This window comes from Dasypus novemcinctus, chromosome 6 (genome assembly GCF_030445035.2).
Source record: "Dasypus novemcinctus isolate mDasNov1 chromosome 6, mDasNov1.1.hap2, whole genome shotgun sequence".
NCBI classification, from domain to species: Eukaryota; Metazoa; Chordata; class Mammalia; order Cingulata; family Dasypodidae; genus Dasypus; species Dasypus novemcinctus.
The window spans coordinates 96,742,102-96,812,705 of NC_080678.1; the positions used below are offsets into that span (position 1 = coordinate 96,742,102).

A 70,604-nucleotide genomic window follows, 5' to 3' on the forward strand; every position below is an offset into this window, starting at 1 on the left:
ATGAGAGTCAGTGATTTCCAAGGGAGAAGGTCTGCATTAAAGAAGCCACTGAAGTCCTGCCCTATTTTGCTGACGCCTTGCAAGTGGAAGAGCTGCACAAGCAGATGATTCTGCCGTCACATGTCTGTGCTCCATGGGTTCCCTGCACAGGGTGGGATTGGGGTGGGGAGCAGCCCATGGTCCCGGAGGCCACAGGGTGCTCATGGGCAAATGGCACTGCCTGCACCCCCCAAGCTGCTGCACCCATGGGCTCCAGCAAATGCCCCCACTGGTGGATCTGCCCATCCAGGGCTGGGCTACTTGGGTCCCAAATTTATCCTCCAATTTCGATGGTTGGGTCTCATCTTCTCCTGCTGAGAACGTTGCTGGAACATCTGCAGACACCTACGACCACTCGGCTTTGGCTCCAAGCATGTTCACTGCGGGCTCACGGGCCGCTGTGTAGAAAGATGGTGGCGTGGCCGCTGGCTCTGTCCTCGGGAAGGGCAATGGGGAATACCCCCGAATTGTGCTGTCCTGACCAAAGGGTTTCTTTCTGGGCTTCCACTGACGTTTTATCAGCCACACTGTTTGGGGTCTTGCTCAGTTTGGAGTGGTCTGGTTGTGTCTAACATGCACTGCTTTGGGGTCCTCATTGGTTCTTGTAGACCGGTGAGTTCTTCTGCCTCCTGATTAGCTTGGATAGCCCCAGGGAGTCGAGCCCGGCTCAGCTCTGCCGCCCCTCCTCCCCCGGGGTTTACAGGCAGCCGCGAGGCTCTGCTCAACCACCTCGGACCCCCCACCCTTGGGACTCCCTGCTTTCAAGAGGGCTGCCTCCTGTTTCCTCACCCTTGGCTCTCTCTCCAACCATGGAGAAAAGGTCTCCTTTCCAGTGCCAGCGGTTTTCTGCAAGATGGGCTGAACAGTCGCTCTCAGCTGTAATTCCCCAGTTCTACCTCTCAGGTGCACCTTTCTGCAGGGTGTACCCCATGGCCCTGTCCTTCCCAGGGGGTCTTGGTTCTGAAATGGCCTTGGACTGTGCAGGATGACTGATGCCTGCAGACCCCATCCTCACCTAGGGTGCCTCCCCCAGGACTTAGCTGTTCTTGTGTTGCTTTCTCCTGATTCTTGCCAGTCTGTCAGTCCTGGCTGTGTCTGTCTGAATCCCAGGAATCACCCGGGGTCAGGATGAGGATCCTGGGCTCCAGGCAAATCAAGAAGTGGCCCGAGTCCCCTTTAAATGTCCCCAAGAGTTTTATAAAATTTCAGGAGGCTTTTCCTTCCTGGTACAGGAGGCACCTGGTGTGTGAGTGGGTGTGAGCATGAGTGTGTGTGCGTGGAAAGGGTGCATGCTGGTGTGCTGGAAGGTGGAAGATACTGGAGGAACACGGCAGGACCCTGGGACCTGAGGGTCAGGACTGGGGAGCCCAGGACGCTACTGTCCCCAGAAGCTGGGAGAGACGAGGGCTGGAGGCACAGGGAGAGCCTAGCCCAGAGCCTGGTCACACACGGCCACAGCTCGGGAGACACTTCGCGGCCTCAAAACTGTAAGCTTTTAACCTAATACATTCCCAGTGCAACAGCCAACCCATTTCCGGTACATTGCTCCTGGCTGCTTTCAGCAATCTAGAACACCTTCCTTCCCCACCTTCGTGCAAGAATGGACAGGTGAGAGTAGCGGGGGGAGATGGCCAGCCCATGTCCATCATGGGGAAGGAGGGGGGCGGGCCTTTACAAGGCCATACTGAGCTCAGGGCTGGGGACCCAGAGACAACCGAGCCCCCGAGAGGAAGGGCAAGCACATCGAGAGAGGCTGGCCTGCAGGATCCCAGAAGCCACAGCCGAGCACTGCGGGCTGGCAGGTGTCTCCTACCATGGAAGAGGACAGCCAGGGATGGCGCCTTCCCGGGAGCCAGGCCTTGGACAAGGCCTGTGTGGCAGCTGCTCCCGCCTGGAGCTCCTGGTGCCTACTCCTGCCCCTCCCTCCCTGGGTCCCTCTAGCTCAGAGGCTGGGCAAGTGGAAGTCTCCCATTTGTGCTTCTGTTGCAGGGAGGGTTAGCCAGCAGACCCAGGTTTGCTCAATAAGATATAAGCAGAAGACTGCTCAGCATCTCTGGAGGAGCACACACAGTTGGTTCTTAGCCTTTCCCCTTCTGCCTGCTTGGAAGATGGAAGTGAGGCCTGGTGCCAGGGCAGCTGTCTTGTGACCATGAAGACTGAAGCAGGTGGGAAAGACCAGAGACTTGCTAACATGCCGGGCTTCACACTGTCTGGCTCTAGACTAATGCCAGCAGCTGTCCACCTTCAGGACTAAGCTGTGTGAGAAAAACAAGCTTCCTACTCAGCTAGCAACCAAGTCCCATTTGTTAAAGCTTGCAGCTAAAAGCATTCGTAACTCATGTTTATGATGAAAATGAAGGCCTTTCCAAGACCCAGTCTTTAGAATTTGGGGAAACCCCCCACTTTCACTGAGAAAGATAGAGGCCCTAGGATTTAGAGACCCTCAAAGAAGGGAAACTGAGTCCCACCCAGACTGGGCCACACCTGAGGACACTAACTTCTTGGTCTATTTAGGAGCCCGTGAGATGAAGTTCCTCCCAAAAAGAGAAGGTGATGGCTGCAGGCACAGTTTTTCTTGTTTTGTTGTGTGGCTTTTCTTTTTTAATTTTAAAAAATAAGAAAAATATAAAAGAATAAAATAGAAAACCCTCAACCCCCCCTCCATTTTAACCTCTCCTAACAAACCACTCTCAACACCAGTTTATTCTCTTCAATTCTTGTTCCTGTACATGTATTTTTCTTTTAATTCACAAAAGTAAGGAAAAAAGACCCTTCTAGATAAAACAAAACACCATTTCAACAGTCTTCTCCATCCACCCTCCAGATGCACCACCTCCTTCTGGTCCTGGTATAAGTGCACACCAGGAAGACATGCCGATTCTCAGAGGGATTTTGTTTTGTTTTGTTTTGAACCATCAAAATCATGGTATTATACAGTCCATTATTCTCTATCTTCCTTTCAAATGAAGTATTATAACCATAGACAAGCAGTCACAATCACATTTTATCAATGTGATCAGCAGTGTTTATTATACTCACTATAATGCATTACCATCAACTCTATTCATTTCCACACATTTACAATAAATTAAAAACTATACATACACTGAGCAACAGCTACCATGGTGTCACGCTGTAAACTTCGTTCTGTGGCTGTTTGTGTTTTGAAATCAAGCAGTGTGGGTACACATAGGCTCGTGTGCTCTTTCTAATCACACTCCATTGTTCTATCTATGCACGCCTCACACCGCAGTTAGTCATTCCCTTTCCAGGTAATTCTTTAGGCCTGTCACGGGCCAGCTTCTCCGGGGGACAGGCTGGGATGGAGAAGAGTGGGCACTGGGCTCCCTCCTGTAGGGGAGGAAGGACGTTGGACGAGCAGAGGGAAGAGCTGAAGGTGATGCAGCCGTAGTGGGGCCTCGGCCATTTCCAAGGGCAGCTCTGGGCTGGACGTACTTTTGGAGTCGCCCCGCGTTGTGGTGTGGGGCCAGCCTTCAAACCCCAAGTCAGCCAGGGCCTGTATGAGGGCCACTCCGGGGAGGGGCCCGGCCTGGGCCAGCTACTCCACGGGGGCAGCCTTGGCCAACTCCAGAGGTGGCAGACCGTGTGCCCATCAGCTGGTCGAGTGGGGGTCTGCGCAGCCACCCCGGCAGCCACTCCCAGCACGTGTCCATTTTCTCACCGTGACGCTGCAAATGCTTTGTCTTTGAAGGCACCTCCATCAGCGCATGTGCAAGCCGGTCTCTGGGTGGGGCTTGGGAACTGTTTCTGGGGCTTTCATCTCTAACCGATGCTTCCAGCTTGTCCTCCAGGGTAGTCAAGATCATCTGTGGTCCAACACTCCCCACCCTCACCCATGTTCTACATTGCCTACTTGTTTCATTTTTTTAAAAAGATTTATTTTATTTATTTATCCCCCCCTTTCCTGCTCTCTGTGTCCATTCACTGCACGTTCTTCTGTGTCTGCTTGTCTTCCTTTGTTGTGTCATCTTGCTGCACCAGCTCTCCATGGGCATGGGCCAGCTGCCTTCACAAGGAGGCCCTGGGAAGCGAACCCAGAGTCTTCCTTATGGTAGATGGGAGCCCAGTCGATTGGGCCACAGCTGCTTCCCCGCAGTTTCATTTTTGCAGACCTCATGAGTGGGGAACAGAATCTCATTATCATTTCCCATTTTCACAATGGCCAAAGGGGCTTGCACAGAAAACTTTCTTGGTAGTTACTTATCTCTTCAGTCCTGTTTTGGAAGAAGAGGAGCCAAGCCCTGCCTCACGCCTCTCTTCCTCTTCCTTCCTCTCTCACTCACCTCCCAAGGGAGTGTCTCCTTTGAGCTGTTTTGTAGCTTCAGAAGTTCCGATGGCCTACACACAAGCCCAGAGAGCCTCGGTGGTTTTGCTTTCCTTCAGGCCGAAAGTGTGGATATGTGTGCAAGTGTGTGTGTGATTATGTGTGAATGCAGATGTGCGGTATATGTGTGTGGCATGATGTGTGTGTGTGAGTACATGTGCATATGCACGGTATGATGTGGTTTTGTGTGTGCAGACACACGTGCACCTGTGCATGTGTATTTGTGTACGTGTGAAGCATGTACATGTGAGTGGTTGTGTGAAGGGAATGTGTGTGCATGTGTGAGTGCAGATGCAAGTGTGTGTGTGTGGTGCTGGTTTGTAGTTTATGCTGCATGTGCATGGGTGTGTAGGTGTGTTTGAAGGGCACAGATGCGGGCTTCTGTGTGCACATACGCAGGAGGGTGTGCATGTGGGTGTTTGCTTGTTGGTGAGTGGACGTGTGTGTACCTGTGAGTGTGTGTGTGTGGAGCCTGTGTGTGCATGTGCGTATGTTTATGTGTGAATCTGTGCACGTGCTTGTGCGGTGTATGATGAGTATCAATATGCATGTGTTTGTTCACACATGTGTGTGCACTGCACGGGGTGCTGTGAGGACATGGGTGTGAGGTGTCCAGCCTGGGCTGGCCCTGCTTGATTCAGGCCTGTTTACTTGACTGACAGGCAGACACGGACACGTGACGCTCTGGGCCTTTCTGGCCCACTCCGGACAGGTAGCTGTGTCTTGCTGCCTCTCAGTGGGAGCTCGAGGGCCTGCTGGAGAAAAGTCAACCTCTCTCCTCTCCCCAGCAGCCAGACAGGCCAGGCAGAGCCTGGAAAGCGATGCCGGTGCTTCAGAAACTTCCTGGCTTGCTCATTTGAGAGTTTCCAGGTTTTCATTGTGAAAAGCCATGTCCAGTGAACACCAAGACTTCCCACCATTGAATATTTTGAAGCTAGACACTCGGAGTCAGCACGGGTCTACCAAGACCCCAGCCTCGAGGCACCTGGGGCAGACACTTCCATCTGGCCGCCCACCCCTGAGCCGAAGGGGAAGGCACAGTGCCTGTGCTTGACCAGCTTGAGTCTCTGCCCTCTGGGCTCCTGGGCGGGATTTCCTGCTCGCCGTGGGAGAAGCCGGGGACCCCAGGAAGCCTGGGGGGCCAGGGCACCTCCTGGTTCCACTGCAGGCTGTGTCTCCGTGGGTGGCCCAGCGCCCTTCCTGCTCTGGCCCACACCTCCTTTCCTGCTCTGTTTCCTGGCCTCTTCTCCATGGCTCCCCCAGGCCATCTCCTCCCCTCCTCGCTTCCGGGGCTCTGCTTTCTTCTGGGCCCAGCTGCATGTCCTTCCGGTGGAGATCAGCCAGCCTTCCTCAGTCCCTTCCAATTTTGTTTTTTCAGCTTTCCTCATTGCCAGACCAGCCCAACAAGGCAGGCAGGCCTCAATGTCTCTTCCTCCCTAAACTATGGGCAAGGGAGGAAGGTGGCAAATCAGTGCATGGTTTTTTTTGGTTCATTTTGACTATAACAGGTCAGAGCCCCGTCCTTGGAGCTCCCAGTTTGGGAACCCCAGGTGGATCCATTTCCCAGCCCCCTTCCAGAGGTCGTGCCTCAGCCCTCCATTGTGGGCCTGTGTTTCTGCCCAAGTGGGCCCATATGCTCATCCTTTCACTGAGATGGTCCTTGTTTTGGCATCTTGGTGGCATGGGGGGCTTGCCCTGGAGCTTCAGGAGGCAGCAGGACCCGTGTTTCCACAGTGGGGCGGGTCCCACGGGGTGGGCAGATGGCATAGCCATGTGAGGAGACAGGGGATACATCCCAAGTGTACTTGAGAGTGGGCACCAAGGTCAAAGTCAGAGAGGAATGGGAACAGGCAGCATGGGCGGGCCTGCAGTGGGCAAGTGTGGGGAGCTGCTGTGCAAAGCAGGGAGGAGAGGGGTCAGGGCAGGAAGGCCATGCGGGGCAGGGGTGGTCTGGCCAGACCCTGGAAGCAGGGGCTGCACCAGGACCCAGAGGCTGACCAGGCCAGGTGGGGTGAGGCCTCATAGATCTGGAAGTGACTGATGTGCGGGACCCTGGGCTCCCACCGACAGCTCCCAGAGCAGAGCGGGACGGGGGTGGGGGGGCAGGTCCAGGAGGGGCTGAGCTTGGGATTTCATAAACTCATAAACCCATCAGAGACCCAAAAAGTTCTGAGGGTCAACTCAGAGTTGTCAGCATTTTATTTTGCCAAACATGGCAATTATTCAAAATACCTGTTATCTTTGATCTCCATCCTTAAAAAAAAAAGAAAAGGGTGAGGGAGAGATCTGAAAAAGAGAATTTGGCTTTGATGAACATACTTTCCTGCCCCCCCCTTTCTGAATTTTTAAAATTTAATTGCCTTTTTTAAAAAAGATACACAGATCAGAAAAGAATGTTACATTAAAAAATATAAGAGGTTCCTATATACCCCACCCTCCACCCCAATCCCTCCTCTCACATCAACAACCTCTTTCATCATTGTGGCACATTCATTCCATTTGGTGAGTACATTTTGGAGCACTGCTGCACCGTATGGATTATAGTTTACATTGTAGTTTACACTCTCCCCCAGTATATTCAGTAGGTTATGGTAGGATATATAATGTCCAGCATCTGTCCCTGTAATATCAATTAGGACAGATGGGAGACAGCCCCTGGGAGCCTGAGCTCTCTTGATCTGGCCTCCATGAGGATGTGGGCAGGGCTACCCTGTTCTCTTGAACCTGGGATGAGCTCTCTGCAGCCAGCTCTGACTTCCAGGCTCACCAATCAGTGCTGAGACCAGCTCAGCAATAGGTTTGCATGAAGGGAAGGTGATGCAGAACTGAAGAAATAAAAGGACAGAAAGAAAGACACAAGAGAGGAAATAAAGATGGGACCAGGGGACTCACGGCTTCTGAAACTGAGAGCACCAACCCTAGTTTCCACATTATATTTATTTAGGAGCTAACAAGTAGCTGTTTGTTATTCATTATAAGGGACAGGTGCAACATTTATGATAATAAGGTACAGGTCATACAAAGTTCAAATGCCTCCTCATGCAAACATTTTTTCATGCTGTCCAGATCATGTTCCATCTAATCAAGGCCCAGTGTACCTAAGCCCACAATTTTGTCTGCATTGTGGAAATGTTTCAACTTCACACCATGTTCCTTACTCTTTTCCCACAACAATTCCCCCTTTTTGTTTTTGCAAAGCAGTGATGTCACATTTGGTGATTTCTTGCTGCTTCATAACCTGGAGGGTTTGTTGAGTGCATCTGAGGAGGCTGCTGGTATTATGGCGAGCATAGCTACCAGCAAATTAGGAGCAGTAACTGGCAATTTCTCCTTTCCCAACTGTTGTTCAGCTTCTTGACTCAGATGTTTAATTTTCCCCCATGTTGGTGGTGAAGCTGCTCTGGTCTTCGAGTGGGACCCAGCCATATAGTTCTAGCATTAGTATCTCCATCTGCATGACTGGAGGTTCTGGGTTCCACAGGAACTTTCGTTGTCTTTTGGCATTCATGGTTTTATTCAATAAGTGATACCCACACAGGGTGTTCTCCATCTCCTGGGGAAGCACAAGCATACCCTCATCCCCAAGTTAACAGCTTCCCTGTTGACCATTCATTAGTCAGTGGATCATTCCACCAAATAAAGGTTTTTTCAAACAGAGTTTGGGTTTGAGTTTTCAAATTATTTTGGAAATGCCTTTCAGCTGCTGTCCCTTCCAGTGTAGTTCCACAGTTAAGAAAATTAAGAGTGAATAGTGCTTTATGTAACTGCACCTGCAGTGTTTTCTTGAGTTTAAGGGTTTGATTTGTTTGCTCCACAATAGCTTGCATTGGGGGTTATATGGAAGTCCTGTAATATGTCAACTACTGCAAGTATCTAGAAATCTTTTAAAGGAAACACTGGTATAAGCAGGAGCATTATCTGTGTTAGAGACTGGGGAAGTCCCGTTACAGCAAAGTAAGCTAACAAATGCTATCTTACATGTTGAGCAGTTTCTCCCATCTGAGCTGTAGCCCAAATGAATCCTGAACAAGTATCTACAGAGACACGAACATAACATAATTTTCCAAAGGAGGAGATATGAGTTACATCCATTTGCCACAGTGAGTTAGTAGTTGAACCACAGGGATTTACTCCAGGTTCCAGTTGTTTTGGGTTATTAAGAATTTAACAGGATGGACAGTCTGAACAATGTCCCTAGTTGTGTCCATGCTAAAGGAAAATGAGTTTTGAGGCCAGCTGCATTTATATGGGTTAGATTATGAAAATGAATAGCTTCTTGTAAAACAGGAGTGACTAATTTATCAGTGGCATTATTGCCTTGAACTAATGGTCCAGGTAAATTTGAATGAGATTGAATGTGAGTGATAAAAAATGGACTTTTTCTATTTCTAATTATCTGTTGAAGTTTGTGAAAAAGCTTATAAAGAAACTGATTTATGTCAGGTTTGATAAGAATTGTTTCAATCAATTGAGTAACCTGGACAACATATGCTAAGTCTGAAATGATGTTTATGGACTCTAGTATGTCTTTCAAAACAGTAAGTCCTGCTATTAATTCAGCTTTCTGAGCTGAAAATCCAGGAGTAGGAATTTTCATAGTTTTATACCCAGTATACCCAGCTGTGCCATTTCCAGACCCATCAGTAAAGATTGTAGGGGGTGTCAAATATTGGTCAAAACTTAGTTATGCTAGGTAAAATCCATTGAGTGCTTTTAATGAATTGTAGTAGATGATTGTTAGGGTAATAATTATCTGTCCAATATAATCAGCAAATACTATTTGCTACTGTAAGTGATTTTGGGGGCAAGCCTCAACTTCCTTGCACAAAAGTGGAAGAATGACATGAGAAGGGTCCTGTCCATGAAGGGCACAAGTGCATTCACAGCCTTTAAGTATAATTTGGGACATAAAATCCACATAAGGAGATAAAGTTTTAACAATACTGTTAGGTAAAAATATTCATTCTACAGTATGATCTTGTTGCATAAGGATTCCCCTAGGGGAGTGTAAGGAAGGCATGACAATCAATTGCAGTTGCTGTTCTGGATTAATGCACTCAACTTGGGCATTTTGAAAATTTTTTTCTATTAGTTTTAGTTTCTGTTCTGCTTCTCTCATTAGAACCTGGGGGCTGTTTAACTGAGGATCTCCTTGTAATAGGGAAAAAATATTAGACAGTTCATATGTGGAAATGCCCACTTTGTTCTTCAGCCAATTTATATCTCCTAATGATTTATGCAGATTATTCAAAGTTTTAATAGAGTCCCTGTGAATCTGAAGCTTCTGAGGCTTAATTGTAATTTTATCAACAGTAGTCCCAAAATAAGAAACAGGAGTAATCTTTTGAAATTTCCCAGGGGCAAGTTTTAAGCCTGCTGCAGTTAAACTCTTTTCTAAGGCCTGATATGCTACAACTAGAGTCTGGGAAGAGGGGGCAGTACACAATGTATCATCCATATAATGTATAATATAACAAGAAGGAAAAGCCAGTCTGACTGGATTTAGGGCTTTAGCTACAAAATTTTGACATATGATGTGGCTATTAAGCATCCTTGAGGAAGACATTTCCACTGAAACCCTTTCATAGGTTTTTTGTTATTGAAAGAAGGCACTGAGAATGCAAATTTCTCATAGCCTTGGGGACCCAAAGGCATTGTAAAGAAACAATCCTTTAAATCAATAACAACAGTGGCCAGCTACAAGGGATCATAGCTGGTGTGGGCAAACCTGACTGCAGTGCACCCATAGGTTGAATGACTGTGTTAACTGCTCAGAGGTCTTTTAAAAGCCTCCACTTGCCTGCTTTTTCTTAATAGGAAACACCAGAGAGTTCCAAGGACTAAAGATTTTCAATATGCCTCTTATCTAAGTGTTCCTTAACTAATTTTTGGAGCGCCTCCTATTTTTCTTTGGTTAATGGCCACTCTTCAATTCAAACTGGAGAGGTTGTAGTCCATTTAAGAGGAATGGGTTTGGGCGGTTCAAGGAGGTAGACTGAGCAGTGGCCATTATGGAAAAGGTGAATATCCTAATCCTTTATGATTACCATGAGCTGTGGAATCTATTGGTTTAACAATTCCCTGGTGGTGCTTACTGAATCCTACCCCTGGAAAATCCCTTGTTTCCTCATTAATTGTTGACTTTGTTTACTATACTGGCTAACCTGGGGAGTATAAATTTCAGCTTGCCATCGTTCTAATAGATCATGTCCCCAGAAGTTAATAGGTAAGTCTGCAACATACGGCTGCAGGATGGCATGTTGTCCATCAGCTCCCAGACAATGAAACATTTGCACATTCTATTTTAAACCTGTGGGAGTGACAAGTCCCACAATAGAAATAGATACATCTTGTAATGGCCAAGCAGAGGGCCAATGGTTAGAACTAATGATAGAAATGTCAGCTCCAGTATCAATAAGTCCTTTACTTTGGAGTTTGTGTTCCTGAGTGTGATGGAGTTGGACTCAGATATGACCTTTCTACACATGCCTCTTCTGTCACTTTTACTGGACATGTGGTTGGCACTGGGGTTGGTGCATACTCAAAAGACCTGAATCTCTGGACTGTCCATGTGACAGCCAGGCCCTGAGCCTCAGCAGACTTGTAACTCTTACCCTCTGGTTTATTGGACTTACCCTGACCAGCTAACAGGGAAGTGAATAAGGTCAACCACCACACCAGGGAGCCAAGAGTGCCTACAACTGCAAGCAGGAGAATTTCACCCATCATTCATATGGAATCTAAGCACCCTCTCCATATAGAGGTGGAGTAGACATAACCATCCCAGGGTCCACAGGATGGAGGAATAGAATATGGACTAGAGTGGGCTTACCCATATTGGACTATGGAACTATTGTGATTAGTAATGGAAGAAATTGTAGCACTGATGTGGAGAAAGTGGCCATGGTAGCTGCTGAGAGTAGGGAGAAGAGCTATGATGTGGGGGCATTTTCAGGACTTGGAATTGTCCTGGATGGTACTGCAGGGACAGACAGTGGACCTTGTATGTCCTGCTATGGCTCACTGGGTGGACTGGGGGAGAATCTAAACTACAATGTAAACCATTATTCATGTGGTGCATCTGTGCTCCAAAATGTATTCACCAAATGCAATGAATGTCCCATGATGATGAAAGAGGTTGTTGATGTGGAAGGAGTGGGGTGAGGGGGGTGGGGGGTATATGGGGACCTCTTATATATTTTTAATGTAACATTTAAAAAAAATAAAGAGAGAAAAAATAAAAATAAATGTGGGAAAGGTAAAGGAGCCTAAACAGAAAACATAAATAAATAAGTCCTTTAAACCATTTGTGCTGATGGTTACTTCATAAGTGGGATGAGATTCTAAAATTTTTTTTCACTTAAGAATACTCGTTTTATTCCTGTACTTCCAAAATCATTTTTCCCTCGTACTTTCTTACTAGCTCCTACAGGAACATAAGGGAGCAGCAACAATTGTGCTATGCGATCTCCAACATCAGCTTTCCAGGGAACTGTGGTGGACATGATAACTTGAATATGTCCTTCATAGTCACAGTCAATTACTTCTGTATTCACTCTAACTCCCTGGGAGGTGTGACTGCCCCTCCCGAGGAGAAGTCTGACCATGCCAATTGGTAAAGGTCCCCTTATTCCCATTTTCACACAGACGGGGGTATCCTCTGGAAGCAACATAACAGGTTCTGCTGCAGGGATATCTGTGCTTCCTGCCATGGTGGGGGATAAGTCAAGTGCACTGAGGAGTATCTGGGAATGCCAGGATTGCACTACTGAACTGGGAAAGCTCCCTTTCAGAATGGGGCTAGGAGCAGGCCCCACTGGAAGTTTCCTGGCAAGGGAGTGTCATTCTTATGGTAATTAGATTGGCATTGGTTAACCCAATGATTTCCTTTACCGCAGTGGGGGCATGGCTCAAATGGTTTCCTAGCAGAAATATTCTGTCTGGGTGACAGTTTTTCCCTCAGACTTTTTCTGACAATCTTTTCTCATGTGACCAATTTTCCCACAACTGAAACATTTTCCAGAGAACTTATTGATTTTTATTCCTGCCATAGCTTGAGCCATCATGGTGGCATGGTGGCCCTCTGTCCCTACATCCTGGCACAATTTAATATATCCAGTCAAATCCACTTTACCTTTCATAATCCCAATAGCTTTCTGACAACCCTGATTAGCATTTTTATAAGCCATTAGCTTCAAAACAGTATCAGTAGCTTCTAAATTATTGACCTGTTTTTTGATAGCCTCTCGTAACCGAGCGATAAAATCAGGGTAAGATTCTTTAGGTCCTTGTAACATTTTTTGAAATGACACCAGAGGCTGGCCTCTAGCCTCAATTTTTTCCCAGGCCCTTAAGCAACAGCAACGGACCTGTGTGATGGCTTGATCATCCATTGTTAATTGCTGATCTATTCTTGCCCCCACTAACTGATCCCCACTAACTGATCCAAGGAAATGGGAATATTATGGACTCTATTATGAGCAGCTTGAATCTCTGCATGATCTGTCCACCAGATTTTGAATTGTAAAATCTCTCCAGACCCTAGGGTGATATGTGCTAATGCAGACCAGTCAGCTGGGATCAGCCTAGACCTTCAGTAAGCCCCTGCACTGTACCATAGGTAAAAGGAGAATTTGGACCATATTGTTGCACTGCTACTTTTAACTCTTTCAAAATTTTAAATGGGAAGGACTCATGAGTGAACTTGTAAACTCCATACCAGTTTTGAGGACCCACTCCAGGAGCTACTCTTTCTTGTATGGTGACCTGAAAGGCCATTTGAAGTGACTCCAAGTCACCCTCCCTCCTAGCCTGTAAAACACTCTCTTGTAAAGCTGACAATTTTGGCTGAGCATCTCCGGGCATAGGAGGGGGAGGAGGTGTCATGGGGGGGGTTGGCAGTGACTTTCTAAAGTCAGTTAATGGAGGAGCTGAAGGCAAAATAACTTTAGATTTAGCATCATCAAAAAATTCAGTGGGAGGAACTTCCTCACTTTCTCTATTTTCATTTTTCGCTTCCTCATCTTCTGTTTTCAAGGGTTCCAAAATAGATTTAATAATAGTCCAAGTGGACCAAATAGTAACTGGAAGCAGAACACTTTGTACATGTAATTTTTTTTTTAAACTCTTTTCCTACTCTTTCCCAGTCTTCTCATTCTAAACTTCCTACTGCTGGGAACCATGAGCATTATTTTTCTATAATCTGTAAAAGTTCTAAAATATGAGACCTACTGGCCTCGGCTCCTCCTGCCTTGAGGAGTTGTTTGAGGAGACAGACACACAGGTGAGATTTGTTGAACTGCTCCATTTCCCAGTGTAACCCTGCTAGAATCCCCGAGAGTGTCCTTACTCACTGAGGACTTGGAAGGCCTGCTAAACCACTCAGGGTTCTGCACCAGGACAACACCTTTAATTTCACTTGAAGTGATTATTTTTCCTTCAAGACCAATGTTGGGCACCACTTGCTGAGACCAGCTCAGCAATAGGTTTGCACAAAGAGAAGGTGATGCAGAACCAAAGAAATAGAAGGACAGAAAGACACAAGAGTGGAAATAAAGATGGGACTGGGAAGTGGATGTGGCTCAACTGACAGAGCACCCATCTATCAGGGCCTCCTGACCCATGTGGTGAGCTGGCCCACACGCAGTGCTGCCACACACAAGGAGTGCTGCACCACACAGTGGCTTCCCACATACAGAAGCCCCATGTGCAATGGGTGTGCCCTGCAAGGAGAGTGCCCTGTGTGAAAAAAGCACAGCCCACCCATGAGTGGTGCCACACACATGGAGAACTGACACAGCAAGATGATGCAACAAAAAAGAGATGCAGTTTCCCAGTGCTGCTGGATAATGCAAGCAGATGCAGAAGAACACACAGTGAATAGACACAGAGAGCAGACAATGGGGGAGGGAAGGGGAGAGAAATACATAAAAAAATAAATATTAAAAAAAAATAGATGGGACCAGCGGACTCACTTGTTAACCCTAGTTTCCAGATTGTATTTATTTAGGAACTAACAGGCAGCTGTTTATTATTTACTATAATAAGGGCAGGTGCAACATTTATGATAATAAGGTACAGGTCATAAAAGTTCAAATGCCTTCTCACACAAACATTTTTTCATGCTGACCAGATGGTGTTTCATCTAGTCAAGGCCCGGTGTTCCTAAGCCTGCACTTTTTGTCTGCACTATGGAAATGTTTCAACTTCAAACCATGTTCCTTGCTGTTTTCCCACAACAAATCAGTCCTGAGGCTTGGGTGCATCCCAAGTGTCTCTGGGATGTGGGAAGTCAGTGCAAAATGAAAATGCAGGGTCCTTGTGACCAGACGAAGAATTTTTGAGATGGGCAAGGTCAGCGTGGCACTGGGTGGGGTCCCTGTGGGTAAGAGGCCAGCGTGGCACTGGGTGGGGTCCCTGTGGGTAAGAGGCCAGCAAGCCTCAGGTGCTTAGGGCCACCAGAGCTGAAGACAGAGGTGGGCATCCTTGGCACTCTGGCTTCAAACTGGACTCTGAGCCTCCTCCCAGTTGAGCATCTGCTCTTCCTCTGAAGATGGGCACCACCTCTCCCAGGATTCATGAGCCAGGGGGAAGGGAGCATTCCAAGTCTAAGAGGGGCTCCTCTCTGGGTTCCAGGACCAGGGTACCTGGGTGCATGCTGAGCAGAAGGCTGAGGAAGGCAGCAGTGTGCTGGGAGTGGGGCCAGGTTTCATAGGAGCAGGCCTCGGTGCCCTGGAGGAAGGGCGTTTCCAGTGGAGGAAGGTGGCTTGCCTCCCCCACCTAGGCCTTCTAGGCTGCTGCCATGTGCACCCAGAGATCCTTGGCCCAGGCTCCCTGATTCTGAAAGAATTCTGGAGGAGAACCCAGCCACAAGGATAGGGAACCCCTTAACAGACCCTATTCCAAAAGGACAAAGGCAAGTAGAGCCCTGCCAGTGCCTGGCTGCAGCAGGGGGAGAAGGAGGGTTGGGGTGTGGGGCCTGGAAGAGTGCCTGGAAGAGGGCTCATGAGATCAGGGCCCATGGGAGCTGGGCCAGGCAGAGGGAGGGCCCAGGGGAAGGTGGGATGCCTGGGGTTAGGGAGCAGGGGAGGAGGGCTTAGGGGAGGGTGGGGCCCAGGATAGAGCAGTGTGGGGGGTCTTGGGGTACCAGGAGCAGGAGGGGGAGCACATGGCAGGCGCATAGGCAGTCCACTGCCTTCTGTGCCTGCAGGGAACACCCATGTATCCCTAGTTGGGGGTGAGGCGCTCTGGGGATCCCTGGCTGTAAGTGTCCAGCCCCTCACCCAGACCTTGGCATGTGAGGGCTGGTGGTCCTGAATCTGGGGCATTGTGTGAAGGGGATAGTGCTGTGTATCTGCTTCTCCCGAGGAAAGGAGAGTGGGGGGCTTATGTGACTACAGCCTGGGTCATTCCTTGGTGGGTGGGGGCACTCTCCTGGGTGCGTGGGGGTAAAGAGGGCATCAAAGGGCAAAAGCACAGCTCTGGAGCTTCCAAACAGTTTGCCCTGAGAGCAGGAGGGAGAATGCAGGCTTGGGAGCCCCACAGTGGGATGGGGGTGCTGGGCCCCTCAGTCCCCAGCTGGTGGTGCTGAGCAAAGTACAAGGCCTCTCAGAGCCTCTGCCTCATCTTTGTAAATGTTGGAATAAAAACGTCTGTGTTCATTCCTCCCTGGCGCCCTCCCTGCTCTGTCTCTCCATCTCCCCACCTCGTTGTCTCTCCCTGTGCTCTGTCTCTTTCTGTCTCTGCCTCTGCCTGTCTCTGGGTCTGCATGTCACTCTCTGTTCTGGCTCCAAGTCCCCCTTTGCTCCTGGCACACCCAGCCCTGCTGTCCCCATCCTGTGACTGGAAACAGGTCCTCGGCTTTGCCAGGCTTCAGCTTCTTCCTAAATGGGAGAGCAATAACCTCCCCATCCCATTATAATTAGGATGAAAATACTTTGAAAAGTCACAAATGCAGCACTGAAAGTGGAGGTCATTGGGCAGGAGGTTAATTGACCACACACGTCAAAGATTCCAGAGCATGACCATGTTGCATTCCTGCTCTCAGGCTGTGGATGAACACGCTTTGGTGAAGCTGACAGAAAGAACAACCCAGGGAAACATAAGCCAGATACAGCTGCCCTGGTCTCTCCATGCATGCCTGTCCCAGCACATGTGTCCAAATCCATTTGTCCTGAGCCACAGGCTATTCTGGCCCTGGGGAGTGACTGGGGCAGCATAAGACAAGGTCCAGCTAGCTCCTAGTGGCAGGCAGACGACTATGCCACAGAAATGCTTCAGAGTACCATGAAGGCAGGGAGATCAAAACCCAGAGAGACCAGGAGGGGGGCCAGAGAGAGGTGGCATTAGGACTGGGCTCTCACAAAAGGTTAGACTGGGATCTTGGAGCTGGGTGGGGATGACCACGGTGGTCACCCCAGGACTGAGAATGGGGTGTGGGCTTGAGAGCCATGTTTTGGGTTGAACTTGACATTGAGCAGAGATGGAGTAGAAGGATATATGGAAACTATGTGCTGGCAGATTGCAGGGAGCCATTTGTGGAGACCCTGGAGACCAAGGAGAAATGACCCAAGGCCAATCTGTGTTTCTTAGAGAGAGCCTGGGCCTTGGTATTGGCCTGAGCTGGCTATTAAATGGGGAGAGGAAAATGTCCCCACCTTGACTTGTGGGCTGGTGAAGGAGGGCACGGGCAGCTCACAGGGGCCACCACTTGCCAATGTCTACCCCTGCAGGTGCCCAAGGCCCTGTCCATGCACACTCATGCACACCTGTGTCTCCATATCCCTTCCCTAGGGAAAGGGAGGTCACATCTCCAGGGGCCCTGTGGGGAAGGGTGGACACAGGGGAGAGCCGGAGGGCCATCAGGCCTGGGTCTCACCTTAAGGCAAGGGCCTGATGCCGGTTTTTTACTTTCTTACCAAATCACACCTTCTGTGCAGTCACAGAAATGCCCTGCCAGGGCTGGAGGAAGACACCTGTCACCCAAGTTCAAGCCTGAACACCACTGTTGTCCCACACTGCCTAGAACACCCCATGAATTAATATTTTCTATGGCCCCAGTAATTCAATCATAACATTTTATTGTATTTTCGTGTTAATGCTGCTCATCAGTTCAGTGTAATCATTGAACACAAACCAATTTTTTTTTTTTTTAATATACTTGGGAGTTCACCCAGGGAAGTTTCTCAGCTTTCGTTAAGCCTCCTAGAGCTCTGCCCAGGCCAGCAGAATCTCCTCCACTTCTAGATCCTTCCTCACCCCACTGTGTTCAATTGGGGTGTTGGGGGCTGAGTCTGGTCCTGTGGTCCAAGCCCAGGACAGGGGCTGAGAAGGACATTTGGCCTGACTTTGTCAAGATATCCTACAAGTGCAGGAGGTACTGTGACTGATAAGAATGAGGCCCTCACCCAGGAGGGCTGGGCATCCTACCACTTGAGGACATGCCACCTAGCAGTAAAAATAGGGATGTCCTAGGTGCCAAAGCAAGAGTAGATGCCTTCCAGCAGATTCCAGTCCAGCCGTCTCCCCATGCAATCCTTGCTGTGGTTATGCTAAAAGGAACTGCCCCTTCCATCAGGGTAAGTGGGATAAACCATGCCCTGCCCCTCCCCAGCCACACCCATGCAGGTGGTTGGAGTCTGGGGCAAGTGTCCCCTGGGTCACAGGGCAGCCTGCATGGATGGCTGGCCATAGAAGCTGTGTGCTGGTGGGTCAGACAGTTCAGACCCCAGTGCCTGCTACAGCCTGGGACCTGCTGGCCTGTCCTCTCTCTATGTTGGTTTTGGGGATTGGTTTTCATTGATAGTGAAACAAACAAGCAAGAAACATTCAGCCATTGAATCAGCTCAGCATGAAGCAGTCAGATTATACCCTAGACGTAATGAGTGAACCAGCCAGGGTGGCATGCTCCACCCGGGGGGCAGCTTGCCTTGCCTGGCATGCTCGGCTGGCATGTGTCCCCTCATTCTTTCACTATAGGGTGACTTGCTGGTGACAGCGGTGCCCTGGAGATGGCCTGGGTGGGATTCATGCCACAGACAGAGGCTTTGTCACCTGTCTTAAGACTCGGTTTCTGCATCTATAGGTTGGTGTTGGCGAGGCCGGGCTCATTGGGCTGTGGAGAATAGATGAGATTCTGCAGGTGGAGCACATGGCCCCTGCCTCTCTCCTTCATTCCCTGAGGTTATAAGAAGATGCCCCTTCCTCATCAAAGCCTGTAATTTCCACACACATCCCCTCTCATGTTTCACCTCCGCTGGCTCGTTGCAGTTCAATTTTCAGCCCACTCGGTATTATTTTTCTCCTGCCCCCTTTCCATCATCCCCCCTTGCACCCCAGAGGCCCTTCCAGGCCTTCCCCTTCTTGCCATGTCCCTCCATGTCCTCTCACCCTCTTCTTCCCCTGTGACTGAACTCGGCAGTGTGTACTTCTGGGCCTGGGGGGTGGGAGGGAGGCCGGGCCTTGGCCTGGAAGATGAGGCGGCCCCTCTCATTTTCCAGGGAGTCCTTGCCTCTCAGTGCCCAGGCAGCATGGGGGCTCCCCTGCCCATTTCCCTCCCCAGTCTACTGGCAGAAGTTTGGTGGCACAGACGGGTACTACCTGCACCCACACTCGGGCACGCTCATGCCTTCGTAGTGGTACTTCAGGGTAGGGACCCCCACGTCATCCTTGTAGAGGACAGAGATGGGGCTGAGCTTGGTGGGCACGCAGCAGGCGTTGCCCACCTTCATGGGGTACTTGAGGTGCGCCAGCGTCTGCACAATGGCGTGCTTGGTCAGGGTAACGTCGTCGGCGAGCGGGAAGCAGCAGCCGCCCTTGCACTCGTAGGTGTCGTACTCCTTGGGCACAATGATCCAGCTGTCCCAGCCGATGTCCTCAAAGTTCACACGCAGCAAGGACCTCTGGCTGTGGCTGCCTGCCCCAGTGCTCCTCTTGTGCCTGGCCGAGGACGACGGTGTGGCCGCATGGCCCCCAGTCTCGCCCTCGCCGGCCAGGCTACCCTTGGACAAGCGCTTGAGCACGTCCTCCTGCTCATGGCCGATCATCTCCCTGAGCTCCAGCCTGGTCTCCTTGGACCTGTTGCTGCGGTCGTTGGAGAAGACGACAAAGAAGGGCAGGTATTTAGAGCCCAGGGGCATGGCAATGTCCAGCTGGTCACAGCCCTTCCAGGGGCTCTCCACCCTCACTTCCAGTTTGTTTTTGCTCTTTGAGGTGTCTGCCCTGAGCCACCACTTCACCACGCTGGAGACCTCGAAGCTCTCCCAGCCCTCACCCCGGATGTCCTGGGACACCAGGAAGGTCTTGGTTTCCGCCGAGCCATCCCCGGAGTCAGCCCCGTCCAGGATGTCGTAAATTGCAACGTTTCCTTTCAGCTCACAAGAGGCGTCTGCGGGGCCGTGGCAGGATACGTGGAGCCAGAGCTCGGCCCAGGTGATCTGCTCGTGCCTGGGCATGGAGATGTTGAAGAGCAAGACGTGGTTCTGGAAGGGCTTGTCTTCCCTGGCAGTAGTGGAGATGGCACCTGAAATGCAAATACACTGTGATGGGCCTCCTGCTGGGCCATGACTCAGAGCACCAGTGAGTGGGGCTCTTGGTGACATTTTTGTCCCTATTAAATCCTGATTTGGTGTCACGTAAGCCTCTAAGAGTATTTTTTCATTTATTTTAAAGATTTTTTTTTAAATTTCTCCCCTGCCCCCCAGTTGTCTGCTCTCTGTGTCCATTCACTGTGTGTTCTTCTGTGACCGCTTCTATCCTTATCAGCGGCACCGGGGATCTGTGTTTCTTTTTAAAGGAACACACGGGCCTTCCCAAGAAGGAGGCAGAAGATGCCTCAAATCGGGTGGAGAGTTCCTACTGTTTATGAGAATCCATTAGGCAGCACTGAATGAGGAGTTTTGCCAAATATATGTCTGTTTCATTTTCACTCTGACCCCGAGGGGATCTAATTATTCCAGTTTTACAGATGTGGAAATGCTGGTTCAGAACATTTAACTGCCTAAGTGTGCACATCTCACTTTAAATCACCTTAAAGCCTAGGGATTTAAATGTCTTTACCTGTATCACATAAACTTATGTCCTTATTTTTTAAAAAATTATAAAATAAGCAAATAAGCAAAAAAAGAAAACCAAAACAAAACACTGTCAGCTTTAGAGTGAAGACCTGAGTGTGATTTTAAAGCAGGGTCTCTGGGATGAGGATGCGGGAATCCCAGCCTTAGAACCTTGGGAATCTGAACACCTAAAATGGTTCTAGAGATCACTTGGAATGCCATCTTCCAAGCCAAGTGAAAGGCATGATTTTCGTAGTGTTTTAAGGGGGCATTAAAACTTGGCTTCAGCTAAAGAGACCCATGAGAGTTATGGCCATGGCCGATGGGGTTAACTACCAGGGCAGATGGCCCCTCATTGGAAATGGTGTTTATGTGTGATGAATCTGGACTCAGATGGGATCTCCCTTCATAAGACTTTCATGCTAATGTGCTGGAGGTGCAGTTAACGTTGGGATTTAAGATATATTTAGGGGATTTGAATCTCTGGACTGACAATGTGATAGCCAGGTCCTGAGCCTCAACAGACTCCAGCACCTACAATCTGATTTATTGGACTTACCACACTCAGCTAAGATGGAGTTGAAGAAGGACAATCACCACACCATGGAGCCTAGAGCGATTACAACTGAAAATGGGAGGATTGCATCCAGCATCCATGTGGAATTTGAGCCTCCTCTTGACATAGAGGTGCAATGGACACAACCAATCCAATGTCCACATAGAAGAGGTGGTATTGGATTGAGAAAAGTGGACATGGTGGACGATGGGTATGGGGAAAGGCAGGAAGAGATGAGAGGTGGAGGTGTCTTTGGGACATGGAGCTGCCCTGGATGGTGCTTCAGAGGCAATCACCGGACATTGTAAATCCTCACAGGGCCCACTGGATGGAATGGAGGAGAGTATGGGCCATGATGTGGACCATTGACTATGAGGTGCAGAGGTGCCCAAAGATGTACTTAACAAATCCAATGGATGTGTCATGATGATGGGAACGAGTGTTTTGGGGGGGAGAGGGGGGGGTGGGGGAGTGGGGTTGAATGGGACCTCACATATATATTTTTGATGTAATATTATTACAAAGTCAATAAAAAAAAAAAACTTGGCTTCAACTCTGTTGCTATTTCAGGCAAAAATGGGGCTTTCCCTTTAGCAGCAAAACTGTCTCAATTTCCCGCATCTCCCGGGGTGACGCGCGACCACGGGCACATTCTGTTGCACCCTGGCTCGAGCATAAAGAGGGAAGAGCACTTTCATTTTCTGAGCACCAGCTCGGTGACCACAAGTGTGGGGACCCTGCGCTGCTGTGAAAACCTGGGAGGCCTGGCATCTGGCAGACTGAAATCTTGAAACTGTGATTCTGCCCCTTACTGGGCCTATGACCTTGGAGACGTCCTGAATGTTTTTGTGCCTCAGTTTCCTCCTGTGTGGAATGAGGCTCATTTTCCCTCCCTCCTGGATTAGTGAGGGGCCACATGAAGCTTACTCCCACTCCACCTGGCTGCCCACTCGGTCAGCGTGTCCATCCCTCTCCCTCCCCCCCAGCCTCCTACCCATGCACTCGGGGTCCTCTCTCCCAGCCAGAAGCCCCGCATGGGCTCCCGTGGGCTGTGCCCGGCAGGTGCCTGTTTGCGTAGTGCGAGCTGAACTGTGCGGGTGCTTCGACAGTCCTCAGAAGCGGCTTTGGGGTGGCGGGCAGACAGGGAAACAGTTCCCCGCCCTCCCCAAGCCCTGCACCCACCTGGGGAGAAGCTAAATCCCCACCCACGCTGTGCTGGCCACTTCTGGGCTGGGATCCGGCCACAGGTGACTCAGTGGCTGGTGCTCTGCTCTGGTGGGTCACTCAGGTGGCCCCAGGCTGCCAGATGCAGCTTCAGGGGACTTGGTGGAAGGAAGAGAGAGAAGCCTGGCCTCGCCACAGAGTGGGGCTCACAACTGAGCCCCAGGGTCTGGCGTGACGCTGGCAGCGTCTGGGGGATCTGCTGACCACATTTGTTTAAAACCAGGAGAGTTCACCTAAGTCCAGAGATTTCTTCCTTTGGACAACTGGGCTATCGGGCTCCACCAGGCAGGTGTATAACCACGCTGCCAGATGGGCACAAGTCCGGCAGGCTGAGGCGGATCTTGTCAGCCTGTGGCACCTTGCCAAACCCTTGCCTGCTTGCAGAACCTTGGCTCAAGCCCAGGGGAAGGGGCGGTCAGTGCCTGGGGGTTCTGGGAGACCATGGCAGTGGAGGGAAAGCTGCCCTGTGTGGACAGTGGGCCTGAGTGGGCATGCAGCCCCTGACCTGACCTCGGGCTAGGCCCCTCAGCACATGCGAGCCTTGGCCCCTCCTCCAGCAAACCATTTCACCCCACTGGGCTGCCAGTGCAGTGAGTTAACTGCATTGACCAGAGGCAAACATCCGCTATCTTCTAGTCTTCCTAGGAACTTATTTTGAACCTACATTAGTTTTTTGCCAAGGTTTCTCATTTAAAGGATTTTACCTAAACTTCAAAAACATTTTCCTGAAGGAGAAATAGACACTTTCAAAATTTGGAAATAGGCGGGTTAGTTGGGGACTCAATAAGCTGTGTTTCTCCATAGGAATGGTGGGGAAAGAGGAGAGGAGAAGGAGAGGGAGGGAGGAGAAGAGGGGGGAAAGGAGGGGAGGGGAGGGATGAGCAACCGAAATTGGGCCCTAAGAACCTGCACGTCTCTGATCACTAGGGAGGCAGGACTATATTCTCCCCACATTTGGCGACTGCACCTCCATCTGGACTTGAGCCTCCGGGGAGCACAGCAGTGGCTGACTCCCCTGCCAGTCCAGGGAGTGGCCACCATGCTCAGGCATGGTGTTTGTCCTTGTGGGAGCATCTGGGGAGAGGGCTGAGGGCTCCGCCCGGGCCTGGTACTGCGAGGGTGCTACAGTGACCCCGTGGAGCTCAGCATGCAGCGAGGGCATGCCAGGCAGTGATTGCTCTCTCCACGACCTGGACAGCCACCAGGCTCTGTCCCACCCCTCCCCTTCTGCGGAGCCTCTGCCATGGCTGTGCTCTCGGTCAGGGAGGCCCTGCCTTCCTGCTTACCTGTCCCCCGCCTGGGTCAGTCCTGACTGCCCGTCATGCCCGCTCAGGACATTCTGCCACTGCTGACCTGTGTCCTGAGCCGCAGCACTCGGCTGGCTTCCCTCGACAGCTGCACGGTGACCCGGGCCGCTCACCAGCTGTTGGCTTGAGCTGTTGCATCCTTAGGCTAGTGGAGGTGCTGGGCGAGGCTGCCCTGAAGGCACGGAGGGCTGAGGCCCCTCCAGGGCCAGCTTCCCATGCTCAGCTCTCTGTTTGTCCTTGGACACCTCAGGGTGCTCCCTGCGGGAGGGCCATGCTGGGCATGCCGGGTCCTGCCAGGCAATCACCAAGGCCCCCTGCCTGCTCTTGATGCTCTGGCCTGGGTTTTGGGGTGAATGTTAACAAAGCCTCCATCGCCTCATCCTCCAGGACCCCTGACACAGCAGGCCATGGCCTAGAAGCACCAGGGCAGAAGGACAATTCACTTAACAAGAGGGGCAGCTTTGACTTCCACATTTGTCAGGGACTGTTGAAGCTTCCTCCCTCCTGAAGCTGTGGCCCTGGCCTCAGCCTTCCATTGTGGAGGGGGGGATGGATGGGCCTAAGTTTCTGTGATACGGCCACCCCAGGGGGTCAGGAGCCCCTCTCAGCCCCAGGAGGCATCTCTAGAAGGACACCTGTCCCTGTGTGAGCTTCCGGCGCTCAGTGGAACGGAACCCAGAGGCACCTTGAGGCTGTGTCTAGAGCCTGGGCCAGGCAGAGCTGGGGTGAAGCCCTTTCCAGCTGGCAGCCCAGGCTCCGGGGCTCTTGGCTGGTGGTAGAGTGAACCAGGCACCCCAACAAGACATGGTCTTCAACTGAATCCACGTTCCTATGGGTGCAAAGCCATTTATAAATAGGAACCTTCAAAGATGCACTGTCCATGAAGCCAGGACTCATTTGTGAATTTGATCTTCTAAGATGCTATTTCAGTGTGGGCCTCCTGATTGATGGAGCTGTATCCCTGGAGGCCTTTAGAACCAGAAAAAGTTTCGGCAAGTCAGAGAAAGCCACAGGGGGAGGTCAAAGGTATCAACATGTGACAAGGCAGAGATACAAGTCAGGGAACCCCAAGGCCTGCTGCAAGCCAGCACCAGAACCTATAGACTGGGAAGACAGTATGGCCTTGCTGCCACTTGACTTTGGCCTTCTAGCCTCTGAAACCATGAGCCAATAAATGCTTGTGGTTTAAGCCAGCTGTTGTGTGGCATTTGTTGTAGTGGCATGGCAAACTAAGATGGTTCATGTTCACACGTGGTAAGTACTGAGCTCGCTCGCTGTGTCATGGTTGCGCCCAGTGCGTCCCTTAGAGACGTGGCACTCAAAGTAGCCCCTGGACCCAGGGCTGCAGCAGCACCTGGGGACTGGTTAGAAATGCCATCAGATCCTCGATGGCAGGGGCCCAACAATCTGTTTTCACAAGCCCTCCTGGTGATTCCCGATGCACACTCAAATCTGCGCATTGTTTCTGACAAAAGAGGAAACGAGGGTGAGGCTTTCGTGAAATGAAGTGTGTGTGTTAGCCTAGCACGGTTTTTAGTGAGTGCTAAGTAATTGAATGCATAAATATTTCCATTCACCTGCTCCCCCCACCCCTCATAAAAGGAAACTGCTGGGAGGGTTTGGAGGAGGAGGCACGAGTGAGAATGCTGGAGAGAGGCAGGTAGATGGAAGCTTCCTTGAGCATCACGGCCCCAGAGCAGGAAGCAGAAGGCGGTGGGGACCGGCGCATGGTCTACATTCCCCACTTTCGGTGAAAGGAAGTAAATTCTCTAAATTCATGCTGGGTGCATAGCTCAGCCAGAGGCACAAGCTTGTCTTACCACCAAAACCACTGCTGGAGCTCCTTGGCACCTGATGACATCAGCACCCTTCCCCAGAGAGCCATTGCATGAGTGGGTGGCTGCACTGTCCTTGTGCCACTGGCCAAGCCTGACTCCTCCTTTGGGACATAGCCCCATCCCATCCCTCTGTGGAGCCATCGAGCTTCTCTTCTCAGCCATCCCCAGCCCTCCGTGGGCTCCTCCACCACGCTTTTCAGCCTGCCCACAGGAGCAGCATCGGTCTTAAGACATTTTATGAGTGCCTTAGGCAGGACATCCCAGGCTACCAGGACTCAGTTTCCACCTTCCTGAAGTGCAAGGGTGGCATCAGAAGCTCTTGAAAAGTGTCTCCCACGCCTGAGGCTTTTGGCTCTCCAATTGTAACGTTTCTGTTTAGCACATGGATTCCCCTCTAAGAGGCCTGGCCCTTTAAGGGATGGAGAAACTTAGGAATTGGGGGCGATTGCATGCCCCCACACTGTCCCCTCCAGCTGCCTGATGTACTTGAGTGACCTCAGGAACCTTTTGCTCTCCTGACAAAGGCATGTTGATATTTTGGAATTAAGGAAAAATAATTTCCTACCTTGTCAGTAAACACTTACCTTTCTTTCTGAAGCTTACTTGACTGTGAGCTCCCTCACTGCCACTGGGACAAAATGAATGGGCTGGTGGGGGGGCACCACCCAGGAAGCTGGGGGGTGGGGAGATGGCCACACAGCCACTGAATCAAGCAGCCTTGGACATGGCCGTGGCCTTGGTGAGACAGTGGGCATGTTACTCTGTCCTCCTGAGCCTGTTTATCCATGAGCGAGCCTTAGGAAGCTGTAAGATTTGGCTAACACTACCCACGATGCCATGTCTCAACCGGGTGGTGCTTGACAGATGAGACAGATGAGGGCAGCCACCACTGGAGGGGCATGGGTCTCCCACGGGACCCGTCCCGCATCCCTAAGTCTTCAGGACACACCCTGGCAAGGTGGACCCACCGGGCACCTTCCATCTGGCCCCAAGCCTGCCCATGCTGGGCCTAGCGGAGAGCCCACAGCCTGCTTCCCTGCTACCTGCCATCCAGAAACCAAGGCCTAGAGGAGCTGGGGCATCCGTTTTCTCCCAGAAATGACAAATGCAGAAAGAATAGAGAACGACTTTAGGAGACCCCAGCTTTATTGGGAATGGAGAGGGAGCTGTTTGGTGAGAAAGAAATGGAGGGAGGGGAGGAAAAATGAATTTAATTTGGGGAGGAAAGGGATTGGGAGTCTTTACAAGTCGCAATATTTTCACGTACCTAACTATAACGTGTACCATCAGGTTCCAAAAAGAATTGGCTGTGGCAAACCAGACGCCAAGTTTGCGGAACAGTTGGAGGTACCTGGCAATCCCCAGCACCCAGAAATGAACCTTCGAGCCCCACGGAAGTCTCCCACGGGGATAAGGCGGTGCATGCGTGTGCTGCGTGTGCATGCATGTGTGTGCATGTTAAAGGCCTCTCCCCTGGCCCCATCCCTCTGTCCTGCTTTCCCTCTTCCCTCCTGTTCCTGCCGAGTGCATTCCCCTTATGTGGGAACCCTGACTTCACAGCCTGAGGCCAGCACCTCCTGTTCCTCTCCCAGCTTCTCTGTCTCCTCCAGGGCTTGAGATCACATGACACCCTCAGGCCCCAGCTGATGGGGCTCTGATCCTGGGCCACTGGTGGGGCAGTGGGTGCTGATGTGGAAGCAGGATGAGCCATCCTGTGAGCAAGGCAGCCGCCGGTGACCGTGGGACCCTCCAGGCCCGCAGGAGCCCTCTTGACCTCAGAAGACAGCCGGCTGCTCAGGTGCAGTCTTCTCCCTCTTGAATGGCCCAGGTGAGACACCTCTGCCTAGGAGCCTGTAGGTGCTCTTTTAAATGGCTCAGGCCCTCCCAGCTGATGTCCTCCCGGCTCGTGGTGAGGTAGACCTCTCCCTCCCTGGTGCTGCTTCCTCCTTGAGGCCCACCTGGGCTAAGACTGGAGGCGCAGCGGGAGCGGGCAGTGAAGCAGAGGCAGCTGTGTTTCCGGAGCTTGGGGCAGAGACAAGAGAGGGCGCAGGTGGTCCTAAGCCTTGGCAGCCACCCTGGGGTCAGACTATAGGGGAGGCTCCATCCATGTTTGGACTCTTTCAAGATACTGCACCATACCTTTAATTTATTAGCTTTCCATAAAAGTACATAACATACATAATCTACAGTATAGAAAGTATAATTTACAAAAATATAAAATCTGGGTTACTTTTTAGTATTCCCACACATTACTGTCTGTGTTATTTCAACCTGCACATCTAAGCAACTGCCATTTAGTAACCAGCAGGATTACTTCGGTGGGAAATGGTGTCAATTCCCACCTTTATGTTGTAAAATAAAATATATATTAGGAAAAGGAAACCAACATTGGTAGTATGTGCATACTGTACATATGAAAGCTTACACAGTGGAAGGTGAAACAGAATACAGGTGTAGACCATTATTGAGGCTTGTTTTTCCACATCAGAATCGAGCAGGTGAGCAGAGGCTCTCACTGTGGAAGGGAGTGATGCCCCAGGATTTGCATAGTCATCTTCTCAGGTGAGGAGCTGAGGATCACAAAACCACCCTGTGACAGATCCAGGATTTCTGGCCTTCGGAGCAGTGGGTTCAGGTCAGGGGCCACCTTCAGGCCAAGGGTTAACACCCAGATTCCTTCAGGGGGACTCGGACTGGCACTTGGGGCCCCGTCACCAGGAATGAAAACACCCCAGAAGGGTTCGCCATAGACAGAACCTTCCAGCACCCAGCAGGTGGCCTCGAAGCCCCTGTCCTGTGTGTGCAGCCTCGCCCCTCGTCAAGTCCTCTCTGCAGAAGGTACCAAGCAGTGTGGTCCACCAGGCATGGGCTGGCACAAAGGTGTCTGCCCTTCCAGCCTGGAGCAGCTGGTCTTACTGGCAGGCACAGGTCTCCACGGACATGTTGGGGTACACCTTCAGAACCACATTCCAGTTCTCATCCAGGAAAAGGACCCCAAGGGAGTTCATCTTGTTGGGAATGCAGCAGGGCTCTGGGATGCCTGGGACGATGCCCATGGCTCTCACGATGCTCTGGATGGTGGCATGGTTGGACGGGCAGATGACCTGCAAGGCAGGGACAGGCAGGCTTACTCCCCACACTGCACCCACCACTTCCCCGCAGCTGCAGGGCAGTGGCTGAGGCCACTAAAGGCGGCAACCCAGAAGACAAGGCGAACTCCCAGGGCTGGATGTGCATTCCCCGTGAATGCGGCCACAGCTGGAGCCCCCAGACTCTCCACTGCTGGAACCTCCATGCATGGCAATGGCCACTTGGGGGCACTTGTGTGTCACACATTCCTGTCCTGGGCCCTGGCAGGAGCTGTCCAGAGGGCGAAGGCAGCTGGGCTGCCCAGGAGGTATATCGGTCTAAGAAGTAGAGGCATGATGCCAGGGTGATTGTTTCTTGTTACCAAAAAGGAAGGCTTGGGTGTATGTCAGTAGGAGGTGGGGTGGTTGAGCAGGGGGAGGAAATGGACATTGGGAGAGTCAGGTGCTGCTAAACTGTGTCACCCCATTTTGCCATCTGATCAACCTTGTGGGATGCATATTACCTTAACTTTACTGGGGAAGAACCCAGGGCTGGAAATGATGCAGTGATTTGACCCTCAGTTCAAAAGTGTCTGGAATGTGACCCTCTCGCTGATGCCACCCTGGCTCCCCCTCCCAATGCTGGTGGCCTCTCGTATCCAGAACAGTCTTCAGTCTCAGCAGCCCAAATGGAGAATGCCTCTCCTCAGGCTCTCCAACAAGGTGGTTCACTTTGACCCACCGCTGGCCAAAGAGAGATTTTATAGAGAGTGCAGCTGGCGAGAAAGGCTTTTGGCTGGGGAGGTGGGAGGAGAGCAGGGCAGGGTCCCTGGATTTGTGGGGTGCAGGCAGGGAGTGGGCACGAGCCAGGCTTATCAGGTAGCAGCATGGCCTGACATCTGCCCCAGGCCAAGGCTTGGCTCTCTGAGGGGCACCCCTTCCCTCCGCTCTCCGGAGGAACCACTCAACTCTCAAAGAGGGGAACACCTCCTCGTGTCTGGGTCTGGGGTTTCCCAGCTGGCTCATTTATTTATGTTCAGAATGGATTTGTGCACAGACTTCCTCTTGTGGAGGGGGAGGCATGACCTGGAATGCAGCAGAGCAAATGAGCAGGGGGAGGGAAAGCACATGCAGCCCACCGGCATCAGCAGGTAGGCAGCCCCCTGTAGCACCAGCTGTGGGAAGATGGGTGGACAGAGTTCCCACCGGCCCACAGGAAGGTGAGATTCTGCCAGTGCCAAAGGATCCAGCGGTGGTGACTTGCCAGGCATGGTGAGACATACTTGCACTGTGGGAACCTGCCATGGGCTGTGAGGAGCAAGCCCACCCTGGGGGTCCATCAGAGCTAGCGCTGTGCTGGTCGCCGGTGCCAAAACTATGAGGCCCAGGCTAGGAAGAGAGCCTTGGCGAGGCAGGGGCCCTGTCGACAGGGGCAATGCCTTCTCAATCTCTGTGGATGACTGCTATGTGGGAGTTTACACCAAAGGAGGATTCTTACCGCTTTCCAAAAGAATCTTTGGATGTTAAAACTCAAGTTCAGCAAGTCAACATTTTGAAAGCCCTCTGTGGGTCAAACCAACCCCATCTATGGTCTAGAGACCCCTGCTGGCAGGAAATGGAAATATTCTTATCCCTATTTAACAAATGAGAAAATAGAAGTTCAAGGGGGTGGAGGGCCTCAGCAAGAGGGGTAGAGTCGGGAGGGACAAGGGACCCAGGCACTGGGGACTTGCCGGAGAGAGCTGGCAGTACAGCCCCAGCGCACCCACCTTGGGCATCGGAAACTCACCGGCCCCGGCGCAGTAATAGGTGTTGAAGGATTTGGGTGAGATGATCCACTCGTTCCAGCCGATGTCTGCGGAGTCCTCCTTCAGGTACCTGTGGGCGCAGATCCGCGGCTCTTCCCACTGCTTCCTGCACGCTTTCTGCATGGTCTTCTCATCAAAGTTGAGCACCTGCGAGGTGGCGGCCAGCAGGTCTGGGACCTTTCTCCGGTGGTCCTGGCACCCTGGCCGTGGCTTCAGTGCCCAGAACGGGCCGGGCCAGAGCTCGTGCTGGTGGGGGGCCCGGGCGTGCGGGGTGCACGTCAGCCACTCATCCAGCCCGGGCAGCTCATTGTCCTGCAGGGGGACGGTGGCGTGGGTGGTGCGGTACACGCGGGGGTCTGCCGAGCTGTTGGGCACAGCGCTGAGCTCGGGGTCGCCAGTCGGGAAGGGGTCCTACCTCTGCAGGGTCACGGCCACGCTGTTGGGCTCCAAGATGGCCAGGTTGTCGGCGTAGATAAGGATGTAGGGTGCCTGGTGCAGGGCTGTTGTCCCTGGCTCCTCCTCCCCTGAGTCCAGCTGGGTGGAGAGCAGCAGCTCGCCATCCTGGTGGTCCACCTTGATGGCGGCCGAGATGTCCCTGGCCAGCCAAAGGCCCCGCAGGGCGGGGATGAGGGCCAGGACCCACCCTGAGCAGCCCCTGGGTGGCAGTGTTCTGCAAGAGGCTGTGGAGGAGCAGGTGCTGGCGCAGGAGCGGGCCTGGGGGCAGCAGGCGGCAGGGAGCGCTCTTGGGCCACTGGCACAGCACCTCGTGGGCCCGGGGCCAGCGTGGCGGCTCCGAGTAGAAGTGGAAGGTGGCTGCGAGGATCATCTCCAAATCCTGCATGGAGGTCAAGTTGAAGAAGTACACAGCCTTCTGGTCGACCACTTCTGCCAAGAAAGGACACACCACACATCCATTAGGTTCTCTCCTGGAGAGGTCCTGGGGTCTCCTGCCAAGGGGCTGAGGTGGACACGGATGGCCTGTTTACCATTGACCCTGTCCTGAAGGCAGGGCCCATGTGTCCCTGATCTCCTGTAATCCCAACACAAAACTAATGAGAGTGCCATGGGCTGTCTTCAAGGAAGAGAGGGGCACAGAGGTCCGTGGGGTGCAAAAGAGCGGCCAGCACCAGCCCCTAAAGCTCCCATTTCCTCCACCTTCACGCCACTGCCTCTCATGAACAAATGCCACCGTGGCCAAACACACTGGCCCCTTCCCTGACATACGGTGGGATAGGGGTCCAGGAGGGCTTGCGTCAAGCCTGGCTGCTGACCTGCCACCTTCCTGTGTTTGCCTAAACCCTATCATTTTCATGCCCATGCAATTAGTCATTTTTCCAAAAGAGGCAAAGTAAGTGGAGACGCTCAGGTCTCTGCTGTGTTCTGGGTGTCTTCCAGGGGAAGGGGGGGGTGAAGACAGCTGCCCTTGGGGCATCTGGAGTGCCTTCTGCCCACCAGCCTTTGAGATTGTTTTACAAAGACCAAGCATTCTCCGGCTTGCACGAGGCCACTTGACAAAGCCTCTGAAGGCCAGGATGGCAGCAGGATGGCGCCCCTCGGCCATCACACCTGCAGCTTGGAATGCTCCAGCCCCGCTTCCCAGTCCCTCCTGCTCACCTGGTTCTACCAGGTGTATCCCGGGGACCCAGGTCACCCTTGTCTGTCATGTCAGAAACCTGGCCAGGCCCTTGGAAGCTTGCATTCTCTGAAATAGCCAAGCTGACTCCAGACTTGGAGGAGAGGGAGGGGAGCTTTCCGGAACCCACCTGGGGGTGCAGGAGATCAGAACAGGAGTGCTGGGCTCAGCCTGCTTCCTCCACTGCTTTTTCACCTCCCCAGAAGTTAGCATACAACGGAGCCTCCCATCAGCAGGATAAAGGTGCAGAGTGGGGGTTCTTAACTTTTTTTGTTCCATGGACCCCTTTGAAAACCGCGGACCCCTTGCTAAGCCCACACTATACTGTGTATTATTTAATAAATAAATCACACACACATGAACATGTCCCCACAAGAATAATGTTGTTTTGAATTTCAATTCAAGGACCCTGCCTTAGAGGAACAGAGCTCCCAGCCCTGGAGTGTATGTGTGACACCCGGCTCCCTAAAGGGCATGGGTTGGGGTCACAGCCTCGATGACACCTATACCCACAGGATCAGATATCTTTTTAAACCAAAATCGTCAGCTTATGGTTTTTTGTTTCTACTGGGAAGGAGTCCTAATCCCCTGGGGAATTTTCAGGTCCTCTTAAGGGACTAGGAGATGGACAAAGGAAGGACGGGGAAGGTGCATCTATGGCGGGTCTGACACGTGGCAGCAGGCACTGGCAGCCCCTTTGAGGCCTCTGTGGGTCAGGAGCGGCACGGGCCTTGATGTGCATTCAGACTTGGCCTCCTCCAACCCACGGCCTGGCATGGCACACTCCTCCAGCCCAGCCTTTCCCAAACACGGTGCCCCAAGGCCCTTCCCCCGGGGACGCTGACTCGGATGGATGGGGCTGTGGGGTCCTTACTTTGACCAGCCTGCTGGGGGACTCCAAGAGGCAGGGAACTCTGGGAAGCCCTGGCAGGTGGGAGCACTCACACACATGGCCAGGACTGTGAGTTCATGGCATCGGGGGCTGGCCAGGCGACCCCGTCAGCCGAACCGTGCAAACCCTGTGAGACCGATCCCTCGTCTGCTGCCGGACCGACCCCTCGTCCCAAGTGGGACCGACCCCTTGTCCCAAGCGGGACCGACCCCTCGTCCAGAGCTGGACCGACCCCTCGTCCGCAGCCAGACCCCACCTCTACTGACCGAGCAAGCCGTTGCACACCTCTGCCTGAGCTGCCTCCCCACTGCAGGGTGCCCCTGGTGCCTGTGGCTGGAGGGGCAGCCCCACCACTCTGTCCCCTGAGCCGTTTGTCTTCATTACATGCAACGGCTGGATCGGTCTCACAAGGGGTTGCACGGTTTGGCTGACGGGGTCGCCCGGCGAAGCCGGCGACGAAGGGGTTGCCCAGAGAGGCAGGCGACGAACTGGGGACAAGGGAGGCCAGTCCCTTGTTGGGGGCTCTCAGGACTGGAGGGCACATGGCAGAAGAACTACCACGGAGACAAGGTAAACACGCAAGTCCACTTTATTGAGGGAGAGGCAACAGTTTTATAGGGGCTGGGGAAGGCTGATTGGTTGAAGCCACACCCTGTTCTGATTGGTTGCCGGCAAAAGGTCAGTGGGCGGTACTGGACGGGGGAGGGGTGGTGGTTAGGGATTGGCTGTGGCTGTTGCTGGGGGAAGGGGCAGGGTTTAGGGATTGGTGGCTGCTGTTTCTGGGGTAGAGGGCAGACTTGAGTTTCCCGCCCACGCCTGGCTGTTGCTGCTGTCGGGGGAAGGGAAAAGGGCAGACTGGATTTTTCCACCCATGCCTGGCTGTTGCTGCTGTCAGGGGAGGGGAAAAGGGCAGACTGGAATTTTCCGCCCTGTGCCTGCGCAGGGAGAAAGAAGAAGAAGGGTGCCACCCCACAGGCATCGTGGCGCCATCCGGGAGGGGCGGCCGCGGAAGCATGGCTGCCGAGAAGGGGAGACCCGAGGGCACTCTGCGCCCATGCCGAGCTTCCTTCAGGGGTGGCGGTGAGTCCGACCAGCCACCCTGTTATGGGGGCAGCGGCTTGGCCTGCCGCGGCTGCTCCCCCGCCAGGCCAGCAAACCACACTTCAGCCCGAGGGGTGACCGCAATTATAGCCAGATACTTGTTCGTTTACTGCGGGTGTTCCCCTGAGAACATACACTCCAGGTGGGCTAGGGCTTTGCCATGTTTGTTCACCACCATGTCCCACGAGCCGAGCTGGAGGCCGGGCTGAGAGCTGGTGCTCAGGAATAACTGGGGACGGGTACAAATCCTGCCCAAGCAGTCCCTGCAATGCAGGTCAGCAGGGAAGGATGGGGGGTGAGGGGGAGTTTGCCAGGTCTGTCGACTTGATTAACAGAGGGGGGCTCCTGGCCTGCTGCTCAGTAATTGCATCCTTAAAGAGGGCCAGACAGCCTTTTTCCTGGGAAAGTCACAGCTGATGACGCAAATTCAACTGGAACCATGACAATTGGATCTTTGACCAATTACTCTCCCTGGAGCCTCAGTTTCCCTAGTTTTAAAACAGGATGATATTTTTTTATCAGTGCCAACACTGTGCTGGTCCCAGTGCTGAGTGCTCTGCACATCGGTCTCCTAATTTTTGCAATGAGGGGAGCAGAGATGGGCCCTTCACTTGATGGATGAAGAGCTGGAGACTCAGAGCACATGCCACCTGCCCGAGGTCACACAGCAGGTAAGGGGCAGAGGCCGGATGCTCCCTCAGGTCTGCCTGACCCCAGGCCTATGCCTCCTGCCACTCTGCATGCTCTGGACAGAATCGTGATGTGCCCCACAGCACAGGTAAAGAGCGCACCTGTCCAGCAATGTGTTTTGCAAACTCGAGTCATTACTTGCATTTTTTTTCAGCTGACTCTACAAGAAAGCAAGGGCTGACCTTATTTGGACACGGTGCTCTCTCTAGAGATCTGGGGAACTCACCACACACTTAGCAGGTGTACCCTGCTGGACACTCAGCCTCCTCTTGAGGGTGGTGGGAAGGGACAGGAAGGGAGGGATGTGGGAAGGGGCCTTCTAGCCCCGAAGTCCCTGCAGGCTGCCGGTGGCCAACCCACTGGCGAAGGGCCACCCTTGGAGAGCTCTGTCCCCATACAAACAGAATCCAAGCCACCAGAGTTGGCCTCTTCAACCACTGCCCTTGAAACAGCCCCCAGTGTCTGCTATGGGTGAACCGAGGGTGGGACACGGGCCTGACGATGGAGGCACCAGCGGAAGATGGAGGAAGGGTGCTGCGAGCCAGGCTGATGAGAAGAAGGGCGGTTAGGATGGACTGACTGCCCATTCCCATGCAGGCTCCAGCACCAGGCTCCTGGGGTGAAGGCCTGCTGGCATTGCTTCTGAGCGCTGGGGCCTTGAGCACGTCATGGGAGTGCCCCGTCCCTCAGTTTCCCCACCTGTAAGCTGGGCAGAGTACTTGCATGCACCTCCCAAAGCACCATCAGCATTGAGTGTGAGCATCTCTGCAGAGCCCACGGGATCTAGGAGCTGCTGTGATGCTCAGGGCAGGGCTCCAGCAGGCGCTGCCCGTTCCCGGGGCCCCTTTACTGGAGGCAACCCCACCAACACCACCCTTCCGATCCTCCAGCTGGAGCCTGAGCTCTGGTGGGGGTACATCCCTCTCCCTCTGCCCTGCCCCCACCCGCACCTACCCAAGCCACAGTCCCAGCCGGTGCTGGGCACCGTTTCTACACAGCCATCCTGCACGCCGCATCCTGCCCTCCTGCCCTCCCCAGGCCCTCGTCTCAGCTACAGCTGCTCTATGAGCCCTCTGACCTCGAGAGAAAGGGTACCGGCGCCATCGATTACAAAAGACGCTGATGTCGCTGCTCTACAAAGCACCTCTGCAGATCAGTAAGAGAAAGGCAAGAACCATAGGGAAAAAATGCAGACTGCCACCATGCATGAAGAAAGGCTCAGGAGAGGCAGTAATGAAAAACTGTCATTTCTAAAAAAAAAAAAAAGGAAATAAGTTTTACCTGCACGTTGAAAATTAGATTCCATTTGGTAAAAATAATGGAGATGAGCTATATAATACAGATGTAAGGATAGCTATAGATAAATACAAAGATAGACACAGCTATATTGGTATAAATACAGGTATATGGCTATATAACATATAGCCAATGCAACTATGTATCAGTCCAAAATGAAAAGATTGGAAGGATTCCACTGAAATATTAGTTGTGGTTACGTGTCGGGATGCAGTTAGGGATGACGTTTTCTTTGCTGTGATTTTCTATGATTTCCAGATTTCCCCCCAACAAGCAAGCATTTCTTTAATAATCTCAATCTCAATCTCTCTCTCATACACACACACCTGCAAACTGCTTCCTGTTGCACCGCCTACAAACTTCCTAGCACAACGCTCAAGGCTCTGTGTGACCTGACTGGGGCCAGCTTGCCCAGCTTCTCTCCTGCCCTTCTCTTCTGACATTTTTTTCCTGTCTTATCCAAACCCCTTGCAGCTCCCAGCACACAGCAGGCTGCTTTACTCCTAGACCCAGCTAAGCTCCACTTGTCCATCCAAGGCAGCCCCTGCTGGGTGGGTGCTGTGTCTGGGCTCCCGCAGGACTCCCCCCAACCTTAATAGCTCACTGCAACCCCTGGCGTGCTGCCCCATCCCCATACGTTACTTCACGCTTCCCCGCCCATCTGTGAGCCCTACTGGGCAATGCCAACCCCATAGCCCACAGTCCCTGCAACCCACAAGGTGCTCAGGAAATACTCGATGGGCTGAAATGAACTTGGCTTTTGGCATTTTTGACAGGTGGGCATGTAGTCTTACCCTCTTTTTAGAGATGAAGAAAATGAAGATCAGTGAGGTTAAGGAACGTTTGCATAACACAGTGGTTGGTGGCAAAGCTTGGATTTGCACACAGGTCATTCTTGGGGGGTGGTAAAGGGAGAAGGTCCGACCTTAAACCCTTAGGATCAGACTCAAAATCATACTCTGCTCATGAATATTTAATAAGGAACAAAATGCACTTCAGGGGCAACGGAGGGGAAGGGTAGTAGCTGGTATAATAATATTAATAGCTAACCAATTATCAACACCCCTATGTGCCAGGCAGTGTTTTAAGTGCTTGGCACATCTCAGGTTATTCAAATGACCCTCTAAAGTAGGCACACCACTCACTACATAGCGGAAGTGAGAGAAGGGAGTCAAGGTCAAGTTTAAGCCCTTGTCTACCCTCCACAGCAGGTGGCAGGACCAGGGGGGACCCAGGCAAGCAGCGTCTCAGCCTGCATCAGGAACAGAGCCCTGCTCCGTGACTGCGCCAAGGGCTGCAGGGAGGGAAGCATTTGTTGTTTAGGAAGAGAATCCCACCAAGGAGCAGGCTGGAGTGTACATTCCAGAGCCAAAGCTGAACCTCCCACATTCCCAGCCTCATCCATAAATTGTGGGCCTGGCGGGGGAGGCGGCGCTATCCCTGTCCAGGTGTGTGCATCCTGGAGGAGCCAAGAAGGCCCTCAGGCCACTGGGCCCAGAGCCTGCACACCTGGGGGCTGGCCAGGGGCTGGGGAGGAAATAACTTAAGGGAGACCTCAGGGTGCCTGGGCTCCTACCCGATGCCAGGCACTAAGCCCACCTTATCCCACTGAATCATGACCCCACTGTCCCGACAAAGAAACTGAAGCTCAGAGAGGCAACGTGGCTTGGTGATGGTGCACAGCCAGGAGCTGGTGGAGCTGGGATTCACACCCGTGTCTACCCAGCGGTTCCAAAGAAGAGTGAGCGGTCAGGCAGCCCCACGCTGCATGGAAATGTCTCATCTCTCAGCATTGTCTGTTCCACCCTCCCCTAACAGATCCCAGTCTTGGTTTAGTTGGGGCCACGTGGGGTGGGGTTGGGCAGTGGAGACAGGATCAGCCTCATAGCTGGGATGTGCCAGCTGCCACCATGAACAGGCTGACTCCACCCCCGGCCCCACTGGGCCTCGGTTTCCTGGTCTGTAAAGTGGGTGGGCTGGATTTGAAGTCTTGTGCCCAGGTCCTTTCGGGGTTCCACGTGCTTTGATGCACCTAGCTTTGTGAGACAGAAAGGCAGAGGTGTGCACCTCTGGGCCCTGAGCTGCAGCAAGTGGGCAGGCTCCAGGGCCAGGCGCACCCTTGCCGAGGCAGAGAGCTGGCCGGCCCCGGAGCATGCAGGGAACAGACCGCGCTCCTTCTGAAGCCAGGTCGAGTTCAGAGCCCCATGAACGCAGGGTGCTCAGCGCAGAGCTTTGTGCTCCCAGGACGAGAGTCCGCCTCGAGCTGGCACTGGCCTGGGGCCGACTCGACGGGTCCCTCTCCTCCTCCCTGCACCTCTGCCCGTTTTAGAGAGGAGGGCTCTCACGTCCATTGAAGCTAGGGTCCAACCCAGGACACGTTCCTGCCTGATGGTTCTCAGGTGGTTCAATTTAATGATGATGCTCCAGAATGGGGCCTCGAGGCCTGAAGGTAGCAGGGAGGGTGGACGGAGACCCCTGAGTCTGGGTCCCTGGGGCCAAGGGCAGGAGGGGCCTTCTGAGTGGGCAACAGTGCTCCCGGGTAGCCACTCAGCGAGGCCAAGCTTGCCACATCTGGTTCTGAGGCCCTGGAAGTTACCTGAGTCCTGTGGCCAGTGAGCAGCAGGTGACAGTGGACCCCAGACTGTCTGGCTCCAGGGCTGGGCTTGCTCCCCTCTGCCCAGGAGGGGACCCGCAGACGCAGGGTCTTTCTTCTGAGAACCCTGTTCCTCCCTGTCAGGGGCTGCAGGTGCCCCCCACCCACCTGATCCCGAAGTGAGCCGTCACCATGGCAACCAGGGTCTTCCCCTCTCGCCCTGGGTGGCTTGGCACCTCCCCCTCTGTCCGTCCGTCCCCAGGGAGTAAGGCTGCAGGGGGGCAGGGAGAGGGCAGGGCCTGGTCCACCCAAGGCGCAGGGAAAGGGGAGAGGGGCTGCCAGCGCCAGGTGAGGGAAGGGCAGGGAGGGGGCGCTTCTGGGCCCCTCATGCAACACCTTGCGCTGCCGCCCTCACACCACCCGGCAGACCTCAGCCCGCTGGCACACACCCGAGGCTCTGCCTCCCCGACGCGGGAACCTGGGCTGCTCGTTCCAGCCGGAGGGGCGCCGGGTGCACGCTAGGTACTCCTTTATGGGCGGCTTCCACCCAGCCCACCGGACTATGCACTCCGCAAGAGCCACCAGCAGACCCCCCTGATGCTAGTCTTCTACCGTCCCCAAGCCATCTCCTTCCTGCAAGTGTGACGCCCTCGATGGCTTGGGAGCACCCCGGGGGCGGGGACTCTCCGGGGGCCTCTTTGCGTCCCCACGGAGGCTCAGTGAATAAATAACGAAAGAATGAATGAACGTGACACTGAACCAAAGGAAGAGGAAAAGCGGGAGTTGGGGGACGGAAGGGGGAGGCCAATGATGAAAGAGCCAAATGCGGACAAGGGGGTCCCTCGGGGCACCCTCTACTTACCGAGCCGAACCCGGAAGCTGCGCACCGTGTTGCCCGCACCCGGCCGGGCGCCCCTCCGGCTGTACTTCTCATACAGCCGGAGCATGTGGACAGCGACCATGTCCCGGGCGCCCGAGCCCAGCGCGGCGGCCGCGTCCCCGGGGGCCCGCTGCGCGTCCTGGTGTCCCGCCCGGCCGTCGGCGGCCGCGGGGCTGCCTCCCGCGTCCCGGAGCAGCAGCAGCAGCAGCGACAGCAGCGGCAGCAGCTGGGGCCCCGGGCCCGGGCCGGTCCGAGCGGGGCCACAGGCCATGGCGGGGCGCTGGCGAGGGGCCTGAGCTCGCCAGAGGAGGGCGCGCGGTCGGGGCGCGGGGCAGGGCGAACCGGCGTGCGGTCGGGGCGGGAGGCTGGTGGCGCGGGGGAGCCGGGCGTGCGGTCGGGGCGGGAGGCTGGTGGCGCGGGGGAGCCGGGCGTGCGGTCGGGGCGCGCCTCCCGAGCCGTCCGGAGCGCGCGCAGCGCAGCAGAGCCCGACCCGGCGCGCTGCCTCTGCCGACGCGCCCCGCGGAACTTGGCGGCCGGGGCGAGCCGGGCTGGCTGCTTCGGGGGCTGCCGGGGCGGCGCCCTCGGGGAGTCCGCGGCGGGGCCGCCACCACCAGGCCGGCGGGGCCGGCTGCCGCGTGCGTGCGCCCGGGACGGCGGCGTGCGCGCGCCGAGGTGTGCGCCCGGGGGTGCGCCCGAGTGTGGGGGGCGCGGGCCTTGGTTCGCACCCTGCCCGCGCCCCTACCGAGAGGCCCTTCGCCAGGGCTGCGCGGCCCTGGAGGGGGGGCCCAACTGCGGGTGGCCCCAGCAATGGCATGGAGGGCTGTGTGGTGGCAACAGGACAGCTCCCCCGCGAGGAGCCGAGAGGGGGTGCGTGCGCGACCAGTGGCCTCAGAGCCCAGGCGTCCAAAATGCAAGCGTGCTGGGAAGGCGAGCCCTCCCTGGGCAGGTTCTGAAAAGAAAAACACATCCCAGGGCCCAGCGGACCCCAGGCAGCTGAAACAAGGTCCTGTTTAAACGCCAGCATTAACTAATTAACAGACCCTTTATTTGGTGACAATGATCTCAGTTGTTGAAGAAACACATCAAAGGTCCTTATTCATCTTCGGACTGGAAGCCATCAGTATCGCATGAAAAGGGTCATGCTTTCACGTTGCTTTTACACGTTTTCAAAGCATCAGAGTGAAAGCAAAGAAAGCAATGGCTTTCCCAGGAAAGGTTCCCATTCAAGTGAGAAGGTGCTGAAGCCCTGGCCCACCCCTTCTGCTCGGTCCTGGGGGCAGAAGGTCCTGACCTTCATCTTGCCTCTGGCAAGGGTTCTTGTCCATGGATAGAACCTGGGAGGTCCCTGAACTTGGATGAGGGAAAAATGACATCTTCATTTTCACTAGCCTTTGGCTGAAATCTAGTATTTCCTAGTATTATAAATATTGGCACTAACCACGGTGGAATTAGCTGTACTTTGTCACCAATGGAAACCACAGGCCTTTTCGTATCACAACAGTTGTTGCAGATCTCTTAAAATACATTTTCGTTCATCCTTGCTTTGCAATTATGGTCGTTAGGTCCACTGCTAGTTACGTAGTGAGTTAATAAAGAGGGATATTTATTTCCATGTTGCAAGGTTGTTTTAAAAAATATTTTGGGATAACTATATTTTTGCATAATTCGCTTCTTTCATGTCCCTGCATATTTTATGGCAGGGTCGGGCGGGGGGGGGGGGGGGAGGCGAGAAGAAATGGGTGTTAATGGGTCCAGAGTTTTTGTTTGGGGTGACGGAAAAGTTTTGGTAATGGATGGTGGTGATGGTGGCACAACATTGGGAATGTAGTTAATGCCACTGAACTGTGCGCTTGTAAGTGGTGAAAAAGGGGAATTTTATGTTGTATATATGTTACCACAATAATGAGAAGGAAAAAAAAACCACCACCACAACAAGCAAACAAACAAAATGCACTGTTTAGCAAAGGGTCCTCAGCCTTCATCAGAGTGTGCACGGGGTCCGGGGCACACTCAGAGTTTACCAACCCTACCAGAGGGAAAGGAAGGACTCCTCCAACCATGATCTTCCAGAGCAGAGTCCATGCTGCATTTCCGAGGACTGTTTGCAAACTTGTGAACACACTGCTCTCTTTACTTGGCAACTTTAGGGGACCTGAGCCAAAATAGTTACTTTTCTTGGAGGACTAACAATGCAATAATTGAAAATTGCTGGGGAAAGCTTCTGTTGGTATGTAAAACACAACCCATTTTAATTTTCCCCCCTTTTTCATCTTGCGGTGTCGATGTAGAGGCCATCTTGTTGAGAGCCTTGGAGCCTTAGGTCAGTTGTTTTTAGAAAACTAGAGGAGCATTTTGCTTATTTTGGAAAATGAGCTCATGTCGCGTCCAGCTTCCCATTCATATACCAGCTGTTGGTTCCGCCAAGCAGTTTTCAGACACTACGCGAGGGCGAGGTGATAAAGTCGCCGCCTTGGACTTGGTCAGTCTCTCCCTATAAATGGTGTCCCCTTCCCCTCACCCCTCCCTCCGCCCTGCTTTCCCTCCCGCTCCATGTGCCCCTCACTCTCCCCCAGCCCCCTTCTCCTGCTCTCCCCCAGAATGCCCCTGACCTGTGCCGGGGGGGGGGTAACCTCTGCTCATGGGTAGTTTTGTCTCTGCCAGGCCCTACACAATTGAGGCCTGTGAAAAGAAAAGAAGGGGGAGTCTGCAGGAGGCCGGACAAGCAGAGCTCTTTGGGGTCGGTGGCCATTAAAGGCTTCTTGCGCCCCTTACCTCATTCCCACTCCATTCAGGGCGGCGCTGAGGGTCAGGCTTCAGCAGGCACTAAACCCTGGAGGGCACAGCTTCTCTGACATTGTTGGGAAAAGAATGCAGGCGTCAGCCGGGGATGGCTAATATGTCTTGCCTCGTTTTATTGCTGAACGGCGAGACTGTACAGTCTTTTTTTTTTACTTTTTTTTTTAAAGATTTATTTTTATTTATTTAATTCCCCTCCCCTCCCCCGTTGTCTGTTTTTTTCTCTGTCTCTTTGCTGAGTCTTGTTTCTTTGTCCGCTTCTGTTGTTGTCAGCGGCATGGGAAGTGTGGGCGGCGCCATTCCTCGGCAGGCTGCTCCCTCCTTCGTGCTGGGCGGCTCTCCTTACGGGCGCACTCCTTGAGTGTGGGGCTCCCCTGCGTGGCAGGGCACTCCTTGCGCGCATCAGCACTGCACATGGGCCAGCTCCATACGGGTCAAGGAGGCCTGGGGCTTGAACCGTGGACCTCCCATGTGGTAGATGGATGCCCTAACCAGTGGGCCAAAGTCCGTTTCCCTGTAAAGTCTTGAATGCCAGGGAACTGTGGAGCCCTTTCATGTAGCTGAGATGATGGGATAAAAATGTGTTGGGTGAAGCATTTCGGATTACCACCGGGTCACCTCCTTGCCGGCTCCCAGCACCGCCCGCCAGTGGCTTGGCTAAGGCCAACAAGGAGCAATCGCTGTGGGATTTCACTCATGCACAACAGGGCTCCTAGGGTGGAAATGAGGCTGACTGTGGTGCTCACCAGCTAGAATGTTTTGTTTTTAACAGCTCCAGCCTCAGCTCAGAGTAGGGCTTGAGATGGCACGGTGTGGAATGAGGACCGCAGAGCTGTGATTTCAGACAGCTTCCTGCTAAAACATTCCCTGTTCTGGGAATTCCATTCACTGTCCCTGCCAGGCAAGCTGAGGGCTTGCGCTCGCCGAGTGGGATGGGGAATGCCCCCTCCAGGGAGGTGAGAGGCTGTCTGGACCCTCACTCTCCCAGGCCGCTTTGCCACACACTTTGGGGTGGCAGGGTATCCTTAGGTCCGGAACACTCTGGGGAGAGGAGGTTTGAGGCTCAATAGTCAGACAGTTCTGTGCCCAAGAAAAGGAGAAAGCAGACTTGGGGCAGTTCTGAGATGCAAGCTCCTTTGATTTCCTCCAGAACCTCTCCCTAAACAAACACTAAATCCAACCTTCCAAAGCAATCGTTGGACAATATCGTCCAGGGAATTTGTGGCAGAGCCAGGTTGTGGCTGTAACCAGCACTGTCATCCTGGACCAGCCCCCTCGCCTCTCTTGAACCCCAAGTCATCTCTGGTTTAACTGGGAAGGCTGACTCTCTGGGAGTGTTTCAGCTCTCACCCTGCATGTCTGGGTCTGTGGCCACGTGTAAAACCTTTCTTAGAAGTGAGTGGGCCCATCTAACTCTTTGAAGTCAGTCTGGACTAGGTTTGTGTCCCTGTTTTCACCACTACTTGGCTGTGCAGCCTTAAACAAGTTACTTGACTTCTCTGAGCCTCAGTTTCAACTCTAAAATGGGGCCAGGAAGAGTGGCAAAGTTTTAACTTAAGACAGTACTCATTGCCTCGACCCTCCTCAGTTCTGTTCTGATTTATCGGGTGAGTGTTCAGAAGAGGTTGCTGCCCATTTAAAGTGAGCTCTGAATCTGGGAGAGTGGGCAGGAGGGTCACACCTGGCTGTTCCTTGCTCTGCAGAGGAAGTGCATATCTTAGTGCACAGTGCCAAGAGCAGAAGAGAACCGGAAGGAGGAAGTTGCTTTGGTTAAGGAGCAGCGTATCTTACCATCCTGGGTCTCTGCCAAAGAAGGTTAAGAGCACTTCATCGGGATTTGCAAAGCTCTTTCTTTGCCCCAAAGGAAGCAGATAGAGCAAGTCCCTGTTCCCAACTGGGCGAGAGCTTGAAAGAAGTGGCTGGAGAACTAGTGGGAATGGTAGAGACAAGAATCCCAGGGCCTCCCCAGGCCGCTGGGCCGGAGAGTAATAAATCTGTGCAATAACAAGCACAAAGGACTTTATAATCAATGGCAGATTTTATTTCTACTCAGGCAAAATCCATCTGCAGAGTTAACATTTTATAGGGAAATAACGACCTGCGCTGTGACTTCTCAGCCCGTCTCCTCTTCCTGAAAGTTGGGAAAGCTCAGGGAATAAAAGCCTGCTCCTGCGAGAGCTGCGTGAGAGAGAGCGTGACTGCCCCAGGCCGGAACCAGCGCTCCCGTGCCTTCCGGGGGGTGGTGGGAGTCCTTCATTTCTGTCCTGCTGAGACACCCGTGACCTGTGAATAAAGCGGGACTGCAGGACATTGTCTCGGCCGGGAATCTGAGCTGGCCCGGGTTCTGGTTTGATGAAACACGGTGCTCTGGGAGCGCACGGGGGAATTGGTCTTACTGCTCATTCCAGCCAAACAGTGGGACTATTTAGAAGCCTGGCATGAATGCGGCCCTGTGGGGAGTGAGGTAGGAGGAGGGGCCGTGGCGCTGGGAGCTGGCCAGGGCCAGCCAGCGGCAGCTGTGGGAGTGCACCGTTTCCTTCCACCCCTGAAGAATCTTCTTTAAAATTTAGACAGTTGTCACGAAGCCTTCCATCCTCGTCGTGGCACGTGAGCAGTTTGGGGCCCATCTGCCTCGGTCTTCTCTGGCCAGCCTCTCTTCCTGCCAGTCTTGAGCAACCCCACGTTCAGGACACAACCTCATCCCCCTGCTTCCAGGCCAGTGTAGTGAATTTGGGACGCTCTGTGCAGACCCCCAGTCCTGGACGCAGGCACCCATTCCCGCAGCTGCTGGGTCTGCTAGCAGGTGGCCCCTACTGACTTCAGCTGGCCAAAGCAGCTGCCTCTCCCCAAAAGCTGTCCCCCATCCCTGGGGACAGTGCCAGTCCATGATAGTCTGTGCAGGGCACAGAGGTCTGGCCCCCTTACCCCAGGGCAGGGCAGCTCTGAAGGGCTGTGCCATCCCCAGGGCTGTCCCCAGGCTCGGCAGCTTATTCTGTTCAACTTCTAGCTCTGGCCCATCCTGCTCCCTTACCTGCTTGCAGGTGTGGTGCCTGCCATCTTGCACACAAAAGCTAAGATAATCAGTGCTGGGAGGGACCTGAGGAGGTCAGCTCCAAGATGGCATTGGGGGCTGAGGACTCTGGCTGGTCTGAGTGGAGGATGGGTAGCTCTTGGCTTGTTCCTGGTAGTGAGCCAGAGAGACCCCTCCCTCTCTCAGATATTAGAGACCATTGTGAGGACAGTGGAGTGGGTTGACTCATGCTGAGTGCCTCGTAGTTGGAGAAAAAATGGCCAAGGTTGATGGATCATTCATTTAAGGTAAAGTGTGAAAACTGAAGGGACAACACGGAAAGAAACCCTGGTCTCTCGGAGCTGGTACAGCTGATGATCAGGCCCAGGAAAGGACTCTGGTCGAGAGGTTCCAGAGATGGTTGTTCTCTCAGCCCTGGCTTGTCTGTTAGGGCAAAGTCAGGGCCTGTGTGGGAAGGAGGGGCCGAGGCTTGCCATGGAGGGCCTGGGTGATGATGTGCTCGAGAACTTTAAACCCCATATCCACTTGAACAGATGGGGTCTGGGGAAGTGCCACAGGGAAGCTGTGTGACCCTCTTATGCCCACATCTCCCCTCCTGGATGCCAGATGGTAACTGGGGTCCTGTCACCACAAAGCCCAGCCAGGAGAGCGTGGGGCCCACCCAGGAAGGAGAGGGACAGCGATTGAAGTTCTTTAGTGCAAAGTTAACATGTACCAGCAGGAGAGAGAATAGGATTAGGATGGGCTTCACGGGCAGGGGCATAAAGTTGGGTTAGGGAGTGCTTATCTGGGTTGCATGCTTACCCATGATGCCAGCTTCAACACCATGGCAAGGACCCTGGGAGTTGGATGCTTCTGGGTTGGCTCTTGGAGGCTTGAACAAAGCAATAGCCTGCCCTAAGTGAAGGAGAAATGACAAATGATCAATGATAGAATAATGGATTAGAGGCTCAGAGAGGTGGGTATGCTTGCATGGGCATAGTTCAGATGACCAGAAAACTGCCAGTTGCTAAGTTCCATGGAAGGGTCTGGAGGATCCACCAACTACCCATGTGATAAGGAATTCACTGATGAGAGCGGCTTTGCATCATGCAAAGTTCAGCGATGAGTTCCACCCTGAAAAACCTAAAAGGTGCAGGTGTGGTGATCCCTGTGATATCTCCATTGAATTCACCAGTGTGGCCTCTTCAGAAACCAGAGGCTGGAGAATGGTGGTGGATGATTGCAGGTGCAACCAAGCTACTGGGAAAAGCCCTTGTCCATGCCTTTCAAGAAGACCTTAGAGGGAGTTTCATTCACATGGTGCAGGCACCAGCATACATGTAGTCTTGCCCTCAGGCCATGTTAACCCTTCCATTTCTTCTGTTATAGTTTGAATGGAACTGGACCATGTGGACTTTCCACTGAGCATCCCATTGGTCCACTATGTTGATGACATCATGCTAATCAGATGAATCAGCAAGAAGCAGCAGGTGCTTTGGAGACCTTGGTAAGATGTACCGCAGAGGATGAGGATAAATCTTGTCTCTCCATTCCTAACTTCCTCTGAGACGTCTGACTGGATGCTCATTTAACCCTCTTTATCAAAGGGTCACTCCATTAAACCCTCAGATGGAGCCCTGTTCTTCAGCAGCTCACTTCCCAGAAGCTCACAGAAGTCCCTCATGGAGCTGCTTTGGGCTTAGTCTCAGAGCACACTAACTTGTTTGGCTGAGAATTTTCAAAGTCCTCCATTTCTAGTTGCTTTGTACTTAAGAGTTTAATTATCAGCCATCCCTTTCCTCTGAAACTGTAAACTGCAAGGAGAAACCAGCTTCATCTTCTACTCTTTTAGAAATCTCCTCCATTCTATGTCAGAACACAATTTCACCAAGGTCTCTGCCACTTTATAATAAAGATCACCTTTCTGCCAGCCTCCAATATCTTCATCATTTCCTTCTAAAGCCTCTTTGGAGGTAACTATGATGACATATTTCTGCAGATTGTCTTATCAAAGCATTGAAGGCTTTTTCTACCAAGCGCCCCACAAGTCTTCCAGCCTCTACACATCACCCAGTTCCAAAGTTCCTTCTATATTTTTAAGTATTTGCAATAGCAGCACCCTACTTTCTGGTACCATAAACAGTCTTGGTCTCCCATGCTGCTCAGACAAATGCTACACAATGAGTTGGCATAAACGATGGTAATTTATTGACTTGTGGTTTTGAGGCTAGGAGAAGTCCAAAATCAAGGTATCAGCAAGGTGATTCTTTCTCCCAGAAGACTTATGTTCTGGTACTGGCTGCCGGTGATCCTTGGGTTCCTTGGCCTTCTGTTATGTGTGATATCCTATCCTTTCTCTTGCAGGTTCCGTTGACTCCCAACTTCTGTTCCTCCACATGGCTTCCTCTTCATAAAGCCTTTAGTAATAGAATTGAGACCCACCCTCATTCAGTTAGGCCACACCTTACCTAAATCTGTATCTAAATATCTAAAGATCCTATTTATAATGGACTCACACCCACAAGACTGAGGTTAGGAGCTGAGCATGCCTTTTGTGGAGGTGTGATTCAATCTCCAACAAACCTCATGGAAGATTCAGGGGCCTGCCACATGTGTGAGACTATTAGATGACCAATGACCTGTGGCCATGCCTGCAAAGTAGAGAACACATTATTGCATCTTGCACTTTCCATCTCTAAGAAGCAACACAACTCCTAGTAGGCTTCTTTGCGTTCTGAAGACTACAAATTCTATACCTGAGAACACTGTTCTGACCCAGAGGGGCATTAAAGGCTGCCATCTCTGAGTGGGGCCTACAGAAAAAAAGGGCTCTATAGCCTATCCAGGAGACAGAACAAGCAGCCCTGCTACTTGGACCATGTGACCTGTCAACCCTATGGTATTAGAAGCATCTATGGAGGAAGAAGACCTTGTGAAATTTATGGCAAGCCCCAAGTGGGGTAAGTTTTTGGAGCAAGGCCAAACCATGTGCAGCAGAGAATTACACACCATTTGAAAAGCAGCTCTTGCCTTGCTCCTGGGCTCTGTTAGAGGCACCCCAGTCATGGAACATCAGGCGATCTTGCAATCAGAGCTGCCTGTCACAATCTATGTTCTCTTAGATCTGGCTAATTATATGTTTAGGTGGGTCCAGAAGTAGTTCATCAAGGATGGAAGTGGTACATCTGGGATTGTCATGAAGAGTGCCAGGATGTGCAACAAAGCTGCATGAAAGGTGGCTTAGACATTTATGTCAATCACCACTGTTGTACCTGTGGCTCTTTTCATTCACATCTATGCCCACATTGGGGTCCCTTATGTTCAAATTATACATGAGCTTGGTTCATGGATGGGTAAGCCTGGTGTTTGGGTGCATACTGAAAATGAACTTCTGCAGTGCTGCAGCCTGTCTCAGGGATGTCCCTGGAAGACAACAAAGAGGGTAAATTCTCCTTATGGGCAACGCTTGGGGTGGTTCACCTGTATTCCACTTCTGTGGAAAGAAAAGTTGGAAAGAAAAATGATGTAAGGTAAGAATACAAATAGATCCATGAGCCGTGGAAGATGGTGTGTTTGTTTAGGTGAGGGCTAGAAGCAAAATGACTGAAATATATGAGGGATAAAGAGGCCTGGGGAAGAGCCATGTGGAAGAATGCAGAGGAGTAAGCAGGAAGTGGTAATACCTTTGTATTTCACATCAACATCCACCAGAGAGCACCCTCCTTGGAAGAGGCACTAAATAGCCAAGTAGGGCGAATGTCCTGGTCATTTGGCTTCAGCCATCCTATGTTTGGCATGTTGGGTGCATGAATTAGAGCTAAGCATGGGCACAACAGCATGAGCTCACATGAATCAAGGCTGATCTTCTCCTGCCACATCTCAATGTCCAGCCAGCTAGCTGCAAGTGAGACCAATCCTGACTCCCTGATATAGGGGCAGTGATTCTTCTTGACTGGAAACTATACATATTCTGAGTATGGTTTCCACTTTTTGCCTTCTAGAACCTCAGCTGCCACCATCAGACTCCCAGTGTGCTTGGTACACGGACACAGGATCCTACATAAAATAGCATTGGCCCGAGGAACTAATTTTACATCAAAGGAGGAATAGCAGTGGACCCAAGCCACTGGTCCCACACACGTCATGCCACCCATAAGCTGCCAGCTGATAGACCATCAGAAAGTGCAGCAGAAGCACCATCTTGGAGATGATCCTCCAGAAGACGGTGTATCCTCTAAATCAATGATTACCAATATATGATGACAGGTCCATAGTTGCTAGAATACATGGTCCTGGAACCAAGGCACAACTCACCAGCACTCTGAGTGGTCCCTTAGGGGACTCTCTGCTCCCTGAACCTGTGATTCTAGCCACCGAGGGTCTTAAGGTGCTGGTAGCCAGAGGAGGAATGCTTCCACCATGGGGCATAGCAGGATTCCCATTATAATATAAGCCGGGTACTACCCAGTCACTCCCAGCAACCAAGGAAAGGAGTCACCACCCTGTATGGGTAATTGAACCTCATCTTCAGAAGGAGGTAGCACTGCTGTCACATACTGAGGTGGGGAGGACATAGATAGCACCTGGGTAAGCCACTGGGGCATATTGTGGTACCTCCCTCCTCAATCCTGATGGCAAATAGACCAAAGCAAGAGCTGCAGCTTGAGAAGGGCAAGATGACCCCCTGGGATGAGAGTCTGGATTACCCCCACATCTTAGTCTGCCACAGGGCTGCTGATGCAAAGTACCAGAAGTGGGCTGGCTTCTCTCATGGGCAATTTATTAGGGCAAGAGCTTCCATTTCTGAGGCCAGGAAATGTCCACATCAAGGCACCATCACAGCTGCTTTCTCACCAAGTCCGGCTAGTGGCGAGCCAGTGTCCTGCCATGTGGCCATCAGGCATATGGTGGGTCTGCCGGTCTCTCTCCTGGAACTCAGCTGTGGCCTATCAGTTGTCTCTCCCTGGGCCTCAGCTCCTTGGGCCTCTTGGGGCTCTACTGAGCCCTTTCTCGCTCATGGGAGGTGATATTCTCACATCCCATATAGCAGCTGCCTTTCTCCGTATGTCTCCATTTATATCAGACCCAGCAAGAGGGGCAGAGATTCAAAAGGGCCTCACACCCACAAGAATGGATTAGTTCAAAAACACAATCTTTTTCTTTTGGGGATTCACAAAAGACCTCAAACTGTCACATGCCACCAGGTGAGGACATAAGGCCAGCAGAGGTGATAGCGGGATGGAGAAGCATCTAGAATGTAGAGGAGGGAGATGCATATCAGGTTCCTCCCTCTACCCGCCCTTTTGCAAAAGTTTCCAGGAAAAGAACCCAAGCTGTTCCCAGACTGGGTAGAATCATTGATGAAGCCAAAGGACCCAAGCTTAGATGATACTGTAGGGGGCTGGGGTGCTCTGCCAGATCCTTCCTTCTGCACTGAGGGCTCTGCGAGAACCAGGGATGCTGCCGGCTGCTGCCTCACAGCTGAGGCCCTCCCTAAGAAGTGCCCTTGGCTGCCTGCCCAAAGGAGCTGCCCTGCCCACAGCCATGCCTCGTCTTCTCCAGGGCCACCTGCATCCTAGGACCAGTCCATGAGAACAAGGACCAAGGCCCCTTGCTTCAATGTGGGGCACCTCTAAGGGGCCACCCCAGCTCCAGAGCTCCGTGCGAGGGCAGCTGAAGTGGTAACTGCATCATGACTCACCAGCGCTGTCTCTGGGTCCTGCCTGCCCCACCCCTCACAGGTGTGCTTTCTGCCCATAAACCTGCTGCACAGAGTCTGCATGTCAGAGCCTGTTTCCTCACTGGTGGGACCTTAGTCAGGGATCCCTGGCTTCCCTGGCCAGCACCTCGTGTCCCCAAGCAACCATTGCTCACGTTTTCACTTCTTGCTCAGCCATTCTGAATAAAACATCGTTTTTCTTCTGGTATTTCTCTAACCCTTCTCTTGGATTTACTAATCCCCCCTTTTCACAAAGAAGACCTGGCTGCAGGTTCGGGTATGGAGTCTCATAAGCCTGCTTTTCTTTTATTTAAGTTTGCGGTTCTCTTCCATGTACACCGAGGAATGCTGGTTTCCCACCTGGCCCTGAGCAAGCGATCATGTGCCTGTTAAAATGAGTGCATTTAAGAAAGAGCGATTGGTTGAAGGTGAAAAGACTACGTAAACAATAGCTGTGAAGGCGGTCAGCACAGAAGGATAATTTGGGGTGCACCTGCCCACGCTGCTTCCCCTGCATGCAATGCCCTGCCCCCAGTTTTGGGGGGTTCTCATGTGCCCTGTAAGAACTGGCCCCAGGACTTCTTTCTTTGTGGAGGTTGCTGGTCCTGCCTCGAGCAGAGTCACCCCTTCCCATGAGGCATGTGTCAGTGCGGGAACGACCTGTTCCGTATCTGATGCTGCAGCTGGCCAACATGATCCCGAGGGTGTCTGCTTAACTCACCATTGTCACCCCTGCATCCGGCCTGGGGCAAGGCGTGGAGGGCAGAATTTTAAGAGACTCCCCGGGGCTCCCACTCCCCGAAATGCAGGCCCTGCGCAATCCCCTTTTCCACATGGGCAGGACCCTTGAATATGACAGGCTGCCTCCCCGTGATTGGCCCATGCTCTGGGGTGAAGGTGAAGGGAGTTTGCCCGTGAACTTGCCTGCTCCAGGCCCTCTTAGCCACGGGCCTGACCAGTCGCCTGACCTGTGATGCCCGTTTCCTAACTAATTCCCCTCCCTGCAGCGGCCCAGGTGTGTGCCTGTCTGCCCCTTTGTCAACTTGATACTTAGCCCCAATGCCGTCCTCCAGTTTCTTCTCCTCATAGACAACAGAGTGACCTTCCCAGTGACGGAGCCCGCCCTGGCGCATGCCTGCATGGAAGGCACCCCTATTGCCCTCGCCCGTGACGTGACATCTGTGCAAGACCTCACGGATTAGCCCTGCTGCCCCTGCCCACCTTGCTTCCACTGCCTGTCTCCGGGGCACCCTGGTCTTGCTTCTCATTTCCAGCCTGCGTCCTCCATCCTCCTGCCCACAGGCTTCCTCAGCCATTCGCTGGGCCTGAGAGGGCCTCCCACCCTGGACCCCCCTCCACCCCCTCTCCTTCACGTCACAGGGGCATGGCCCTCCTCCCTCCCAGAGTCTCCCACACCTCCAAAGCCCTTTCTTTCCACCGTGGGCATGGCATGTCCTGGGCACCCCTGCGTGGTAGGCCGAGAGCCCCTGGGGACACAGGGGCTATGAGAGGCTGTCCCTTGGATGGGGCTCTGAGCAGTGACTGGCGACCAGCCCCGGGACGGGGGAAGGCAGGAGAGGGCCCTGATGCCCGAAGGTGATGTGCCTCCGCTGGTGCGCGGCTCCCTGCCCCTTTCCTTCATCTGCCCCTCCCTGAGCCCTTTATCCTGAGGCAGGGAAAGACCAGCTCAGAGCACAGTCATAATTTCCTTTGGTTCTAGAAGGACTTGCTAAACGTCCATGATTTTACAGGCATCTCTGGGTGATAGAAACCCAAGTTATGCCGTGCAGTTGAGAAAGAGGAATTCGCTTGGCTCAGATAACCACAGTTCTGCCCTTGGGGACTCAACCTAAGGATCTGAATGTCATCAGAATCTTCCCTCCCTCCCCCTGCTTCTTTTCAAAATGGAAACAGCCTTAATGCTGATTTCATGATAGTTACTGGGTTATTGTAAAATGTTTGAATAATGTCTAACATGACCCTGTTAACATTTTTGTACCACATGGGACTGGGGTGGGGGGCGGTGTAAAGTTTCTCTGTAGGGTCCAGACAGTTAAAATTTTAGGCTTTGTGGGCCATAGAGTCTCAATCCTGCCCTTGAAAGCAACCAGAGACAACATGCAAACTAGTGAACGTGGCTGTGCCTGAGAAAACTTTGTTTACAAAACCAGTGGCGGGCCAGATATGGCCCATGGGCTGCAGCTTGCCGGCTCTTGGTAGAGAGGTTTTATTTCAGCCTCCAGGATCAGCTTCATTCTCTCCTGTGGAGGGGTCAGGGGTCCACAGTTATAACCAGAGAGCAGAGGCACAGTGTGAAATCCCCTGGGGGTGGACGGGCCTGGCTTGAGCCAATGCCCACTCCTGGCTAGGTGGCTGTGCCCTGAGGGTGCTATCCGCCTGCTCCTGGTGGCCGAGGGCAGTCCTGTTTCTCAGGCAGAGGTGGAGCTGTCTGTGGTACACAGAACCGCCCATCTAGTGCTATTTTCATCTGTCTGCGCAGCTGACACAAGCAGGGCTGGGAGTTCTTGGCAGGGGGTTTTGAGGCTAGAAGTCCCAAATCCTGGTATTGGCAAGGCCTGCTTTCTCCTGGAATCTGCAGCCTTGTGGGGGAAGCTGCAGCCCCATCACAGGGCCCTGTCCTCTCCTCTCTTGGGCTCTTCTGGTTTCTTTTGACTTCTGGGTCCTCTCTGTGATCCTCTGAGTTTCTTCTCTTTATCAAGCCTCCAGTAGGATGCATCTCCACTCACCATCATTCATTTGGGCCACGCCTTCCAGAGGTCCTATTTCCAGTGGGTCCACACCCGCAGGACATGGCTTAGGTGCAGAGCATGTCCATGCTGGGGGTTATAATTTAATCTGTACACTCATATCTCTTGATCTGTGGGCCAGCTTTTGTGAAATCAGTCTCGATTTTGACTTGGCATGATTACAAACAAAAGCGGAATTTGCCACTGAATGGGTCCGAGCTACTGGCTCCTCCCGTGGGCCTGGGCCTGGGCCCTATGCAGTGTCTTGCTGATGTTTCCCCTCCCCTGCAGGTCTCCCCCAGATTCCCCTTCTCTCCTCTAGTGGAAATGGCCACATCCCAGGCAGGACTCAGAGTGGTATTCGTAGGCTCATGTCTACTCCGGTTCTGTTGCAACCAAAGTTGCAGCATGACCCTGCAGGCTCTGAGTCTGATGGGGGAGCCCACTTGAGCCCCACCTGGGGCCCCTGCTTGGCCCAGACTAGGGGGTCTCTCCTGGCTCAGGTAAGGAGCTGTCTTAGTTTGCTAGAGCTGCTATGACAAATACCCCAGTGTGGGGTAGCTTAATGACAGGAAATTATTGGCTTGCGGTTTGGAAGGCTAGAGTTCCAGAACTGAGGTTTTGGTGGGGCTTGCTACATGCCTGAAATCTGTACTGTTCTCTTCCAGCAGGCTACAGTCCGTGGGCTCCGTTGGCCTCTGCCATAGGGCGCTTTCACTCTCTTTGGTTTGGGTCTTCGGTTTCCACTGACTTCTGGCTTCTTCCTGGGTGTTCTTCTCCAACCTCTGGCGTCCGGTTTTTCTCTTTACAAGGCCTTGGGTGGTAGGGCTTAACATCCACCCTCCTTCAGGTGGGCCGCACCTTAACTAAAACCAGCATCTTTAAGGGGTCCTGCTGGCAGCTGGCAGATTAAAAGGAAGAACATATCTACATTGGGGGACGTGGTTAATCAATCCCAGGAGTGCCGTGGATTCAGGGTGGGGGTTGAGCACCCCACCCTGGGTCCTGCCCGCTGCCTCCCTCCCTGGCTGCCAGTTGCCCAGGCCTGCTCACCTCTGTTGTAGGCCAGTCTGCTAGCAGTTTCCTTTCTGCTCTGCCTGTCTGTGATGGAGTCCCAAGGGGCTGCTTGCCTGTTCTGTGCCTCTGTTCACGTCCTGCTTCTGCTCAGAGCTCAGCAAGTGTTACTTAGCTCCCTGGTCCCTGGGAAGCACTGTGGGAAGAGCTCAGCATTGGAGTCAGCCGGACCGGGGGTTGGTCCTGGCTTTGTCACGGAGCAGCTCTGAGACCTTGGTGAGCTCTATCATGTGTCCTGTAAAATACAGATTATAGTGAGCTGATCTCTCAGAAGTCATAAAGAATAAACACCATCGAGGCACCATGTACTGCTCCTGTAGTTACAGGTCTAGGGGGCCAGCCACCTTGATTTGCCCAGAATTTTCCAGGTGTTAGCACTGAAAGTCCTGTTCCAGGATACCCCTCAGTCCAGGGCCAACCAGGATGCTATGGTGCTGTGACCACTGGTCCCTCCTCTCCCACCGTGGGCCTTTCACAGGGACTAATGTTCCCTGCACACCTCCACCTCCAGCTGTGAGACTCCCCAGGGCCATCACGGTGAATGGCTCCTTGGCTTGCTGGGCTCAGGCCCCCAAGGCCAGTCCCCTTGCTCTGTGAATCCTGGGTGTGCCTGACCCAGCCCTGGCTTTCCCCTTCATGGCCAGGGACCATGCTCGGTGCGTGGTGGTCCAGCCTGCAGACCAAGCCCCAGCTACCCTCCCGCCTCTCCCTGGAGAGCCAGGTGCTGCCCTTGGAGCCACCCTGTGTTTGTGATATCACCCATCTTAGACTCCTAGGGCTGCCATAAAAATTGGTCACAAATAGGGAGCCTCAAAACAGCAGAACTGTATTCTCTCACTGTCCAGGAGGCTGGTAGTCCCCCAAAATGAAGGTGCCAGCAGGGCCGCTCTCCCTCTGAAGGCTCCAGCTTCTCTGTCTTCACATGGTCTCCTCTCTGTGGCTCCATCCCCTTCTTGCAAGGACACCAGTCACAGCAAATTCAGAGCCCACCCTTCTCCAACACAACTTCATCCTAACCTGTTGGTTGTAAATGACCCTATTTCCAAATCAGGTCCTGGGGGTCAGGACTTCAGCATAGCTTTTGGGGGTGACAGTAAAATCCATCACACATCCACCTGGCCTCTTCCCCACCATGGGGCTCTTTTCAGGGGGCCAGCTGGCCGGGACCTGGGGAGCACTGGGTGGAACAGGGCAGGAGGGGTGGACTGAGGAGGAAACAAGCCTGCCAGGCTGTGGGGCTGGTGTCATCTAGGGACAGCGAGCCGGGGCCAGGAGGGAGGGAAGGATAGGAGGGGCTTGGAAGATGCAGGTTGGTGGATTGCCTGGGGAGCCCAGGAGGGGCTGTCCAGATGGGAGGAAGGCAAGGCCTGCCACCCCCTCCTGCTCCCTCTCCATCTTGGAGCTTCTGTTCTCCTCCATCCCTGCACCTGCTTCAGGCACCACTGCACCCATGACACTGACCATGCATGAGCCCTGCAGCCCAGGCCTCTGCCAACTTCTGCATCACCAGGCACAGTTGACTGGCAGAGCTAAAGTCGCTCCCCCCAGAGCAGATCAGCCTCACCATCCACTCTTCTAGTTCAGTTTGCCCCAGCACCCGTGGCCTCCAAATTCAAAGGAATCAAATTCAAGTTTTGCATGGGATGGTCATGTCTCCACCCCCTAGGGGGCAGTTTGCATTCTGCTGGGGGGTCTCCCTCCCTTTCTTCTTTTTGAGCATTTGTTTTTACCCAGTCTGGAATTCTAGCATTTCTAGATTTGTCTACCCTGGGGAAAGTTCACCAGACGCCAGGCTTCTCGTTCCTCTGTGCCCTGGGATGATTCCTTTCACCTACTTTTGCATGTGGTGCAGGTGATGCCAATTTTAGCTCCCATCCCTGCTTTTGGGGTACCATCTGTGGGCAGGACCCTGAGCGACCAGAAGCCTGGACGTGGTATCAGCTCCTGTGTGCCCGAGTCCACACGGCGGCAGAGCCAGGGCCCCTGAAATACTAGCACAGGTGGCATCTTGGGGTTTCCCTTAAAACATATGCTTGATTATTGGTTATGAATGTGCTTAAAGCACATTGAAGACCACATGGAAAATGTCAAAAGCAGAGGGAAAAAAAAGTGGGTTCCCCAGTTTTGTACCACCCAAACAGTCTTTGGGTAGCTTAATACCTTAACAAGTTATTCAACTCCCTCCCAGTTTTTCCCTTTGAATGTCTTTTAATTGTTTTTTCACAGTAGAAACTGTTCCGTATTCACATATTTGGATTTTCCTTTTGTCACTAAACATTAGAACATAAGCAATTCCTCATGTCACAAAAATTTTTCAAAATATATTGTAATTGGCTGTATAAAATTTTGTTGGTAAGCTTTGCTGTGGTTCAGTTAATCCATCTTCGCTTATTGGTCACTTTTTCAAGTTTCCTCACTTCTCAAACAGATGCCAAAGCATGGGCTGGCTCCACACCAGGAGTTTATTGGCTCAGGGTTCAGAGGCTGGAGGCTGGCTTCCTCCCAGGGTTGGTATATTCTGGCTGACTGGCAGTCTTTGGGGTTCCTTGGCTTTTTTGTCACATGGCAATGCACACGGTGTCATCTTCTCCTTTCTCTTACGCGTTCCATTGATTTCCAGCTTCTGGCTGCCCAGTGCCTTTTCTGTTCTATGTTCAATTTCCTTTGCTTCCAAGGACTTCAGCCGTATTGGTTTGAGGTCCACCGTCCTTCAGTTAGGGCACCTTACCTGATACCGTCCTCAGAGGTGTGAGGTACACTTGGGTTCACACCCACAAAAACCGGGATTGAGAGCTGAGCAGACCTTTGGTGAGGGATGTGACTCAATCCCCAAAAATCATTTAAGTTTTTTCCTATTATAGAACATACCAAGAGGAACGTCTTTGTACAAGAAACATTTTTCTTTCCATATTTAGAGTCATTTAGGCTTTGGCAAGTACTTTACTAAAGAATACCTGATGATACATTTTTCAGAAGTGCAATTATTTGGTCAGTGAGTGTGACTATTTGCAGAACTTTTGATACATTTTCAAACTGCTATCCAGAAAAAGAGTGATATTCCTAATCTTATTTTTGTTGTTGTGTCAAGTTTAATATTTTTTATGAAATTTCATTTGTGCCTTTTCCTCTGGTTTCACTGATACTTCCATCATTTCTAGAGGTTAAATGTTTAGTTATGGTTTCCTCCTGCATTCATTTGCTTTGGTTTTGTTTTCCTAAGTAGATGTAGCTACCCCTGCCTGCTGGGTCTGGTTGGGATCCTGGCAGAGCTCTGTGGCAGGGAGAGATCTGGCCCCCGAGGACCTGGTGGAGGGTGCCTAAGGGCTGGTGCAGGGAGGGGAGCTGGTGTGACAGTGGACAGCCCCATCGGACAGTGAGGGGCAGAGGACGAGCCCCGGCCGTGGTCTCCAGCATGTGGCCTTGACCTTCACCTCCACGAGTGCAGCACCTGCACCCATGGCACAGGCTATGACTTGGATGTGGCTGCTTCACCTGAGGGTCAAAGGTCATTCATAAATCGCTCTCGGTGGTGCCAGGCCCTCCTCTCTCAGTGGCAGAGGGTACCCCAGTGCACGGCTCCTTCTGCCCGGTTCTGTGAACAGGGACATAGGGAGACCCAGTTGGCCCTGCCTCTGGCAGCCCTGCTGTGCACCCAGGGAGGCTGACCTACAGGGACCTGTGCCTGGCAGGAATTGCACTGCCTTGGGGGGCTCTCTGCCTCTCCAGAGCCTGCAGAGGCACCTGCTAGCTGGCAGGTGGCTTTCCTGTGCCTGGGTAGCATTTTATGGTGCAGGCTGTCTGATCTGTTTCTGACAAGCCTGGGGGCAGCTGCAGGGTTTCTGTGCTGCCTGTGATCAGAAGTGGGACTCGGCCTGGGGTGGGAGCACCTCTCGGGCCCAGCTAAGCATTTCCTTGAGGGAGATTCTGTTTCCATTTGTCCATTGAGGGAGATTCTGTTTCCATTTGTCTGTTGAACCAGGCTGAGGGCTGGCAGAAGTGGAGTGGGCAGACCCTGGCTGCTGTGCTCCCATCCTCTCTTTGGGCACCCAGAGTGCAGCCCCCTAGGTCCCTACATCTCCTCGGTCCATTCAGCCAGCCTCCTGGCCTCGCTCTGGCCAGCCACCATCCTAGGCCCTGGGAGCTGGACAAGCAGTGGGTCCTGCCCCATGGAGCTTGGAGGCCGTGGGCAAGGCAGACCATAAATCACAGGCTAGCAAAGACCAGCCTGGTAGGAGTGACCCAGGGTGAGGTAGCCAGGGGCAGGCACCACAGTGGGTTCTCTGCAGAGGGAAGCTGGGTGCATCCTGCAGAAGCATAGACACCAGCTCTGTTCAGAGCAAGGGGGCAGTGGGTGAAGAGGGGGGCATGGGGGCTGAGAAGTGCTGGGCAGGCTGCAGGCCAGATGGGACAGGGAGGCAAATGGTCAGATCCCAAGATTGTCCTTGGAGTCTTGGAGGACTCTGCATCCTGCAGTTGCTTTGGCAGTGGGGGTCCTGGAGGCTGTGCCACTCATGCCCCACGGGCAGCAGCCAGTGCTGAACAGGAGGGGGCCAAAAGGAGCAAGAAGCACCGTGGTGGAGGCACACACAGGGGAGCACAGGGGCGGCGTGCACTGAGGGTGCCCAGCCTGTCGTTGCCGGGGCCTGCTGACCCCTGGGTGGATCACCAGTGATATGGTCTTCTTAGGTACAGACCCCTCAAGAAAGGAGGCTACGATCTGGCTCCTGGAGGCACTGGATGCTCGCCCAGCAGGCAGCAACAAGAGCATTCCGAAGCTTGGGGATATGCAATTCCTGTCCTGCTCTGGGGCTTGTGAGGTGCTCTGTCAGGGTGGGGTGCAGGCTGGAAGTCAGGAGAAGCAGGAGCTGGAGGTGCAGCAGGCCCCCAGGGGCCACTCGGGAGTTCAGATCCAAACTCATAGCCCCCAGCATTGACTCACCAGAGGATTTGAGGTGTGGGGGTGTCACGGTCAGGCTCCCATTTAGAGAGCTGGCTGGAGTTCACATGCAGGGGCCAGAGAAGAAAAGGAGGGAAGAAGAGGGGAGGAGGGGGTCACCGTGGTGTCCCAGGCAAGAGATGGTCCAAATACAGCAGGATCCCAGGCATCTGGAGGATGGACAAAGGGATAAGGAGGAAGGCTCTGGGAGGAGGTGCAGGTGAGGTAGCGGTGCCTGGGAGGTGGCCCAGGGTAGAAACCACAGGCTCTGGGGAAAGCCAGGTGAGGCCAGCAGAGCATATCCCATGGAGAAGGAGAGGGTGGTGCAAGTACTGGATGCTCTGCTCATGTCTGCCATCTCCTGTGTTTCCCAGTGTTCCACAAGTGGAGCTGAGTCCATGGGGATAAAAGTAGAGGGAAGCAATGTCATTTCCAGTCCAAAGTGCTAATGGCTGGGGAGGTTGCCCCCATTTCCCACCTCCAGAGTCCAAGGGGCCTGAAGAATGAGACAGAAGCAGCTCCGTCCTGAGTCCCCATGTGAGGAGAGTGGCCAGGGAGAGCTGCCTGACCTACACGGGCCTGTAATGAGAGTGAGGAATGGACCTTGGTGAGTGAAGCCCTGACTCATGGGCAGTTTACTTGTTACTGAGGCAGCATCTTTCCCATCCTGATTAACATAAGAGCTGCTGCGGGTCCTGCAGGCTGCTTGCTCTCACAGAGGACAGCGGGGTGGAAGAGGATTGGTCTTGAGTGCAGGCTAATCCACAGAGAGGGAGGAGACTGAGCAGGTATCCTCAGTAGATGGCATAGTCTTCATCCTGGGGAAGGTATGTGAGGAGACCAAGGGCCAAAGCTGCTCTTTCCAGCACTTTTGGAAGGGAGGGAGTTGGGGATCGAATCACATCCCCCACAAAAGGCATGTTCCAGTCCTAAGCCCCAGCGAGTGTGAATAGGACTGTTTGTACATAGGACTTTTGAAGATGTAATTAGTTAAGGTGAGGCCAAACCGAATGAGGGCAGGCCTTAATCCAGCATGGCAGAGGTCCTTACACACAAAAGGAAATTGAACACGGAAGAAACCAGAAGACAGAGACAAGGACAGAAAGAGAGGGAGAGAGATTGCTATGTGATAGAGGATTGCCAGAATGCTGCCTACTCCAGGAGAAAACAAGCCTTGCCATGGCCTTGATGTTGGACTTCTAGCCTCTAAAACCAAGAGATGATACATTCCTGCTGTTTAAGCCAACCCACTTTTTGGTGTTCATCATAACAAGTCCAACAAGCTAAGACAGCAGGAGGTCTTGTTTGTTCATCTGATCTCTTAATCCATCTGGCTTAGCCAAGAGGCCAGTGGACCATCTGGGGCAAGAGGCCTGGGAGAGGAGCCACTGATCATGGGGGGTCCAGCTCCAGTGACCACCACTGTCCCTTGATGCATCCTTCTGGGATCACAATGGGCAGTTTAGGTTTTGTCCCAAAAGACGCCAGAATGGGTCAGAATGGAAGTTAACTCCAGCTTAACACCAAAGCTCAACTAAACCCTAGACTTTTCATCACAGCACCAGCCCCCCACCCATTCCATTTTAAAAATTTAGAAAACAGAAGCAAATCCTCAGCAGTGAGAGCAGTTCTGCTAGGGAAAACAGTATTCCTGGGCCTCTGTGTGTCATGAAACTCCCATTTCTGTCAATGTTTTCAAATCAAAAGCAGGAACTCAGTCATATTGGAGGGATTGAGTGTAGACCGAGAATGTGTTGTTTACAGCTTGACCTGATCGGTAGTTGTTTTGTGCCAGTTGTCTGAGGTATATCAGCTACAAACTTGAAGTCTAACCTGCTGTTAGAGATTAACTTTAGGGCTGCATTTCCCTGGGGGAAACACTCACCTCTGTTCAGTGCCCATAACTCAAGCAGGCATTTGAAGCACTCCTGCCATCTCCAGGGCTTCATAACTGTGGAGACGCCCCAGTCACCAGTGTTTTCTTTAAATATCCCTATTTTCATTTCTTCTCTGGCTCCAATGTTTTGGGCCTCCAGGGCTGAATTTAAGGCAAATTTCTTTTGGGGTCATCCTGGTGACAGCAGCATACCCCTATTTTTTAGAAGGCTCATTACCAGGATCCATTTGAAGCTTGCATTTGCCTCAGCCCCACTTTCCACTCTCATCTCTGATTTTCTACAGCTGAGCAATGTCCAAAGGGAGCTGGGTTCACCAATTGCCTCTTGATCTGGAATTGTCAACTCCTCTGGGGCATTTCACCCCAGATCCCACATTAGTTTTCACTGGAGTATCTCTTTCAGCAGATTTCTGAAGTCACTATTTATATTTTTCAAGACTGGTTTGGGGCAATTTCTCTTCATGTGCTCTTTTCTAGAACTTGTGTTTTTCCTTTGCTTTTGAATGTTCTGTGCCTTGGGAAACCTCTGCAGCTTTAGAGAGAATGAAATATTTTTTTCTCCAACCACAGGTTTTCTGCATCAGTGAGTTGTATCTCTAAGGTTGTAATTTCATCTGTGGCTCCCCTACATTTTACAGGCAGGCTCAGGTGAATCTTGAAACTGATGACTTTGCTTATGAGCCTGTGCACCTAAAATATGAACTAGGCCTAGACCTGCAGTGTGCCTAAGAGTTACCTCCTGAGAGCCTCCATGTTGCTCAAATGTGGCCACTCTCTAAGCCAAACTCAGCATGTAAATGCATTACCTTCCCCCCAGCATGGGACGTGACTCCCGGGGAAGAGCCTCCCTAGTGCCAAGGGATTACTACCAAGCACAAGCTGATGTTGTAACTAGAAAAAGACCTTGAATAAAAATGTCAACTCAGACCAGCAGAATATCTCATCCTTCATGTAATTCTGGTGTTAAAAACTGTTTTTTGACCTTGAATAAAAGGGGGAAATGGGAAGGACAAAAAAGAGTTTATATGGCTATGAGTCACCAAAAAAGAGTCGGGAGGTCATAAGAGGGGTCATGCTTATGCATGCCTCAGTGGGGTCCCAGAGACAGCCAAAGTAGATACAACTTCGGGTACTGGTTCTCCTGAGGGCTACAGAAACCCACAGGTTCTATGGTCATGGCAGATGGCTCTGGAGTTCAGTGCCATGTCAGTTGGCCATCTTTGGAGTTTGTGTTCCTGAGTGAGATGGAATTGGACTCAGATGTGACCTTTCTACACATGCCTCTTCTGTCACTTTTACTGGACCTGTGATTGGTGCTGGGGTTGGTGTGTACTCAGGAGACCTTAATCTCTGGACTGCCCATGTGACAACGAGGCCCTGAGCCTCAGCAGACTTGCAAATCCTACCCTCTGGTTTATTGGACTTACCCTGGCCAGTGAACAGGGAGGTGAAGAAGGTCAACTACCACACCAGGGAGCCAAGAGTGCCTACAACTGCAAGTAGGAAAATTGCATCAATCATCAATATGGAATCTAAGCCTCCTCTCGATATAGAGGTGGAATGGACATCACCTTCCCAGGGTCCACAGGATGGAGGAATAGAGTATGGGTTAGAGTGGACTTACTGATGTTCTACTATGGAACTCTTGTGATTAGTAATGGAAGGAACTGTAACATTGATGTGGAGAGAGTGGCCACGGTAGCTGCTGAGGGTAGGGAGAGGGAAGAAGAGATATGATGTGGGGGCATTTTCAAGGACTTGGAGTTGTCCTGGGTGGTACTGCAGGGACAGATGCTGGACATCATATGTCCTGCCATGGCCCACTGGGTGGACTGGGGGAGAGTATAAACTACAATGTAAACCATTATCCATGTGGTGCAGCAGTGCTCCAAAATGTATTCACCAAAAGCAATGAATGTCCAATGATGATGAAAAAGGTTGTTGATTTGGGAAGAGTAGGGTTAGGGGGGTGGGGGCATGTGGGGACCTCTTATGTGTTTTGAATGTAACATTCAAAAAAAAAATAGAGAGAGAGAAAAAAAAAAGAATATAACTTGCTTCTTAACTTTATTTTTCTCCCCCCATGTTGGCTGTCAACAGTTTATCGGGACTAGGAAATGTCTTTCCTATTCTTTTTTCTTTTTTGCTATTGTGATGCTGTTGATTTTTGTCCACAGAAATTCTATTTAAAGACAGATGTGAATTCAGTAAACTCTGTTCTTCTGGGATGCAAATGGTGTGGTGTGTCTCATCCAGCCCTGTTCTCCTAGTGGAATTATTCCACCTAAATGTTACCCTCCCATCATCTTCCATCACAGCAACATCTACCCAGCCTGGGCTCAAACCACTGTTGTCCTGCCAGGCTACACTTTGTGTCTTGTCTCTTCTTTGCCTTCCCTCAGAGTTCTGATTCCAAAAATTTCACACTCTGAAACTTGCCTAGTTTCGAGAATGCCTGCTGAGAAGTTCAATGCCATTTGGATTTCCCTTCCTTTCTACGTAACCTGGCTTTGTAGTTTCATTTGCTTGCTCTGGCAATTGTAGGATCTTCTTTTGAGTCCTTGTGTTCTGAATCTTCAGACTTTTGTGCTCTGGTGTGAGCCTTTTCTCTATTCATTGAGAAGGACATTGCATGGGCCATATCTTTCAGATCCAGGGAACATTCCTGTTCTCTACGTTCAAAAGTTCCTACCCTCTATTATCTCTTTTCAATCTTTATGGAACTTCTGCAAGTTGAATTTTAAACCTTCTGGATTTTTCCCTCATGGTTTTGTATTTTTTTTAATTTCTCTCCTATTTTCCTTTTTTTTTTTTTTTTTGGTTTGTTTGTTTGTCCTACTTTCAAAGAAATTTCTTCATCTTTAACTTCCAACATCTTGTGCAATTGTTTTTTAAATTTTAGTTGTTATATATTTTGTTTTTAATAGTTTTTTTGTTGTTGTTCTCTGTTTCATTCTTATACCACCCTGTTGTATTTTATTATTTTATTTTTTTGTACATGTTGTTTTCTCCAACCTCTCTGAGAATCTTAATGATTGATTGCCTTTTGGAAGTTTTCTTTTGCTTCCTACATTACCTCTATTTGGTGTCTGCCTTTTATGCAGGAGGATTTCCTCAAATGCCTGCTGATCCTTGGCCATTCATTCAAATTGAAGAACTGGTCACTGAAAACCCCAAAACAAAACAAAAACTATTAAAATTCATGAGGGTTCTGTAAATGTGGTTGGATAAGCAATCATGTCACAAAAACCAGTAGCCTCTACTGAACCAGTATCTAACTAGAAAATGTAGTAGCAAATAAGATACCATTCATAATGAGGGACCCAGGAGTTATCCTAACAAAGAACGGAAAAGCCTTTGGTGAAATTATGAATACCTCAATGGAAAGGTCATAGAAGGCGAACAAATTCCAAAATTAGAAAGAATTAACATTGCACTAATGTCAGTCCTCCTACAGTTAATCTATACAACCAGTGCAATTCTGGTTAAAATTCTGGAAGGACCTTTTGATGAACTCAATAAAATAGTTATTAAATTCACAAGGAAGAGAGTAAAAGTGTAGGAAAAACTCAGACACTTCTGAAAAAGAGTATCTGTAAAAAAAGCTGCTAGAGCTCATAAGTGAGTTTTGCAAGGTTGCAGAACGCTTGATCAATATAGAAAAACTAATTGTCTTGGGTATGCAGTCAGTTCTTGTTATTTACAATTGTTTTGTTCTACGAAGTCAGTGTAAACACTGAATTAAATACTGAGTCATTCAAGGTCATTTTCTAGTTGCATCATCAGCTGGTATTTGGTAGTGATCCCTCCGTGTCAGGGAGGCTCATCCCCGGGTGTCATGTCCCATGTTGGGGGGAATGCATTGCATTTACATGCTGACTTTGGCTTCAAAACTGGCCACGTTTGAGTAACATGAAGGCTGTCAGGAGGAAACTCCCAGGCACAGTGCTGCTCTAGGCCTTGTTCTTATTTCAGGCGTATAGGCTCACAAGCATAGTCATTAGTATCAGGGGCTCACTGTTGGACCCTCATTCCTTCCTGGTCCTTACCATTGCACCTGGGGGACTGCCACTACTCCCCTAGGGACCATGACAGAGCACTCCTGGCCAGGAACCCAGTAACCCCCAGCTGTTGTTTTTAATTGTTTCCACTATGAGTATATCCAAACTTTACCATGCACCCTGGACATATGCCCTGTATAACTCCCTGTCAACCATATATCACCTGTCAATAACATCCCATACCAGTATTCCTCTGCTGCCATTGTTGAACCACTCTGTGATCCAAAACTTCTTGAAAAGTGAAGCCCAATATAACGTCAGGTTCCCTTACTAGTAAAATGGAATATAGCGATGAGTTTAAAGGTTAGATCTAGGATACGTATTGATTTGGAAAAATTCTACATCCTATCTTTTTCTTTTCTTTTTTCTTAATTATTGAGCTTCTCTTCACAAGAGCCTTAGATCACAGTAATTCATATATACAATATACAGTACTCCCACACATCCACCATAAAACCTTTTCCCTTCCACAGTGATATTCTTATAACTTATTCATATCATATTTACTTAAACTGATGTATAGACTCTGAGACAATAGCTTTCAAACAAGGTGACATCTGTGCTTACATTGTGGTCCATACTTTAGGATATACAGTTTTCTAAATTTTTAGTTATCCTATGTTTTATATTATGGTTTACATTATTAGTCTGTTGTACCCTATATGTTTTTGGTGTAATATTACATGTTTTATATCCATCCTTGTGTACTCTCGTGAAACACCTCTCTTACCCCCACATTTACCTTGGTTCCATCCATTCAACATCCATTTTCCCATCCCCTTGGGGCCCACAGTAACAGCCAATCTCCATTTCCCGAGGAGCCATGTCCAGAGATACTTGCAACAGTGTTCAGGTTGTCTACATATAATAGCAGGAGTTTAAAATGCTGTTTGACCTAATGTAAGGGGGAAATGGAAAGGAGAAATGAGTTTATATGGCTATGAGTCTCTAAAAAAGAGTCAGGAGGATGTCAGAAGGATTGCCCTTATGCACACCTGAGCAGAGTCTCAGAGACAGATAAAGTAGATACAACCCCAGGTATTGGTTCTTTTGAGGGCTAAAGAGACCCATGGGCTTTATGGTCATGGCAGATGGGGTTCACTGCCATGTCAGTTGGCCCTTCTTTGAGGCTGATGTTTCTGCATGATGGAGCTGGACACAGATGGGATCTCTTTTCACAAGACTTTCATGCTACTTTACTGGAATTGTAGTTGGTGCTGGGGTTTAAGATATATCCAGGGGATTTGAATCTCTGGACTGACAATATAACAGCCAGGCCCTGAGCCTCAACAGACTTCAACTTCTACACTCTGATTTATTGGACTTGCCCCACTCAGCTAACACAGAGTTGAAGAATGTCAACCACCACACCATGGAGCCAAGAGTGCCTACAACTGAAAGCAGGAAGATGGCATCCAGTATACATGTGGAATCTAAGCCTCCTCTTGACATAGATATGCAATGGACACAACCAATCCAAGGTACACAGAGAAAATGTGGCATTGGTGTGGGAAAAGTGGCCATGGTGGCTGCTGGGTGTGGGGAATGGGAGGAAGGGATGAGATGTGGAGGCGTTTTCGGGACTTGGAGTTGTCCTGGGTGGTGCTTCAGGGACAATTACTGGACATTGTAGATCCTCCCATGGCCCACTGGAAGGAGTGTGGGAGAGTATGGGCTATGATGTGGACCATTGACCATGAGGTGGAGCGATGCCCAGAGATGTACTTACCAAATGCAATAGATGTGTCATGATGATGGGAGAGAGTGTTGCTGTGGGGGGAGTGGTGGGGTGGGGGTGGTGGGGTTGAATGGGACCTCATATTTTTTAATGTAATATTTTAAAAAAATGAATAATAATAATAATAAAATACTGAGTCATTGCTCCAGGACTAGGGCCCTGGGTGGCTCCAGTCACAATGGTTTTGGCAACCCATCAACACATGACCTTATTTTATGTGTGTTCCTTTTTAAAGACATATTATTTAACATACATTGCTGATTCATTAATATCCCGCTCCTGACCAGCAGGGCTATGACTCGTGTGTGAGCACGTCTGCTCAGAGCGTGAGCAGACCTCATCTAACACACGTTTTCTCTGTGAGGCACCAGCTCTCTTGCACCTGGAATACTAGACAGCGCTTCAGCACCATGCTCAGGGGCCATTTCAAAAGACAAAATCACCAACAAAAAGCATAAAAATGCAAAAAATGTGGCACTAAATAAACTTCAAAAAGGATACTTATTTACAGCATGACAACTGAAAGAAGAAGGTAGAGGATGGTCTTATTTAAACTCAACTAGAGATGTGGACATTGGTACCTCACATTTTTTGCCAGTCTTCGCATGTCCACAAATGACCCCCAAAATGCAGTGAGTATTGATTCTGGGGTCATAAATAAATTTTAGCAAATAGGTAAATTGGCAAATACAGCATTCGTGCGTAATGAAGATCAAATGTACTAACAAGAAACAGACAGGAATTCAAATAGAAAACCAATTCTTGTTAGCATAAGATTGAAAAAATATGAAACACTTGACGATAAATCTGACAAAAGAAATGAAAGACCAGCACATTAAAACTGCAAATCATTGCTGAGAGAAATTAAAGAAGATTTAAAGAAATGGAGAGATACACTGTGTTTGTGGGTCGGAAAGCACAATGTTGTTAAGATCTTGAGTCTCTCCAGATTGACACACAGATTCGATGTGATGCCAATCAAAATCTCAACTGGATTTTTTTTTTTTGAAAAGTTCATGGACTGATTTTAACATTTTTCTGGACATGCAAAAGAACTAGAATAGCCAAAATAGCCTCAAAAATGAAGGACAATGTTGGAGGACTGACACGACCTGAATTTATGACTTAGAAAAAGCATTATGGTGTTGGTGTCAAAATAGACAAATGGATGACTAGAATAGAGTCCAGGAATAAGCACACATATATGTGGACAAAAGAGTTCCAACAAAGGTGCAAAGGTAAACCAAAAAGAGAAAGGATAGTCTTGTGAATGAACGCTGATGGATCATTTGTATATTCATATGCTAAAAAATGAACTTGGATCCATACTTTTGCTATGTACAAACATTAATTAATGACCTAAATGTAACATCTAAAAGTATAAAATTTCGGGAGAGGAGGCAAGATGGCGGCTGAGTGAACTTCCCGGTTACTAGCTCCTGGAGGGAATCGGCTGGGAGGCGTTGGAGACTCTTTGGGACCGGGCTGTTTCCGGATTTTTCCTGGTCCCAAGGTGTTTGGACATCGATTTGGAGGGAAGGTAACAGAGAGGATCCGTCTGTGAGGAGGATTCCCTCCTTGGGTAGGCAGAGCTGAGGCAGCTAGCACCGTGGGGAGCCCCGGCGGGCGGCGGCCAGGGTAGCCTAGCTGGGCCGCGGTGGGCAGTGGGCAGGGGATCCGAGCCACGCCGCGGTGGGCGGCGGGTGGGAGAGCCGAGCCGCGCTGCGCCGTGGCGGGCGGTGGGCGGGAGAGCTGAGCCGCGCTGTGCCACGGCGGGTGGCGGGCGGGGAAGCCGAGCCCAGCCGAGCCCAGCCGCGCCACGGCGGGTGGCGAGCGGGAGAGCCGAGCCGCGCTGTGCCGCGGTGAGCGGTGGGCGAGGGAGCCGAGCCCAGCCGAGCTGCGGCGGGCGGCGGGCGGCGGGTGGCGGGCGGCGGGCAGGAGAGCCGAGCCGCACAGTGCCGCGGCGGGTGGTGGGCAAGGGAGCCGAGCCCAGCCGAGCCTAGCCGCGCCGTGGCGGGCGGCGGGCGGGGAAGCCAAGCCCAGCCTGCTGAGCCCAGCCGAGCCCAGCTGAGCTGCGGCGGGCGAGGGGGCCGAGCCCAGCCAAGCTCAGTCGAGCCCGGCCGTGCCGCGGAGGGCGGCGAGCGGGAGAGCCGAGTCGCGCTGCGCCGCGGCGGGTGGGCAGGGAAGCCGAACCCAGCCGGGCCCAGCCGAGCCCGGCCGAGCCGCGGCGGGCAAGTGAGCCGAGCCCAGACGAGGTCAGCCGAGCCCAGCCGCGCCGCGCCGGGTGGGAGAGCCGAGCCGAGCTGCGCCGCGGCGGGTGGCGGGCGGGAAAGCTGAGCCCAGCCGAGCCCAGCCGAGCCCCGACGGGCGGGGGACCCGAGCCCAGCCGAGCCTAGCCAAGCCCAGCCGAGCCGCGGAGGGTGGGGGACTGGAGCCCAGCCAAGCCCAGCTGAGCCTGGCGGTGGGGTTTCTGTTCTTTGCTTTTTGTTTTTTTTTTTTAATTTTTTATTTTATTTTATTTTTGTTGTTGTTGTTGTTGTTTTTAATCCTCTCTTTCCTGTCCCCAATATTCTTCTTATACTATTTTATCTTAACAATGCAATAGGTCCTACAGGAAATACCTCACATTTGCTGGGTTTCCTCACCCTCCACTGCCTCATTTTTCTGTGAATAGATTTAGCCTATCTACACTATCCCCTTTCCCCTAAAACTTGATATCCTCCACCATCTGCTATCTCTCCTATATTCCATCTCCCTTTCTTTGATCCACAAAGTGTCTAACTCTTAATTTCTAATACCTTTGTTTAGTATTCCATCTGGTATTCGTCCCTGAAACTATTACCTTTCTTTTCTCTTTCCCTCTCTCACGAAAACAATAGCCTCTTAGTACGTACCACATTCCTCCCATATTCAGTCGTCTACCTCATTATAGGTACTTTCCTACTACTATAACTCTACACAATTTACATGATCTAACCTCCATCCTCCCAAAACTCATATTGTTGCTTTGTTAACATATATCACCAATACTACTTCACACTTTTTCCTCCCTTACACAATTGCCTTTCCCCAGCACTAATACTTTCCTTTAAAGTGAGCTTAACTAGCAATAAGAAATTGGAATAAGAAGAACAAAGTGACAAAGAGAAGATATAACACTTACACAAAAACAACAGCTAATTAATCTCCAAGACTAGACAAAGAAGCTAAGGAACTGATTAAACCCATCAAGAAAAAATGTTGACAAGACAGCAACAAAAATCTACAAACCAAACCAGTAATCAGGAAAACATGGCTGAAT

The 70,604-nt window shown here is 51.8% G+C and overlaps 2 protein-coding genes across 2 annotated transcripts; both read right to left on the minus strand.

Moving 5' to 3' along the window:
* Nucleotides 1-18,978: 18,978 nt before the first annotated feature.
* Nucleotides 18,979-23,378, minus strand: LOC101427559 (growth/differentiation factor 2-like). Its single transcript, XM_058299522.1, has 2 exons — nt 23,255-23,378; nt 18,979-19,904 (listed from the first exon to the last, which is right to left on the minus strand). Exons 1-2 carry the CDS (start codon nt 23,376-23,378, stop codon nt 18,979-18,981), a joined length of 1,050 nt encoding a protein of 349 aa, XP_058155505.1.
* Nucleotides 23,379-28,273: 4,895 nt separating this feature from the next.
* Nucleotides 28,274-39,593, minus strand: LOC101416171 (growth/differentiation factor 10-like). The gene is given in 4 exon segments (XM_058299627.1): nt 28,274-28,465; nt 30,199-30,879; nt 30,881-31,122; nt 39,305-39,593. Coding segments are annotated over 4 exon segments (1,404 nt in total).
* Nucleotides 39,594-70,604: the final 31,011 nt, after the last annotated feature.

What these genes read in the sequence shown, in the direction of transcription:
- LOC101427559 (XM_058299522.1), bottom strand. Translation starts at nt 23,378, where the DNA reads ATGCCCTCGCTGCATGCTGAGCTCCACGGGGTCACTGTAGCACCCTCG. An exon ending in AAACACCATGCCTGAGCATG is followed by an intron (nt 19,905 to 23,254) that starts GTGGCCACTCCC and finishes TTTGCATTTCAG; the next exon opens with GTGCCATCTCCACTACTGCC.